The 53,424-nt window shown below is 36.8% G+C and overlaps 1 protein-coding gene across 1 annotated transcript; it reads left to right on the top strand.

Moving 5' to 3' along the window:
* The first annotated feature begins 9,083 nt into the window (after positions 1-9,083).
* Positions 9,084-51,561, top strand: LOC116492195 (vitellogenin-1-like). The gene is made up of 35 exons (XM_032192751.1): positions 9,084-9,123; positions 9,431-9,451; positions 9,675-9,826; positions 12,325-12,576; positions 14,765-14,926; positions 15,603-15,754; positions 18,450-18,600; positions 18,696-18,853; positions 18,967-19,132; positions 20,226-20,348; positions 21,832-22,050; positions 24,179-24,396; positions 24,482-24,579; positions 28,869-28,993; positions 29,079-29,180; positions 29,268-29,387; positions 29,660-29,849; positions 29,934-30,027; positions 30,144-30,329; positions 35,391-35,535; positions 37,215-37,434; positions 38,278-38,450; positions 39,117-39,734; positions 39,818-39,874; positions 40,718-40,957; positions 41,953-42,159; positions 43,094-43,236; positions 43,711-43,849; positions 45,077-45,212; positions 45,922-46,108; positions 46,485-46,582; positions 47,026-47,120; positions 47,227-47,386; positions 48,583-48,744; positions 51,443-51,561. Exons 1-35 carry the CDS (start codon positions 9,084-9,086, stop codon positions 51,559-51,561), a joined length of 5,628 nt encoding a protein of 1,875 aa, XP_032048642.1.
* The last annotated feature ends 1,863 nt before the right edge of the window (positions 51,562-53,424 follow it).

Genomic DNA, 53,424 nt, shown 5'->3' with positions numbered 1-53,424 from the left:
GTTTACAAAGGTAAATTCAAAACATTTTTCCCCTAAGACAGAGAGCCAAAAATAAATTACTTAATATTGAAGTAATAAAACAGACAAAATAACACCTGTGTGTTTCATTTGAAATCCCCTTTTTCCTCATATTTTTTTCCATCTGCCTATTCAGAACACCAAAGAGTCTCTCTAAAAACCATAGGTTTCCAATTAAGCATAATTAGTGGGACAGAAGCACTTGTCTTGGGTCAAAGATCTTATAAAGCTCCAGGGCAAAATGAGTGTCAGTGTGTGCAAAGTGCTATGATGAGAAATCGAATGCATCCCTCCCTGGGAAGGCTGGCATCTATTCCCTCCCTCTGTCCAGATCAATCTGAAACTGTTGTCAGCTTCCTGTGTCTCCTGCTCTTCAGTGATGTGTGCTCCCATTATCTCCCAGGGTAGGGTATGGGAGTACTCTTGGAAAAAAATGGCTGCTTCACAGAACTTGTCCTTTCATACCATTGCTGAATGTCTTCTCCTTGCCCCTTGTGCAACCATGCCATTGTAGGCAGCTCAGGCCAACTTCAGTGACTGTCCTTCCTATGCTGCCCTGATTTGCCTTTGTTGGTTGTCTTTGGCACCTTATTTCTCACAGCTAGATGTCCATGGGCTTAATCCAGGTGCATTTTGAAAATCTGTCCACAGGGTTCACCCTTCCTGCAAGGAAGAGGCAATTTACTCATTAATTGACAAAAAAACTCCCATTTGCTGCAACTTCAGGATGAAAAGGCAGATTATTTCAAACCCATCACATGCTCCTTGCAGTTGGAAAAATATCTCTAGAAATACATTTAATGTTCTTTTTATATACTTTGAGCGTGATGTTTCAGTAATTATCGTCTTTGATGTTAAGGTTGGCTTATGTACCTGTGGTAGTATGCCTACATTTAGCATAGACAGTTCTATAATTTTGGAGACTATTAGCCACTAACTTGCAAGTATGTGGTAGATTTATTTCGTGAATGTTTTGTGAGGCTTGAGACTACTTGCTTGTTTTGCCTTTTTTCTTGTTTCCCAGGTGACTGGTCTGGCTTTTCAACTGTACTCCAAGATCAGTTTCTATTCCATGCTTCATTAAGACAGAGCATTTGTTACTTTCTCTTCAGACATTGCCTAAGTCTTGGTACATGCACTGCTGTCACTCTCTTTTATCTTTTTCTATACATTTCCCAACATGTTGGGTGAGTGGAAATTTAAGGATGGAGCTGCTGATGTGCTTTCATGTAGAGCATATTTTCTTTTACAGATTTATATCTCATATTTTAATTTCCCTTTGTTGTTACTAGCAGTTACTTTTATGCCTGGAAGATGAGCTGTTCCCACACTCCTCCGTAGCTTCTCCTGGCAACATTTCTTTGTAGATTGCTTGGTGAGGAGAGCTGAAAGGTTAGGGCTGCTACCTTCCAGAAAGACACTGAATTATTTAGTATCAACACTTCTACCTAAAATGATAGCATCTTTTGACTCCAGGTTCAACAATGGCACCACTATCATATTAGAACAATGGCTTGAGCACGCTACTACTACAGAAAGCCCAGGAGCTGTCTGTAGAACCTAAACATGTCCAGATTTTTGTTTATTTATTTATTTATTGTTACTTATGAGTAATAGTTTTACTGAGAAAAAGATTTGAGCTTTTTAACATATGGAAAAGTCTGTGTTAATAGTCAGTTCTGCTTTACCTGAATGTGAGATTGGAGCCAGAGGCATTTGCACTGGTTGCCAGTGGTGGTCTGACAAAGACTGTAAGTGGTACAGGACATTTGTACAACTTGTTAGGAATTAAAATATATATGTATTTTTAATGCATATATTTATTAGAAGTTTATACTCTATATGTATTTTTAGGTGCACTAGTGGCAAATTAGTCCTTTACAAATGGTAAAGGACTAATTCACTTCAGAAAACCTGCAGAACTCTGAAACCAAATAGTTTTATTATCTCTAGAAAAGGTCTTAAATCGGTCTTTAAACAAAGAGGACACTTAGTTTCTGTTTGCTTTTAGTTCTTTCACTCCTTGTTACTAGTGTCAGTGTCCAAAAATTCTGGGGAAAAAAAAGCACAAATGTTATGAATGTTGGAAGCATGTATGAGGTAGCAACTACATTGCTCTATGTTTTTTAGCATGAGTACTCTGGAACAATTATGGGATACTACTAACTAATTTAAAGAAATTTAGTTGTTGTTCGAAATCTTCTAGAAAAATAAGAAGGTAGCATCAACCAACACATTTCTGCATTAAATAATTAAAAATATTGAGTTGGATACTCAGCTGGGGTAAACTGATCCAATTCCATGTAATTTGACTGAGCTACATCAGTTTATCACAGAAGAAACTCAACCTGTGAATGAATGAATCACAAAATAAATTGTCAGAAGAGAAAGAAACGCCAACAAGAAAAAAAATGTAGGAAACACCTATGGAATCTAGCTGTCTGTCTTAATTCTATTGCCTTCCCTGAAGAATTAAAGAATTGGATAATTATGTCCCATTTCAGTTTTCAGAGCAACATTGTTTGGTGATCCATACAGGAATTTCTTGAAAATTAAATTATAGAGAATATATAAATATACAGATAATTAAATTATAGAGAATATATATAAAATATATAGAGAATAATTATCTTCTCAGTGTTTTCTTTAAATGGTGAGATGATCAAAGGGAAATGATTTTTGGTCTTACAGTAAATATCCAAATAAATAAATACTTAATAAATTGATCGGTTTCTGTTATAAAGCCTTAAAGAACTATTCAAAAATGGTCTGAGAGGTGCATATGATAGAGCAGATTTTTCAAATCCTACTTGTGTTAAGAACTATTTAATTCCTTGAATGTTTGCACTAAAGTTGCAGAGATTGCTCAAAGAGCAAATTAGTGTCAGTATATAGTAGATATAGCTCCAGTTAAACTGAGTGAAAAACTTCATTGTGGGGTAGGGAGCGTAGTCAGCCAGAGTCTACCTTTAACTTTTGCCTGTATTCAGACTAAAAAGCCTTGAAAATAGAATTTGAGCAGTTACTCATTAAGGCTGCACACACAGTGCTGGAGAACAGCATTCATGGCATTCTGACTGTGCTAAATGCTTCCTGCAGCAAAAGGCAGTCTTTATCTATCATAAGAAGTTAAAATTGTGCCCAGCCAAATGGGTAAGAAATTTTCTGCAAGAAGGGTGAAAATGCAATTGTTTAAGAGCATAAGGCACCAGACAGCTATAAATTGCAGACCTGGATCTGTATCCAAATCACACCTCTCCTCAATGTAGGAATTTGTCAACCTTCATTATTTATATTGGGGGTAAAGAAACTAATTCTTCATAGTCTTAGCCAAAGGTTTGTTCAAGTGTTAGTTTATCCTCTGATGTTCACAGGCAATGTGGAAACATAGCACTGTTGAGGGTCTACACTTGCTTAATAAGCAGATACAAACATCAGTGTTCCATTTAGTATTTTAAACTGTAACTGTCTTATACAGAAAACGGGATTATGATTAATACGTACTATACAGTGAACAATAATTTAGCAACTTTCCTTTAAAGTAATGAAACATACGGTGCTCAATTTATTCCTGAACTAACTTTCACATTAACTTAAAAACCAAACTCTGTTATTATTTTTATATGGTTAGACCCTTTAATCTTTGGAAGTCAAAGTAATTGATTAAATACTGGTACATGATTTTGCTTTTTTTTTTTTTTTTTTTTTTTTTTTTGTGAGGGTAAAGTCAATGTCTGTTGTTTGAACTGGCAGAGCATAATACACTGCTTATCTTATCTGACCCATGTGACCTAATGTCACAGTGACCCAGTGCTGTGAAGATAGAGGTATCACACTCTTCGTATATTCTGTACTGAGAATAAGTTCATACTAAGCTTCCTCCTGATATCATAAACTTACTAGACAATCTAACACTAGAAAGTGATGATCTATATCTATCTATATCTATACTCTTGCCGTGGCTTTGTGGTATAAGGGAATATAATGCTAAGGTAAAGGTCTAAAAAACATTAAAAAATAATCATTATACCTGAGAATATTGGCTTCTGGGGAAAACAAATCCTTTATTTTTCATAAAGAATGATATGCATTTTGGATGGAACCACAAAATAAGTCCCATTTTTGAGGACTCGTATATATTTGTACAACTCCACACTTTAAAAATATATATATAATAAAAGCCCAGTTCTTTTCTTAGGAGAGTCTGAAGTTCTCTACCTCTAATATACTTGTCTTGGTCTAAAGAAACAGAATGTCTTGAGAATTGTGTTCTTCCTAAGGCTCTCCCACAAATGACTAAGGTCTTGTTCATCAGAGAACAGAAAAGGATCCTCACAAAGGATTATAGAGGATAGCAGGCTTTTTTCTGAGGTGGCAACAAGTCTATAATTCATATACTCCCAGCACCTCCTGCAAAAGGGTTGCTGCTGAGTCCTTGCTGAACCAGGTTAAACTTCTTCCTGCAGTCCATCCTACAGCACACAGGATGGCCTGGGTCCTCCTCACCTCTCTGAGATGTTTTATACAGTCAAAGTACATTGGAATAAACTTTCTACAAGGTTTTTTTTTTTTTTTCTGAATTAGCCATGGTAGCTCCAACCAAGCATGCAATAATAAGCAGTACCTCAGCCTATAGGCAAACAATGTATAACACAGAACACAGAGTTCTCCAGTGTCCAATTTATGCAGTCACCATTTCATCCCCAAATTGACTGAGGTGGAGACATGATAGGGCTAAATTTCAGGGCTACCTGATTTCCCGTCATGACCAATGCCACTGAATCTAATCACTGTGTGACCATGAAGTCTAAGTTAGGGTTAAGATAAACTTGGAAAAATTATCTTCTAGTGTAATAGAATTACATAGCAAACACCAGTCCTCAGATATGACGTGACTCAAATCTCAGATGACAAGTGGTCTGACATTTAACCTTACTAAATGACTTGGGAAATAGTATATATGGAAAGGGGGAGAAAAATCCTGAGGCTGCTTAATCAGTATGCCAGCTGATGAGCCAATGATGATAGCAATGAGAGTGGACCACTAGACTTCAGAATGTGTTTTTTGTATTTAAATGAAATTAAAACCCTTTGAACAACTTCGTAGAGCTAAGTTATATAAAAACAATTGGTTTTCAGATTGAGACAGTCAGAGATTGATTCCACACTTCCTCTCTTTTTCTCACATTCATTCTTTGCTCTGGAAATGACAGGCTAGACATCAGGAACAATCGCACTGACAAGTTCATTGAAATGTACAAAAACATGTCTTTGGTCTAACAGCATGTATTAAAGTAAAACAAACTTATTTAAAAAAACAATTTACAACAATACTAGATCAGCAACATCTTTCAAACCATGCATACCCCAACAGCTATACGAAACATAAATAGCATTTCTACCTCTTTCATTTTGCAAACATCATATCTGATTCCCATAGCTATCACTCCATTGGTGATGTGCCAGCATCAAACTGGGTAACATCAGGGAATTAGGCCTGTTGGTTTCTTTCCAGTTAAAGGAATGGAAGTGGGGGTGAAAAGAGAAAATAGTAATAAAAAAAGCACCTTTTAAAGCAAGCTAGTGTAACAGAATCCCTTTGTGAATGTACTAGAATCAGCATATGGCAATTTAGCCCAACCCAGAACACATTCTTATTCATTAGGCACTGTCCAGAGTCTCTGGAGAGAATATCAAACATTATATTGGAGGCTGTGCTACAATAGCAAATGCTGAATATTTTGGAAAATAAAAAAAAAAAAAAATCAATGAGTTAATGTTAAATATGAAACAAGTGGGATTTTTTATATATATATATATATTAAGTAAGGCTTCTTCATCTTTAGAAATGAGGAAAACTGAAAACTAAAAATCACTCAGCTTAGCCAACTGATTATGTCTATTTTAACCTGCTATGGTTGCTTGGGAGCTGTTTTGTTAATCCCTGCTTTGTTGGTACGCTATATATTAGCAGGATGGAAATGGCATCACTGCACCATAATTCAGCAACATGAATACAGAACAAGGAGAGTGCAGAGCTATCGGCAGCAGTACAACAGCAGATAATAAGACTCTGTTACTGAGGCAGAATGTGTTATGTAAAGACAATTGCAGTGTAGCAGCAATAGCTCTAATCAGGTTAATTAGCCTGTATTCATGTTTCATTTATGGTGCAAGTGCCCTGTAAATTCAAAGCAGCCTACCTCATCTTACTGCAGCCCTTATACAGCCTAACACTCAATGCCATATGCTCTCTTCCCTCAAAAATTAAAAAATCCCAAGATATTTCACATCACTTTTTAAGAAATCCTTATCTTCACTGCTTATATCTTTAAAAGAAAAAAGACATAGGTTGTATGTAAAGATCATGCCCATAATAAGGTTCCTTCCTCAGCAACTAAAGTAAACACTTAGCATTTGCTTATGGAGGTCCTGATTAATTGTATTTTATTTATTTTCCTTCATTTTCTTGCTCACTATCATAATGTTTTGAATGTTTAAGAAAAAACATACTGGCTTTAAAAAGTGTAGCTCTCACCTTTCCTCTTTTTATCCATTTTCTTAAAGTGACAGATGGCCTGTTTCTGCCCTCGGAGCTAGGTGGAAAGATGTGTCTCCTTTGGAGAAAGGATTAGAGGCCAGTGCTGTGACCCTCAGATACTAGCTATGTCCTCTCCACTTACTGAATTTATTAGGTTGCCCCTTTTAAGTAATAATGGATGCAACGATTTTGAAATCACTTTTTCCTAACCCCCAAGCAGAAAAAGCTAGGTAGAGAGAGGTTATTCAAAATAGAGAAGACGTGTTGCAGATGAAAACACAGCAGCCTGCACAATATTAATTATTTTAGCTAACTATCTAGTAATCAGGTATCTACATACTGATTGCAAGCTTAGACTCCTACAGTCATTCCCATTAGAAAAGAGAAATGCAATATTTTCAATATCCAGTTAGAATAAAACTATTCACATTATGTCTCAATTATGAAGCCTTTTATTAAAATTGAAAAATGTTATAACTCCATATTAAAATGTGCGTCCCTTAATCATTATTTCAACATGTTGCTAATAATATAGTTTAAATTACTGGTCTCACTTACGTAGTTTCTCTGCTCCATAACATGGAAACATGGCCAGCTGAGCATGCTAACCCAGTGCTGTGCAGAGGCCAGGTTGCAGCATGACGAGCAGTGCTGACAAGCAGGGTGACTGAAGCAGGGAGGTGTGCACACACTGCGCTGCTGTGGTGCGTTTATTTCCATTCTGGCTGCAAGCAGCCCAGCTTTTTTATAAGGCATTTCTAACTATATTTGACAGTGCATATATGCCAGCCAAGGTATGCTGCTGGATTTCACAGGGCCTGCAAGCACAGTGTGTCTCATCGTCTCTCACACACTGAGAAGCCAGGGCTGTTAGTTAGCACCCTGAAGGAAAACATGAGGGAAAAGCCATGTGCACTTAATTTTTCACCATCTAAACCCATGGCGAAGGAACACACCAATTATTAATCTCTTGTAACACTTCATATGTCTATCTTATATTTTTCAATATTTTTTTAGACACACATTTCCTTTCATGGAAGATCTGATTACTCATCCAGATATGCATTTTCCCTTTGTGGAAGAAAGTTGCTATATAAAAACTCAGGATTTCTGGTGCTGTCAGCAGAGAAGGTCCCCAGGCAAGGCAGACCTCACTCCTCTTAGCTGCATGCTGCTAGTGGGGCTGCAGCAAGCAAGGGGCCTAGCATATGGCCACATTACTTCCCACCACAGCCACAGCTCAGGTGCACTGGCACCACAATAATCACTTCTTTATTCCTCAGTCAGGTGGCATCACTCCAAGTAAATGAAGTAATACAGTAAAGAGACTGTTAGATGGGAACTGCATTAAGCATTTTCTCAGGCTCTGGTGGTATAGGCCTCAGGACCTGAACTCAGGTTTCACCCTTCTCCTCCCAGATGAATAGCAAAAGCTGAGAAAACCTTGTTCTCCTTTTGGAGGATAGAGTTCCTGATGATGTGCATTACTTGCATGGATGTTATACCTTTCACAGCCTCGAGGAAATAGCAGATATACATTCCTGAGCTCTCCTGTCCCCTCAATAACCCTCGTAACCATGTGGGTTTTACATGATATTTAATTTAACATTTGATCAGAAGACTAGCTTAAATTCAAAGTAAATGTTAAACACTTTAATAAATGTGTATAACTTAGGTTAGGGAGGGAACTCACTCCTGAATTAGCTTTGCTAAGGATTGGTCTAAATGCTGCGGCTACAAGTGGGAAGTTTTGGATGCATTTTCCCCAGAGACTCAGCAGCCAAAGGCCACAGAGAAATCATGAGAACTTGAGGCTTCCACTTCTCTGAGCTGCTTCCAGAAATGTACCTCCTGTTTTATTGCATTCTTCTTATAAACAAAAGAAATTGTCTTCCCTCTTGTTGTTATTTATAGTACAAATTTTGACCATTAGCTAGAAGCTAATGTGAAGTTACACTGAAGATCTGTTTTCCCAGGTGTAAGCAGGAAGCAACACTTGCAAGAAGAGCTGTGGTAGGTACTGCGGAAAGACCATTTCTCATTTCATGACTATGAGCCTAGAGCTATCTTAATCCTAAATCTATAAAATCAATTACAAACTCTCCTCTAAAAGTAGATGTTCAATGTGACAGAGCAAGGTGTGTTTCCAAAAATGTGATCCTTAGCAAGTAAAAAATATCAGGACATCAAAGTTAAGACTGGAGAAAGTTATATTAAGGAACTATTTTGATTTAATATTGTATTTTATTCATTCTTTTATTAACTATTAACTACATGACAAAAAAAAAAAAAAATTAAGATATTCCAAAAACAAAATTTCTGTTTCACATAGAAAGTTAGTTGAAATAATGAGGTGATTTGAAGTTGTCAGCATTCTTGCCCTCAGAGATGTTTATTTTTTGATTGATCAATACACCTTCTAAAATGCAGTTATTTGTCAAATCAACTTGCCAAAAGGGGCATGTGATAGCACATGCCTTTATAAAAGGGAACCCAGCATGTTCACCTTTACTTTATCCCCATCATGAGGGGCTTGATATTAACCCTGCTTTTAACCCTGGTGGGTAAGTAACTTACCTGCTTTGATGAACTTAATAACAGATTCAGGAAGAGGTTTCAGAATCTAAGTACAGTTCACTTACAAAAATTAGCTTTAAAAATTTTATTTAGAAAATGATTTTATGACAAATTTTTTGTTGTTTGATAAAAAGAAACTTTTGTGTATATGTTGAGTTACAAGTAAAATTAATTGGAAAGTGTTATACCATATGAACAAGGTGAAATATAGTCTTTCATACTAAAATACATTAACATTTTGGGTTATTTTTGCTTTGTCATTTCATTACTCTTTTTCTTTTCCTTCTCTTTCAGGGAGCCAGCATCTTAATTACCGTAAGTAATTTTCCTATCAGCTACTATAATTATAATGAGTGAATTCAAAATAGAATCTGAAAAGTATATCAATGTTTAATACAATTTTACAACAGCTAATTTTCTTTAGGTACAGTAAAAAAATGAACAAATTCATCTTTTTTGTTCCATACATTTTAATACAGTTATCTTAATATGTTCTATACAATCTCTGTAACATTTTATGGGAAACATTTCTTTGCAGAACCCGATTTCAGTGAAAACAAGGTTTATACATATAACCATGAAAGTATACTTCTCAGTGGACTTCCAGAGAAAGGACTTGCAAGAGCTGGAATACGAATAAAAAGTAAAGTGGAAATTAGTGGTATTGGGCCAAAACTTTGTCTTATTAGGGTAAGAAAATGTATTCAATTTGAAAGGTAAAATTTTCTTCATATTTTTTTTTAAGCTTTTGGGAAGCAATTAAGTTTCATCATATATTGTGCTTACTCAGGCAGAATGTAACTAACACTATTATTTTTTTATGCAGTGCCTTAAATTCTATTTGCACTTTGCCAGGTAATTCTCAGCTCAAGCCAACCTTGGGTTTGAAGGATTTCTTCTGCTTTGTGGTCAGGGAGACAATGGAATGTAATTTGAAATGCACAATAATTTATTACTGGATCAATCCAATTGTTCCAAACTGTACAACCTAGGATTATTTAATCAACTGATTTCGTAACCAGCAAACGAAAGGCAATAAAACACGCCACAGTAGCTGGATGTGATTCAATATTTAGCATAATTAATGTCATCTGGTAGCTTCTTTTTCTGCAGGGTCCCAAATGACATCCTTTGTCATCCTCAATTGTATATTTTTACTGCATGCTGAGTAATTACTAAGAGTTCTGATTATGTGAGAAACACTTTTGCCTTTAACAGAAGCCTATACGAGTTTCTAATGAATGTATTGAAACACCCCCCTCAATTGCTTTACACAAATTCTACTTAGTCTTCTGTGTATGTGGAAGAAAAATGATCTTTTTAAAAGCTTTTATTGGGCAAATTGAAAAACTGCAGATTAAAAAGACTGGTGACTGTCTGATAAATGCTTGCAAATGTTGTAGCCTTTCAGACTGAATTACCCTTCTGGTACTACGTATTTTTATAAATTCAAATTATAATAGAGCTAGACAGGAAACATTGTTTTTCCATGACCTTTGCAAATAGCTGGATTTTTTTTTTGTTTTGTTGTTTTGTTTTGTTTTGTTTTTTAAAAAAAAAGGAAATAAGGGTCACATATCTGTACTGGTGAGTAGAAGACTTCCCTGGCACAGAGCAAGCAGAATTCTTATCCTTGCCCCATGGCCAGGACAAGAACACATGTTGAAATGGCTCTTGGTATGATGGGGTGAGTCTTCACCAGAAATTGACTCCTGTTCCCTAATACCTTCCAACACTGGTTCACCTGCCCTAGAGCATTTGTGAAAAAGTTTCAGTTTCAAATATAAATACTTCCTAGTAAGAAAGGGAGAAAGGAAAAAAAAAAAAAAAAAAAGAAAAAAAAGCACAAGATTTTGGGGCAAGTCCTAAGTGAAAGGTAACAATACATTTATTCCCTTCTGCTCCTGGAGAAGTTTATTTTGCTGCTGTTATATTTAAATCAGACGGTTTGGAGGGATGGTTCAGGGAATTAATCTTTCATCTGTACCCTACTAGTTCATATTCAGCCTAAGTAAAAAGCTGTGGTCCCTGGGCAGTTTCCAGCTGACAATTTTTTTCATCGCAAACCCACAAGTAGGAATTGCCAGCTGTATTCAAAACTGAGCAGACAGCGTAAGTCCTGCCTGGACCCTGAGGGCTCAGGAAAACTACTGCCTGCTGACCCTGCAGAGCAGTCTCAAACCTGCCCAAATGCAATATGCCAGAAGCATGTCCAAGAGGCAGCATGAGGGATTTGCTCTGTAACAGCCTCCTCTGTAAACTTCAGTTACTGGGGTTGGCAGTGATCTCCACCAATAACAAAAATAAATATGAAAGTGCAGTCTCTGACGATTTGCTGTATGAGGATTTACTTTGTGTGGCTTTTTGAGAAATTAAATTGCATCTTGCATCATATTGCCAGCCTAAAGTGTCAGAGATGAGTCTCTTTAAATTGTCAAAATCTATAGGAGGAAAGAGTCCTCTGAGAAACCAAGCTAAACATGCCCCATTCCCATGGGGTAGAAATCATTCAAGTTATGCACAGTTTAGCACAACTTTCCACTTGCTTGGATGTGCCCCACGTTGAAGCTAGAGCATGATGTGTGGAGCAGGGTTTGGGCCAGTGCCTGAGCCTTCGGCTCTTGTGCACCACTGCAAAACATGTAGGGAAAGACAATTTTTGTAATCTGCTATCCACTGCTCAAACTAATTATGACTATCTGGCTGGCCCAGCAGCCATGTTGTTATTAGTTTCTGACTGCTGTCTGTGCTCTGTGACCCCAGAAAGAGAGACGACAGAGTTCACAACAGGAGTTAATGATGCTTTATGCAACATTAACTTTCTCCTGCAATTTCCTGCAGATCTTCCATACTACTTTTGGGTAGCAACCTGATTCATGCAGTTCTTTTCTGGCTCATTTCTTCATACAAGTCAACCTTTGGCAATATGGATTATCTCTGAAACAGAACAGAGTGCAGTGACTGTGGAAATGTCACAGTCATTTGCATTACTCTCTTTCCTTTTATATATAAAAAATATGTATATTTGTATGAACTGTGTTAAATGACAACTGCAAGTTTTCCCTCTGAAGAGAATTTATGTTATTTAAATGTGTATTTTTGAAGTGAGTAAAACTCTAGTTGCTTACATGTGTTGAAAAAAAAAATGAAAAAGTTAAAGAGGAATTATATTCCCCCTTTTGTTCTAGATTCACTCGATCGAAGCAGCAGAGTACAATGGCATCTGGCCTACAAGTTCATTCTCTCGATCGCTGAAACTGACTCAGGCACTAACTGGACAACTTAGTAATCCCATCAAGTTTGAGTATAGCAGTGGCCACGTTGGAAACCTCATGGCTCCTGATTCTGTCTCAGATGACAGTCTGAATATCTACAGAGGGATTCTGAACATGCTGGAACTCAGTATGAAGAAGATGCAGCATTCATACAGTTTACAGGAGGTGAGCATTTTATCTTGGCCATTGTGGTTGCTATACAAATAAATAAGCCTTATTTTCAGATTTTTCTACTATATTTTCTGAATTCATCCCTGATAAAAACTTCAATACCAAGAAACACCTAAGCTAGGGTAATAACCATTTGGTTATTCTTATGGAACAATATTTGATGGAGCTGTAGCTAAACAGGAAGACAGAACAGTAAATTTTTAATCTGATTGATCAAAGTATTTCAGAAAATGCATTTGCAGTATTAGACCCTTACAAACTCTGGCTTGCAATTCTAAGAAAAGTAAATTCCTGTGAAAGCTGAAGCTTATGTAAAATTTGACTACTGTATTAAAACAGGCTTAAACTTTGCAACACAAGATTAAAGCTAAAATAACAGCAATTTGACTTTTTAACCAATCATATATACTTTAATATCTTCTAGCTCCTCTTTTAAAAGGAAAACAGTACATATGCTATGATATTACTGTAATAGATTTGACAGCTGCAGTTGATGCTCTGTTGGAATTTCCACTGTTTTTCAGGTTTTAATATCTTAGTCAAGGTAAATCATCTGATATTACTATTCGCCATAGAAATTACAATGTGTTTGGCTTTTCCAAAACCGTATTTACATTGATTAGACTACATTTGATTCAGAGATCAGCAAAAACCTTGAAATTATTATACTTTCATGTTATTTTTATTGCAAATGCAGACCAGAATAACTAATTTTTTTAAAATGTATTTTTATGTAAGTGGAGCTCTTTCTCAGAAAGGAACTGCATGATTTAATATCATGCTGCTTGTTGCACATAAAAACCCAGGTGGTGGTGTCGCATGTTCTGCAGCTCTATTTTCTCATATCTAGTTTTACATCTTCATTCTTTCTAATTCAGTTAGTAATATGTCCCATTCTCATAGCTGAGCTATATATGTAACTTTGCCTCCTAAAATTGTTTCCAAGTTTTCTTTGCTTTTCTCAGGCAGCAACTGATTAATGAGCATTGGCACACTTGCTTGACAATCTCAACTCTCTCTGTAAAGGAAGATAAGCATTATTAGTCTCCAAATATGAGCTGCACACAGGTTTAAAGGACTAAGCTGAGCAAGTCTGCTTCACAGCCTACAGGGTGTAGGGCAAAGATATCTGAGCTAGATGTGAATTAAATAACCCTACAAGTCCAGTAATGCATAAGGCTAACTCATCCCACCAAGCCACATTCCCCTTTAAATTTAAATGTCTCTACCTCACCCTGAAGTCTGCAGAGGAGCCCCATACCTGTATCTGCAGAGTACAAGTCTTTTGGAAAGCCTGCATGTGGGTTCATATTCCTAGCCCTTACCAGAGCCACTGTGTCTTCAGGAATGCTGTTAAATTAAAGATAGAGTGGATATGACTTGCCTTGCAACCATCACATGAGCATTTTGCTGTTCTGACATAGCCCAGAGCTGCTCTCTGGAGTGGCTATGCTATCAATAACAATAAAAAAATCATGAAAATAACCCTTCCTCCTAAAATGCAATCAAATATTTTCCTCTCCAAAATCTCCTCACTGACTGAAGGAGATTTAAGAGCTCTTATAAATATATATGCTTGAAATATTATTGCAGATCTGAGCTAAAACTGCACACTCAAGAAAACCCACAATCAAAACTCTGCTGTCCTGAAATTCTTTTTAATTCTTGCTGTTTGTATCATGACAGATCATCTGATATTCCAAGGTCTGTTCCATAGGCATTTTTAAGCTATCTATAAAAGCAAATTTTAAGGGCAGAATGTCGTCTCCAACCTTAAAATACTTTGCTGTTGAGATTTCATTCTGACTGATCACATTATTTTGGCACTTTTTATTAATATTCCTCAAATCATATTTCATAATCAACAGCTCTAACTGGAAATCACTACCCATCTTTTCTCAGGCTTCAGATCTTGTCTCAGGGAAGCTCTCAAATGTTTTAGTTCTCTCAGGGAAAGTCTGGTTTGGCTTACTGGTAAGCTGTTACAAGGAAATGAAAGGGAAAAAGGAAATGAAGGTACAGATCATCCCATTTTTCCTTCTAGACAGTACAATGAATAAAAAAGCATGCACTCCGATCAGGAATTTTGAAAATATAGAATTAAACAGTAGAGTCCATGTGAGGAATTGATGGAGCTTTGTGGAGGAGTACACTTCTAAAATCACTATCTCTATTTTGCCAGGCTGGGATCGGAGGTATTTGTAACACAACATATGCAATTCAAGAAAACAAGAGAGCAAACCTAGTCTATGTGACCAAATCCAAGGACCTGAACAGCTGTGAAGAGAAAGTCCAAGTGGTCACAGGTTCAGCATACGCTCATCCATGCCAGACCTGCCAGCAGGTAAATTAGAGCAGTATCATGTTTACATATTTTATATTCATATGCAGAGAGCCATTTAGCATCCACATTATCTGATGTTTTGTAACACCCAAAGTGAGAGAAGAGTCAGTTCTGTTATATCTATTGACTTTTTTTTCCTGTAAGAAAATGAAATCCACAGAGCAGGGGAGGTCTGTGGTGCAGACTGTTGTGTAATATGCATATACCTCAGCTGGCTGGCTTGGAAACCATTAATTATCAACATAAGTTGATAAATTAATTATCATGTCAAAAAAAAAAAAAGCTAAATCCGGTTTCTGCTATTCAGGATAGATACTTCTGTGTCTTATTATAATCCTGTATTTGAAATAATAAATTGTGTGGCTTTTACTGCTGCTCTGCTCAGCAAGCGTCTCTCCTTCCCAAGGCAATAACCAATGACTTACACTTGGGAAAAGGAAAAAACAGTTAACACTTAGCAGTGTTACTAGCAGTAGAAGAAACAGAGCCAGGCAGCGTGCCTGACCTCTCCCATGGAAGTGTACAGGCAGAATTTACATCAAGTGCTCATGTGGTCAATGAGCAAAACAGCCTGGAAAGTAAGTGGGTTGAAGTGGGTGATGTAATAGCTTCTAGGCACAGAATTTAGAAGTTAAATGACTTTCTATGTTCTTTGTTACTTTTTTTCATTATAAAGGGAAACAAGAATTCCCAGGCAACTGCTACTTACAATTACAAAATTAAATATGCACGTAATGAAGCTGTAATCACACAAGCTGATGTCGAGGAAATACACCAGTTTGCACCATTCAATGAGATAACAGGAGGAAATGTTATAGTGGAAGCAAGGTACTGTACATATGTCTTCAATTCAGCAGCTAACTCAGCATCTCAGTAATCTGGTCAAACTCCATAACTGAAATAAATCCTTTACTTCCACGGTCTATTGTTTGCCAGTATTTAATTACATAAAACCCCAAACAGTTCATAAAAACAACCTTCACTGTTAGTTGTAAATCTGAAACATGCACATCACTATCCAAATTTTGTTAGCTAAACTTGGCAGGGTTTGACTATTTTATTTCTCAAGGATATTTGATTTATGTCATAAAAGCCAAAACAAATGTAATTCCATCTGAAAAACTGTGAACTAATATATTTGCAGTAAAATACTTTGAAAGACAGTTACTCACTGAAAGAGAGTTCCCTGGAAAATAATAATGCAGTAAGAGACCCTGGAGACTAGTTCACAAGAAAGCTAGATAGGACTTTGGATTCCGATATACTTCCTAAGTACTGTGGGCTGCTTGCAAATCTTGCACCAAAACTGTTCCTTGATAGGAAATTGTTTCTTATTGCAAAAAGATTGGGAACAATACATGTAAAAATGTGTGATTTTTAAACAAGTTTGGGGCAAAATGAGAACATAGTTGTCTAAGAAATTAAGCCTCTGCTCAAGATCCCAGACTTTCAGTGTTTTAATTATTTTGATTTGTCTGCATCAAAATAATCCATTGAAAGGTTTTGTTACCTGCTTTAGTAGAGAACTCTGATAGACAGGGTAGCCCAACTGAATATAATTTTATGAATGAATGTCACTGTATAGAAGTTATACCTTAATCCCACTCTTGAACTGCTGTAATCTTGCATTGCTCCATTTTCTGTAAGAATCTACTGGTATAATATACATTTTTGGAAACTGCAACATCAGAAATTTCATGTCAATAAAAAAACGATTAACTTAATTTATATGATAAATATTTTCAGTTTGGCTAACCAAAACAAAAAAGTACAGTAAAGATGAAAGCAACTTTATTCTCTCATGCAATCTAGGTAAAGATGGATACAGCTGTGGTACTTTTATGAAATTATAGGCTGCTGTGAGTGATCATTAGTCTGGGGTCAGTGCTGATTTAAGCTCACTCTCTGCAAGCCTACACAGTCTGTCATCCTTACTATTCTTCTTCAGGTACAGAGCCCCCAGAAATAGTACCTTTATTCTTCCCCATTTTCTCTTGCATGATCTCTTGAATTGCCCAGAAGAAAGGGCCAGAGGTAGCTGGGAAGATACTGATGTGTCATACTAGTTTTCAGATGTTAATTTTGCAATACACTCTGTGTTAAATAAATAGAAAATCTAGCATCAAAGACTTAAAACATTTGGAGTTGATTTTTCAGACCTGTTCAGCATAAGACTCTTACAGCACCTTTTAAAGCCAAGAGAGGTTTTACTTTTGTTTCACCATTTAAATCCTATCTTTAGTATTCATTTGTTCTTCCTTTTGGAGTCTAACATTTTCCCATCTATTCTAGGAAGATATATCCCTTCCCAAAACAATGAAGATGAGAACGTAATAGATCCATCACATTTTCAAAAAGGGAGTTAAATCTGCCAAAGTGTACTTGACATTATACTTTCTGATCCAAAGGCCTTTTTAACAATATTATATAAACTTTTAAGAGAGAAAAAAATCTCTTCTGATTCTGTAGTTATTTCTATTCAAATTCTAGTGGCTTGTCTGGAAAGTAGTTATACGATATTTTCTGCAGCCAATCTGTAATATGTACAGAAGGAGTAGATAAAAGGTGATACAGGAGTTCATCATAGAGATTCCAAAATAAACGAGCCAATTATCTACAGAGATTTTTGAGATACTGTGTAGTACAACAATATTGCTTTTGGAATGTTTTCAGTTATTAAATACAAATGCCTAACTTTATTATAATGTCCTAAATGACCTATTTTAAATGTAATTGGTGTCACAGGATGCATCTCTTTAGATGAATATTGAGCACAGACAGCAAATGTTTACAAAGACAGTCTCTCATATGAATTATTCCAAATAACAAAGGATAGGAGTTTGGTGCTCTTTGAAAAGTTTCCAGAAACTTTAGTACTTTTCCAAAGACACTGAATTTGTGTCCCTCTTTGTTTGGGAAATACAATTTGAAACTTCATGAGAACCTTTTATCTTCTGCAGCCCCCAGCTTGCTGGGCAAAATGGGGAGGAAATAGAAATAGTGCAAATAAAAAACTGTAACATTTCTTATTGTATCTAACAATTTTCAGTTCCTTTTGAATCATCCAGGAGGCACAGACATGTGAAAGCTTTTATGAACATCTTAAAAGGTTTAAATTAAGTGATAATTTCTGGGAAAAAAAAAAAAAAAAAAAAAAACCTTTCCCACCGGTTATTTTTCCCTAATCCTTAATTTACTTCTTAAGACACAACACACAGTTTCTGTGATTTTCTTCAGTCCACAGCTTCTCACCTCCCACTTCTTCCCTGAATTCTCAAGCTGTGTTATTCCAGTTGAAGTAAAGACTGGCTCTGATCTGAGCCCTGTTGGGTAAATGAATACCTTCTCAGAGTACAGTTCTGAGCATCGTGTCCTAATGACATCTGTTTGTAAATATCTTTACCCCTCAATAACCAAAGCCTTTAATAAAATGCAGCTGCATGGCAATGCGGAGAGGTAGAAACAGTTTGTAGTTTGTACCCTGCATCTTGTGATGTTATCTCTCTGGTTTCCTCTATTCCAGGCAGAAACTTGCCTTGATTGATGTGCAAAAGCACATGGCAGAGGTCCCACCAAAAGAATTCCAAAAACGTGGGTCACTTCAGTACCAGTTTGGCAGTGAATTGCTTCAGCTTCCCATCCACTTATTCAAAATAAAAGATGTGGAAAGCCAGGTAAAATTAGCCTCTGACAGACTTTTGGCTGGATATTAGAATCAGTGCATGTGGGAAACAGCATGTGAGCTTCATGCATTTTAATCTTCCTGCAGATAGAAGAAAGCCTGCAAGACCTAGTAGAGACCACATATGAACAGCTTTCCAGTGATGCACCAGCCAAAGCCCTCAAGCTTATGCACCTCTTCCGTGCTGCAAATGAGGAGAATTATGAATCAGTGTGGAAACGGTTCTCAAATCGACCAGCGTACAGGTACAGACAATACAAGTAGTGAATCTTCTACTGATAAACTCTGTTGGAGGCCATCTGGAATTATTGTGTTCAAGTACAGATCTGGAAAATGGTCCTTGCCTTTCACATTCCAGGCGCTACTTTTTGGATATACTTCCTGCAGTGGCCAGTCACCATGCACTCAGGTTCTTGAGGCATAAAATGGAGAAACAGGAGCTCACCAACTGGGAAGTGGCTCAATCAGTGCTCGTGGCTCTGCACTCAAGCACACCAACTCGGGACGTGATGGAGGAAGCTACAGTAGGATTCTTTAAACACTCAAATCACTCTTTACTGATTTTAGCATCTGCTGTATTTATTACTTTGACAAGATTGCAAAGGCTTTGAAAATATAAAGGTTTATATCCTCTAGCGAAGCTGAAAGGAGTTTATTTCCTGAGTGTCTTGAGGGGAGGAGAATGCAAATCAAAAGGGCAAAAATGAATCCAGAATAAAACTGGAAAGAAAGAGTGAAATACCCCCCAGTGACAGAGGTTATTGTTGCAAACAGTGGTTTCTAGTCTTCCTTTGTCCAAATGTACTTTATAGTTACATCAGATTGGATCTCTAACAGAGTGTCTACAAAGACTGGGAGTAAGAAATACATATTTGTTATATCCATGTATTCGTCCTGATTGGCCTGGCAGGATGGTTATAAATCAGAGCAAATCTATTGAAATCAAGGGAATTATGCCAATGTAGAGCCCATGTAGGAGGTTTAATCATTTTTACATTTTTTTTCCTATTCTGCACGGTCTAATTCTGCCCTCAAATGCAGATACTGAACTCTGCCTATCCTCAGTAAAGACCATGAATATCAGAATAGACAGTTTTGCCAGCTGTAAAAGCCAAGACAGCCTGGCCATTGCTGTGTGGTAATGCTGTGCTTCCCATTCAAAGAAGTGTGTTGTTGCCTCCCATCATCTCCTACATTTATATAAATATTCCTGTCTGCCCAAAGTACTTAACTCCATTCACAACAGATCTCAATTTTTCATTTTGTATCTATAGCTGAAGCAATTATAAAACACCTAAATATGCTTTTTGAATAATGTGTACCCAATTAATAACCTATCCATTTCATAACTGGTTTATTTCCTCCTTTCAGATTATAGTCTATACGAATTTTAAATCCGAAATGCTATAAAAGCAACATATCTGCCTTACAGATGTTACTTGGAATTACTTTATGATTGCATTGTCAAATACAGTAATATTCACTGAATAACTATAAATCCATTAATAAAAATAAAAATAAAAAGCCTAGTATTGCCTTGTATTCAGTAGAAACACTGTTTCTAATACTGCTGTTCTTTTCAATAATGGTAGTAACAAATAACTTCTTTCTCCCCAGCTCATCGTGAAAAAGCATTGTCCACGCTCAAGTACTGTAATTGGAAAGGTTTGCCATCTCAGCTATGCATCACTGTGCTACAAACAGTGCTCCTCATCAGACTCCTGCTCTGAATGTCTTCAGGTAACCAAATTTTTATGTATCATTTAAAAGAAAAATTAAGCCTTGAGTTCTTTCCTCATTATTCAGAAATCTGTGTTTCACTTAAGTACATTGTTTCCTTTGGGGAAAGGAACCCCAGTTGGTTAAATACAGCATTTTTATCTTAAGATTAACAGACGAGAGTGAGAAGAAGCTGCATATAATTCATGGCCTTTCTATCTAAGTATCTCTGAGTGCTTTATTGCCAATTAATAATGAAGTCCCATGACACTGTTCTGAAATACTTCTAGATATAAGCACTTAACAGATATATAAACTGAATGACACAAAAAGCCCAGGGTTTTGCTCAAAGTTGTGTAGCTCAGACATTTTCCAGGCAGAAACAGAGCCCAATCATCCACATTGAGTATAAGGCATTGAGTAGCAGCATTAACATCCCTGTTCTGCAATGTTTTTACTCAGCATGCCTGAAAACAACTTAAATAGGCAGTAAATAACATTTTGCCATTCTAGGTGTGCATGTAATGGTTTACAGAGGTTGTCGAACTGGCAGTCATAGAGAGGGAGAAATAAGTTTTCTCAATCTAGAACACTGGTCAGTCCATCACCACTCCGTCACCCTCAGCAAAAACAGGGCTTTCCCAATACATTGTGTGCCTGCCATGATTTTTTCCTGTGGTATGTAGGCATGGTTGATATTCCTACATGCATTTCCTGTGTTACAATTCCAACCAATGCTCTTGAGGTAATAAAATCTAAGAAACCCAGTGCCAGGGAATGGAAGTTCTTTCCCAGAGCAAATGTCTATGTAGCCTCATTCAATGCATTTTAAAATACAGGAACTATATTGAAATTATTCTATAACATCTGTGTTTCTTTTGTAGAGCTTTATTTTTTTCTTTGTAAAAGTTTCCTGCTAGGATATTTTCTCATATTCAGTCTTCAGACAACTATTTTTAATCTTGCCACATAAATATGTGTGATCCAGTTGCTTACAAGGAAGGCTGTAAAGTGACCTGATGATCTCATTCCTGGCTATTAATCCACACTAAAAAGTTGCTGTCAGATATATTGAAGGACACCACCACTAGCCATACCTCTTCAGGAATCTTATTTGAGGGTCTGAAGGATTAAATTATACCTGCATTTTTGCACCTGTCTTCAAACAGTAGGCAAAGATATTCAAAGGACTTTATTTTTGGGTTTTCAACTCACCCTGAAAAACAGTGGGAACTAGAATCTATCCATTAATTTTGTCTTTTAAAATCTTACTAGATAAGTTTAAGGCATAATGATGAAGAAGTGGTTCATAGCAGCTTTCTTGGCTATACTTCCACGAATAAAATGTCCTATTCATGAACATAAAAAAGAATTTAAAAAATAAAATAAAATAAGTGAATTGAACAAACTGAAATTATCAAAGCCAAGCCTCAAACATAGGCTGTGGAATGGAGTATAGATAAGAGCTGGAATTGAACTCAACAGATTTGTTTTCTTTTTTCAGCTACTCCATGGCTTTGCAGGAGAGGCACTGAGCAAGTCTAACACAGAAGAAATTTCTCTGGCCTTGAAAGCCCTTGGAAATGTGGGACATCCAGCCAGCATCAAGCACATCAAGAAATTTTTGCCTGGATATGCAGCTGGTGCCTCAGATCTGCCGCTCAAAGTCCATACGACTGCTGTGATGGCCCTGAAAAATATAGGCATGAGAGACCCAAAAATGGTAAGGAAACAATACAGTCTCTTTTGTACTTACAGTAAGTCAACACATTGCTGCTAATCAATGATGGGGGATAAGGGAGATAAGGGAGCAGGATTTTATTTTTTTTCCGAACATAGCTGTAATATCTTTTGGGCTTTTTTTTTTTTTTTTTTTTTAATTCTTTCACCATTACTAAGTTATCATGTTTTATTCCTTTTGACATTAACCTCTACTATTTCAGAAAGCAGCAAAAATCCCATTAAAAGGGTATATTCATTACCTTGTTGTTGAAGACAAATCAGTATTTCCACTGCAAACATTTATTTTCCAAGGACATTAGACAGAAAGCTAAATTATTGACCAAAATGTGTTTAGTGCTACTTCAACTTTGGTATGTGAGAGAACCACAAAACAAGGTTTTCAGAGAATTGACATTTAATACTGAGTGTCACATCTAATCGTAATTCAAGACCAGATCTTATTGTAAATAGATACTAGAGGTTTGCATCCTAATTACAAATTTACAGACATTGTGTGGGTTTAAGTCATAAACAGAACATTTACTAAATGTGACTTTTGTCCCTGAACGAGATAATGATTCAATATCACATACAATGGCTACACAGGCATAATCTCATCTACCATAGACATCACTTTACAATCATTTTCACCTTAAAGCAATCCACTTCTAAAAGGAAACCTTACATTTTCAAGCTTTTTCTCTTGATACTGAATTTTTCTGTTTGTTTTATATAAGACTATTCTTAACATAAAAAGTAAAATAAAAGGCTTTCATTAACTATTCTCCTACTAATCTGTATCATTTTTTCCATTCTACTATTATTTTTTTTGCCTATGACTCCCAGTTTGAGTACACATATTGATCCACAGACAATAGTGTGCCAGGGTATGCTTTTAAGCAAAAGAATAAAGAAACCATTTACTAGAGCTAGGAGCAGGAGCTAGACAGGGAAAATGGGGTGGGGGGATGGAGAGACTAGCAAGGGTAGGAATTAGATTTGCAAGGGAAGGAAAAAGCTGATTTGGCGTTTGGAAACAATGCTGTATGTCTGCTTGCCCTTTGGCCCAGTTTTCCACAAGTGACCCAGACTGCTGTTTAGTACTATTTTATATGCATTTACTTTAGAGAAAATTGATCTGTAACAGGTTAATGACTATGACTGGATTTTGCATTGTTCAAAACCAGTTTAATCCCTTGTTTACAACCAGCTACACACCCATATTTGCATTAAACAGACTTAACACATGGCCTGTCATTTTTATTCTTTAATATGAAAAAGTAGTAATTTGAAAAGTTAGTAACATTTAGAAGGAAGTTATTGCATCCTTTTCACACTTGGTATCTGATAATCAATATAGTCAAATTAATGACATCATTCAGGGTGTTTGCAAAGTTTGTTGAAGTTTTCTCAATCAGATATTTCAGAAGAGAGCATATATATGCACTGTCCCAGTCAGAAAGGACTTCACACAGGGATGGTCAGATGGTGTTACACCATCTCCATCCTGTTTGATGTTGAGGTCAAACACTTCAGTGCAGCTCGTGCAAGTGTATGGTTCCAGTACAAAATTAGTCTTGATACTAAATATAGTACACGATAAACACATCAGTCACAAGTAGTACTGTGAAAATTACATTTGTTGCATAAGCTTACAATTTTAAATTGCCTAAATGGCATAGAGATTATTGATAGTAAACTGTTTTTTATTCTGGTAGAAAGAGCGCCGGGAGAAATGGTTAGAAATAAAGTATACCTTTATATGTAGGGATCAGTGATCACTGAAATCACATCTTAGATATGTGGTAGGTTCTTGAAATCTCTTTTACTTACATTTCATCTTGGTTATGCTGAAGATATAATTTGCTAGTGCTTAACAAGGGACAATAGATTTGATGTAATGCTTATCCAGTGAAGTTCTATGGCTTTGATTGTGTAGGAATCAGAATACATTACCATAATGCCCCTTCCTGCCCTCAAACTCTGAAACCAGGAATATTGTTACCATAATAAATAAACAATACAAATTTTTACTGTACTAGTGAAGAAGAGTTGATTCACTGATGATGAATGGTTACTAGAAAACTCTTCAAATATAGAGTAAATCTGAAAGTATTTATTATTTTCAGGTCCAGGCTATCACCCTTGAGATTTTCCTGAATCACAGAATTCATCCTCGGGTTCGAATGTTAGCTGCAGTGGTTTTGCTTGAAACCAAGCCAGGTCTTCCAATCCTGATGACATTAGCTGATGCTGTGCTGAAGGAACCTAGCATGCAAGTGGCAAGTTTCATCTACTCTCACCTGAGGGCCCTGGGTAGAAGCACAGCTCCAGATCTTCAAGTGATGTAAGGAAAATCTGCCTCATTTCTCTAGATGAATAACTTGTTGCAGACAAATTGAGGTGTTAATGTGCTCACTGATTTTTTTCAGGGCTTCTGCCTGCAGAATGGCTGTCAGAGCACTAAGTCCCAAATTTGACAGATCCGGATATCAGTTCAGCAAGGTTTTCCGCTTCAGTATGTTTAAAGGTAAGATATGTTACCCCCCCCCCCCCCCCCCATCCCTGCCCCATAGTAATCATCCTGAAGATTTTTTAGGGAAATATATGCAGGTTGAAGTATAACAATAAAGTATGAGAGTTTAATTGCACTAGCCAGGTGGCTAGGTGCATATTGTTGCTCCATATTCTCCTACATTCAGTGGAAATAAATAAATAAATACATCTCAGGCTCTCCATTTTGAGAGTATTTAGGTCCTTCTGTATTTTGCACTGCACACTGCCAGCATGAAATTACCAGAGAGCTTATGGGGCTCTAACCCTCTGTTTTCATTAGCCAGTGAGGCACATGTTTCTGTATCAAATGCCATAGTCTCAGTGGTGCTTAACAATTTCATACCATTGTTCAGCACCAAACAAACAGAAGGGACCTAAATTACTGCTGAAGTGGATTAATTTCTACTGGTGCTGAACATGTACAACTCTTTCTGAAATCAAATATGATGCTAAATTCCCTTCACCCCAATAGTAGTGCCCAGTGAAACAGCAAAAACGGGCAGATGTAACAAGTCATTGCACCTATGAGTAGCTAACTCAAGCATGTTGTCTAAAGATTTTTCTTGCACCCTCTTTCCAAGATTCTTTACTGGAATGAGCATGATCTGGAATCACACCAGTTACATCAATGGGAGTCACCTAGAAAAATCAAGAGCATTGGCAGTTAGGGGGGAGAGGACCAGATTAGAGGACATCTCTTTCTGGGCCAAATTGTACCTATTTCCATTTCCAATTTCTGTTACTCTTCCCAGTAGGGATTTTTTAAGCAACTCTCCTATGTAAATGACCATGACAGCCTCAGTGATTTGGCATATGTAGCTGGCAGACTGGAGAGATGATATCTACGAACAGTCTCCTTACACATGCTGTTTATCTAAAGAAGGACTTAGATGTTTTTAGCACTTTTGTTATTCACTGGTACATATAAAGACTCTTTTCAAAGTCGTCAATAGAAAAAGACTCAAACATCTAAAAACTGCAGTGCTAAGTGTGCAAGTACTTTTGCCTTCTTTTTGGGACGGGAGGGGGTTTTGGAAGACTTTTGTGGATCTTATTGTTTCCCTTCCCCTGTTTCATGGTTTTTATATGAGCATTTAGTCCGGTCTATAATGAAACTGAGTATAATACATACCACAGCAACCACAATACCACATGCTTGCTTCCTCAGAGATGGAGGCAGAGAGTGCCCAAAGAAATACACTAATAATATCTACAGTGTGTAGATAATACACACTGTGTGAACTTTTGTGCCATTTAAAATGCATTCATAGAGAGATACATTTTCCAGAAATAAACAGATATGTGTTTCAGTTTTTAGGTACTCATTTTCTCCTTACTTTTGCTTTAAAAATGAAGTTGCCTGTATTTTTGCACAGTGAAAAAGAAGGGTGCAGTACACAGGAGGGCAGTTGGCAGAGGGCTATGTGAAATGATTATTTTGTTCTGGCTATAGCCTCAAATGCAGCAGATAGTGAATTGAATTGCTGTTAATTCTTGGTGAATGCCAGTGTCACAAATTTGGTTACAATGCAGATGTGAAATTTAAACTTCTTATCCTGAAGACTAAGGAACACGTATTCCTTTTCTCACTTATTTAATTCTTAGACTTGTATAATTCAGTCAGCTAAGTGAAGTCAATCCTCAATTGCACCGGTGTGGGAGGAGGCTCCATCCTCCAGTTTTCTGATTTGATTTGTCACCAATAGCCATGGGTGAAATGTTTCAATGAGTTCCTTCTAGAAGAGTTACCATAGTGACAGCAGTAATGCAGTACCTATTTTCTTGCTAAAAACAAAAATGTGCCCTCAGCATCACAGTTCTTTGTGGTGCTAGGTGCTGAATTTTTAATGATGGGTACTAATGTCAGTTGAATATACCTCTAATCTGGAATCTGTCACACATGGCCACCACAAATAGTGCTTCATGTTCTGCACACTGCCTCTGAAATCAAATGGATGACCCAGGTACTGCTTAATATGGGAACTAACAGAATCTGACTCTCAGTATGTACAGGTTTTCTACATATTTATATAATGAAATATGCTTACTAATATCCATTAAATATCCAGGTATTAAAGATTGTGTTATTTGATTAGTGATTTTCCTTTCCGTCTTCCTTGAGGTAAAATATTTAGTCAGATATATGCAGGTGTCATCACACTCTCACAGTGAAGTGGCCATGGTGCATCATCTCACTGAGTTAGTAGGATTCTTCATTGGTAAATATTTTCTTAGAGCATTAGAGATGCATAATGCCTAAGGTATGGAAAAAAAAATACTATCTTTAAGTTGATGAATTTTGTTTAATCATTTACTCGTTTATGAGCAACATTTCTTATGAGGTATCAATAAAACTGCTCTGGCTGAAGTCATTCGGAGAAAATCTAGTCTTCTTATTTACAGATCTAAAGTCAGTTTATAGTAATGTCCCAGTGTGATACCATTTTGCTTTTTATTTTCAATTGGAAAATAAATGTGAGATAAATGTGAGGTGTTTTTTTTGTTTGTTTGTTTGTTTTTGTTTTTTGTTTTTGGTATTTTTTTGGTCTTTCCCTGGCTGCCTGCTGAAGGTTCTCCAATGATTTCCTCTGCCATGGGAAATTGCCTCTTATGGGATAGCATAAATGTTTGTATTTTGATCACAGGAGCTGTTACTGAACAGCATATTTTGTAGGCAGATAGTGCGAAGCACATTGGGTAACGCAGGAGCTTCATGCAGAAGGAGAGTGAAGGTGACCTAGTGAAAGGTCAGTTCATACAGATTTTGCGGACTAAGTGGATTGTCTTTCCAACAGATTGTTTCTCAAGTACCTGGAAAGTTGGAAAATCTGTCCTGAGAAATTAGAAATCAAACTTAGTCTCTGTAATCTGTTACTAAACTTAGCATAAGATACTAAACTTAGTGAGCTAGGGCCAAGGATCATTCAGGCCTCTGTCAGCATGCACAAATTCAAAAGAGAATGACAAGGTGTTAGCATACTAGTGAGATTTTGTCTGAAACACAGAGAATGGCACTAGAGAAATCACACGGGCCTGAATATTTGTAAACATCAACATTTGTGAGCCAAGCAGTAATCTAGTCTTCAAATTATGGCTAAATAATTTATGAGAATTTAATCACTCCTTTTCTAGAAAGAGGACAAAGTCTCACTCCCTCTCATTACAAATCCAGGATTTGGACTCAATGATCCTTGTGGGTTCCTTCCAACTCAGGATACTCTATGATTCTAGAAAACACTTGAAAATATATTTCCTTAATACATCGGTAATTTCTGCACAGGTATTGAAATTATTGGTATGCATTTTCTAGGGCTCTGCATTTAACCTGGATTTCCAATGCTGATTTCTGGTCTTGTTAGAATTCTAGGGTCTATTTAATCAGTATATGGTGCCTATGTCTAACACAAGGATAGCAGAAATTAAACATAGGGACTCTTATAAATATTTTCTTGTCCTCTATCTAGTATTAGAAAAGGAAGGAGGGTTGGAAAAAAGGAAGCACAACAGGGATGCCTACATATTGTGCTACTCTAGTTCATTTTGAAACTTAAGGAAACTTGGAAAAGCCTTGGGGTTACTTTAATTCAGAAAACAGGACAGCATAAAGCTGTGCCAAGATCAGGAAGAACATATAACTGTGTTCTGCACTAATTATCTGTACTTAAGAACATTGTAGATGATAAATCTAAAGATAAATAGACAAAAAATATGTTTGTTTGAAGTTTACCCAATAGTTAACAATTATTTAACAATTAGTTCATTTTATGTAAAGAGCTACAACATTTGGAACGAGGTGTGTTAAATTGCCTCTGAGTCATCTGGGAAACAAATCTACACCTCACCATCTGTCCTTACAGGCCATCTCTATCCCTTTTTCTTAAACTATTAGCAAAGGATGGCAAATCTGTTCTCATTTCTGATCCCCTTTGTCAAGTTGCCTTAAATGATGTCTTGTAAAAGCATTTCATAAACTGGCATTATAGAATCTGACTGGATGTAAAGGATATAGCAGAAGCAATTGGAAAAATAACATATACACCATGCAATGAGCAGGGGACTTGTAATTTTGCCCTTTAACAGTTCAAGAATACAGAATATTCTGTTTGTGACTGTTTTATAACATCAGGTTTATAGCTGGGTTTTCTGGCCTTTCTCATACCATGCTGTATCAGTTGTATTATGCAATTAGTAAATTGATACAATCTGCACACTGTGGCTTTAAAATACTAACTGGGCTGTGTTTTACTACCTATTTCTCTTCAGAGTTCCTTATGAGTGGACTGGCAGCTAAATATTTGGTACTGAATAATGCAGGCAGCTTAATTCCAACAACAGCAATATCCCACCTGCGGACACATTTCCTTGGAAGAGTTGCTGATCCCTTTGAGGTAATTGAGTCTACCAGCAGTTTGCCCCTCATACCTTCACAGGACCATCATCCAATTGGCATTTACATTTTGCTTCATCCCACAGGTGGGAATAACAGTTGAAGGACTGCAGGAGGTGTTTGCTAAAGGTTACTCTCCTGACAGGGACTGGGAGACTGACTATGACTTCAGGGAAATCCTGAAAACGGTAAATTATCAGGATAAAGGAAAATCTGTCAGGGACTGGTTTGCCAAATGTTACGAAGAGTCAGACTTTCTTCCTCTTCTCATGCAGCTCTCAGACTGGAAGGCACTCCCGAGCGACAAACCTTTTGCTTCAGGCTACTTGAAGATATTTGGCCAAGAGTTGTTTTTTGGTGGACTTGATAAAAACACCATCCAAAATGCATTGCAGGTATCATTTCAAAAACACCACCAGATAGATAAGCACCAAAAGCTTTAAAACACTATTTCTTCCACACATTTCCTTCTCCTCCCCCCCCCCTTTTTTTAAATTCTCAGTTCAAGAGATTTTTTTGTCTTTAGTGTTAAGGTAAATAAATTCAAACTTTGATCAGGATTAGCTATAATCGTTGCTGGCAGACCTTCCCTTGAGGCACAGTTAATGACACAGATCATGATATTCAAGCTCAGCTTATTTAGACAAGTTGAACTCTGTAATTGCAGGCATGGTATGGACCTGATGAAAAAATCCCTTCAATAAAGAGATTAATCAGTAACCTTCAAAGTGGCATAGGGAGGCAGTGGACCAAGGCTTTACTGTCCTCTGAGATCCGTCATATTGTGCCTACCTGTGTTGGGTTCCCAATGGAGACCAGCTTCTATTACTCTTCTGTCACAAAGGTGGCAGGAAATGGTAAAGTATTTCAATACCTGAGCAACACAAACATGGTTATCAGGTTATGGGGGGATTTTTAACACTTTACTTTCTTTCTAACAGTTCAAGCACAGATTACACCTTCTCCAAGGTCTGATTTCAGATTGACTGAGTTACTGCAAGCCAACATTAGGCTGCGATCCAAAATGAGTCTAAGGTAAATATTTTTCATAAATTGAAAGAATCATATTTCCAAGTGACAGAGGCCACAAAAAAATTCAACAGCTGTTTGCTGTATGTACATAATTTTACCCTCTCGTTCTAACTTTTCAGCATGGCTAAGGATATGACCTTTGTAATTGGGATCAACACAAACATGATCCAGGCAGGGTTGGAAGCACACACCAAAATTAATGCTCATGTACCTGTGAATGTTATTGCCACTGTCCAGATGAAGGAAAAAAGTATCAAAGCTGAAATTCCTCCATGTAAAGAAGAGACTAACCTATTTACTGTAAGGTATGTCATAGCATTTATCTTTCTTTGTAGCCTTGTAGAGTGTTTCCAAATTAAATGGAACATTGGCTTAGGGATCTTGCCTTTGACTAACAGCTTGAGTAACTGGGGTGATCAGTGTAGTTTACTGAATTTAAATGAAAGAACATTTACAAAAGATTTGCTTGAAAATATGTTTTACTTTCTCTGGTCTTGACCTGAAAATTACCATTTCTCAGTTTTTGAGATTCATAAAATATTTGAAACTCAGAAGGCATAAAATTTCTATCCCAATATATATATATATTGGGGTTGAAGACACTAGGTAAAATATAAGCCACCTGGATTCTATCAGTTGTAACAGGTAATCCATACATATTTGCATTTGGTGACTGGAAGTGCAGAGGACTTGGTGTTTCTTGTGTTTTTACCCCTTGTTACCCTGTAGCTGCCATTTGGTTTTCTTGCCTGTTAGGTCTACTTGATTTATTATCAGTGTATGCAATTACAATACACTATGGAAAACTGTTGTAGCCAGATGCCAAACAAATGAAAACAGATGGAAATACAAGTGTGAAGAGAGGGATGAAACAGAACGAGTATGTCCAAGGAATCAAAGCAGTAGACCAAAGCTTAAAAAACCTTCATACACACACACGAAAAAAACAGTGAGAAAGACAAGCTGAAAATTCGTAACAAAGAAAAAAGCATCACTGACAATAGAAATCAGCTATTATACAAGCTGCAGAAATGTTAATAAGTTTCTGCTCTAAGAATACAGCCATAACAAAAGAGCTCAGTTGCTTGATCCATCTGCAATTAGCATTCATGGCTGCTGGCCCAGAGAAGCTATGCAGGTCTCTTCAGTTTAGCCACCACAGAAGCTAATCATTATTCTCCCTTGCTCTTCAATGGTCACAGAACCACCTATTAGGTATTTGACATCACATCCTCCTCCCTGCTATGATTCCTCAGCTCCGTCAATCATGATTGTAATCAGGTTCTCCACACAGAGGAGGGAGAGTTTCAGCAATTCACAGAGAGTCTGTTAGCTGTGTGTAAACTGCTGTGGCACCATGAGTGAATGTTTTGTTCAGTTTCTTCTGAATATCGGGACAGTATACTTCCAAGGTCACCAGGGACAGCGGGCACTTGATCTCACTAATTATCATCAGAAAGGACAAAGCGGATATTAATGAACTTAGTAAGGATGCTGAACTGGAACGAGAATATTGGACATTGTAGAGTTTAGAGCCTCAGGCAGAGAGCTACAAATTTAAGCAGAAAGATCCTTCTGGCAAACCAAAATAAAAAATATTTTCCTCTTTTGACTTAAGGGGAAATCAAATCATCCACAAAAGGGTTAAATGTATTGCCAGAAAATATAAAACAAGTCAGTAACAAACATAGGGGATCATAGACAAGGAGTCCACCAGTTCCAGCCCAAGCCCTCCTCTAGACCCTGCAGTATTCCCATTTATAAAGTGAAGTTGTCAGCTGGAAGTAGCTCCATAATGCCAAGTATATGAGAAAGCTAATACTCACTAGCTAACTTTTAGCACCATCAATTTTTCTCCTAAAAGCATTCCTGTTCACTGTTACAAAACAAATGGTTGGTGGAAATCACACAGAGCAATGAAACTGCAATGAGTACAAGTGAAGGGAAAGCAATAACTAGAGAATGTAACGCTGAACCACATCACTGAGGAGGTCAAAGAACAAACAAAGTAAAATCTTAAAGGTATGAAGAGAAACAACCAGGAATGATATATAGAGAGGAAGGACGTATATACATTCTGTCCAAAGTCTTAGTTTAAGATGGACTTTCTCTTCCTTTTGCATAGCTCCACCAAAAAATAAGGAATTTAATTGAATTCAATATAAAATCAAATATTTCAATATAAAATATAAATTAATATAAAATATTGAATTCGATATTTTAGAAATTTTCTGACACTTCCCCATATTAACTTTAAATGCTCCTTTTAAAGAAATGGTTCTAGAAAACTATTGGTCTTTCAGCTGTTTGTAAGCAGTTTGAAATGTTTTAGTATTAGGCACTTGTCTTGATGGTCAGTGAGTTACTATCTATAGTAGTACCTTGAAGCTGGTCAGGATGTAAAATTATTCTAGTTTTCATCTCCCACACCCAAACACAGGACGTAAACAGTCTTCAACAGTGTTTAGTTCAGTTACATCCTACATACTGTACAGGTTATAACCAGTCACAGCTGTGGGATGTATATAAATATCCAGGAGTGGAAAAGAAATTCAGGTGAACGATTAAAAAAAAAAATTAAAGCCCAAAAACTTTGGTGATAGAGAGATTGTATTCCCAAGACAAATAAGTACACTAAGGACTCAACTTTCTTTACAGCAAAAATCAGAGCACAATTAATCATACCATGAAGAGAATATATAGCATATATTTCAATTCAATTCTGTCAAAGTTAAATTTAATTAAGAATAATAGTTATTTTTAAGGCTCTTTTAGCATAATTATTTGGTATATTACAGATGGCTGTTTAAGAATACTTTTAAACAAAATTTACAGGAAGAAGTAAAAATCAAATAAATTTAAGGAAAAATTAGAGCCCTGTGATTAAAGTATAAATATGAAGAGCTGCCAAAGAATACACTTTGCAAATATATCACATATTCATAATGACAGGCTACTGAAGTATATACATAATCTTGAATAGAGCTCTTACCATGGGGCTTTTTTGCTTGTTTTAACTGTAGGATAAGCAGAAATTGCTTCATATTTATAAGATTGAATTACAAAATTACAACACTGTACACAACATGTATACAACATATAATGGAAAATGCAGAAGACCCAGTGTACGTAGTGCATGAGCTCACCATGCTGCATGTTTGGGGATAGAGGAGAGAAATGACTTGCAGTCCAAGCCTCTGTTTTTGTAACACCTTTGCTCCAAGGTCAGAAGGATGATGTGCAGGAAAGACAAACATTTTCATTTCACCGCAGCAGAAAGAGAGTTAAAGATCTGGTTGGAAAATTGCCTCTTGATACTTATTTCTTTGGATATGATGTCATGCTGTGCTTTAAAACCTGGAGAAATAGTTTTTCAGTGATTTTTGTTGTTGTTTTTGTTTTAAACAGACATTGAGATCTTCTGTCCCCATGTGTAACGCCACACTCCCTGAAATATCAGTGGCCTAACACAGCTGAATTGCTGTCTCTTACCCCTGCAGTGAATTTGGCTTATACTATAGCACAGCTTCTTCTCTCATCCAAAAAAAAAAATACACTAATACATATTGGAAACTCTCCCTTTTATTTTTTTCTCCCTTGTGTTGGGATCAGAGAGAACAGATTCTTTCATACCATAGCTTTAGGCCTTCTTTGTGACTGTTTTTCTTGTTAAAGCACCAGAGCTGGCTCCTGTAGCCTATTTTTACTGTGCCGTGTGATTCTGCAGACATTGACATGTGTCACCTGTGATGCAGCTACATTTGTTGGCTCTCTGTGCTCAACAGGGAGGAATCGATCCTCTACTTTCATTAGGTGGCAGAAGTAGACTATTGGCATAAAAAATGCCTAAAAAAATAAAAATGGGAAAGAAACCCCAGGGCTTTCTGCTTGGAGACCCAGACTGCAGTTCAGTGGTCATTTGAATTATTGAATGGGATTAAAATAAAAGCCATTTCCCTTTTTGTCCCTTCACCCAGATGAGCCATCTGAAATGCAAGTTGATTTGTATTGTCTTTTATCCTCTCAGCTTGTTAGGGAGAATATTTTATTTCAGATTCCATTCTTCAATGTTCTCCTCTCACCCAGCGTGGAGCGTTGCTGTCATGTCCTTATCTAAAAAAAGAGAGAGATGGAAAAGAAAACAAAGCCCACAGGTGACACACGTTTTATTGAGGTGTTCCACATGAAGTGCAATTGTGTGCTTTACAGTGCACGCAGCACAGTAGGAGCCTGCAAGAGGAAGAGAGCACTATCAAATGAATACAAATTCATCTTTCAAATAGGTTAGATTGGAATTGCTCAGGCTAGTACAGTGTGGACCATATTAAAATAGAGACCATTTTGCAGATCATCTTTCCATTTACTGTCACAAAGGCCACCGCCATTGATGGACCACAAAAGCCCCAGGGCAGGCAGATCAACTTCATATGTGAGAAACAGTATGTGGGGAATTCTGAGCTGGATGTTAGCTATGATAAATGGCTAATAAGGTAGAGCTAGGACAATTTTATTAGCTGAAGGAAATAGGTTTTCACCTGTCAAAAATGTTTAGTATTCAAGATGTTTCTGTGACCCGAAACAAAACTCATGGTTGTCACAGCACTGTGAAGAATGTAGGTTATGGAGCCAGGACATCAGGATATCTAGCCATGAGAGTCTCAGTCTTATGCTACTTGTCCTGAATCCTTACTAATACTCTTAGACCCCACAACATTGTAACCAATGTATTGAACACATTTACCTAAGTACACTCTTCACCTTCCAACACATCCTCTCTGTGATGTCTTTCCAAGCCACAGGTCTGTACCAGTGCAGTTATATCAAGCTGGAGACACTTAATTTGACAAGTTGAGGTTAAAAATGTTAAACAGGAAATAATATTCAGTAGCTCCTCAGTCCCTCACATTATTTTTTGAAGTTATGACAGTATTTTTCCAACTATAATATTAAAGGAAGTGAGAAACAAGTTTAGCAGTGAATACACAGAAGTTTAAAATTTTAAAAGGAAAAAAAACTCAAAATAGGAGTCTCAAAAATTTAATAGCATAGTCCACAGCCCAGCTTCTAAGTGGGTTGTTCTTTAAACCATTAGGTATAGGGAGATCCCACCAAGTACAGTTTTTTTAAACTCAACACTTCATTGCAAAAGCCTAGCTGTGAGATATCTGGCCCAAGATTGGTCCATGTCTTTATTCACTCTTAGCCATTCTTGAAAATACAACTAGCAGGAAAGATGCTCTAAATACCTGTAAAGCAATTTGCCAGGTAAGATACTTGTTGCTGAGTATGTGCTATAAGGCATTTTTCAGTATTTTTCTTCAGCAGTGCTTTATCAATACAGGTTCCCTTTAATGTTTATTCTGCAGGTCTAAGACATTTGCTGTTACACGAAATATTGAAGATTTGGCTGCTAGTAAGATGACTCCAGTTCTTCAACCTGAAGCAGTGCCTGACATAATGAAGATGTCCTTCGATTCAGATTCTGCATCAGGCGAGACTGATAACATCAGGGTAACTGTAGTTATATGTATATATAGCTATAGATATGTGTAGTGTCTATTCTTCTTTTTTTTTTCTTTCTTTTTTTTTGGGGGGGGGCTTTTAATCAGTGGGAGACCATTTCTTTTCTCCATAGGAAAATGTACGACTCACCTCTGACCAAAGCTACTTTGCACAGAATAAGTCAGGTTCAATCTAATAACACACATAGCCCTATGGAAGCATTATTTTAAAATCTGGAGTGTGATCACAACAGACATGTGACACAAAAGAACATTTGCTTTGGTAATTAATTTTACACTGCCATCTACAGGATAGGCCCACAATCTTTAAAATGCTTTACAACCATCATGCAATCATTACATTCCTTGGACAGCCACAAATATTTCGTGAGATGCTTCAGTGATCAATTTGCAGAGCCAAATTTAACACCTATAGGCACCCTGATTCAAGGATGGATGGCAGTTTGTGTGTCAAGCGAAAGGACTTCCTGAGCTGCAACTTTCCATAAAAGCCACTACAGGCTTTCTATGATGGGCAGCATCGTGAAGGCATCACCATGACAATTCATGCAACAAAATACTGACAAAGGTGAGGAATACATTGTCCTCTTCAGGTTTCATTGTCATCCTGCAACTCTGAAGGTTTTTCAGATAAGAGATGAAAAGAGGGTGAGTACAGCACTTTCATATGGAAAAGTCAATAGGTAAATGTACCATCAGCTGGAGCAGTTTCCAATATCCTGGAACAATCAAAGATCTTTGTGCCTACGTGCTCTTCCTGAAAATTTATCACTCTGTTGTTATTCTTGAATGAGCAGCAACTGAAAAAATGACACTGGTTAGAGCATTTCCCAGTATCATTATCATTCCCTTTGGAAAGAAAGGATCAGTATTAAAATTCCTTTTTTTTTTTTTCTGCGTGGTTCATGCAAGTTTGGAATTTTGTGAGACATGATAAACTGAGTAAAAAAATAATTTCAAACTCTGCATTATGTATGAAAAGAAAACTCATGGTTACGTGTTTTTTTGCTATTTGCTTCACTGCTCCAGAAAATTATAGCTTTCATCTCATGGATTTGGTTCTAATTTTAATTAATTTTCATTCACTCTTCTGCAAACATCATTTATTACATGTAAATTACATATCTTTGAGTGGAAATTTAGAACATTTTATAGGCTTTGGCCATCTAGGAAATCTCTGTGATCTAGTTAATATATTATATGTAAATTATATATTAATATATGTCTGGTTAATATATTCTCACATTCATGTCAGATCTCAAGTGAGACAGAATTTGTGTGGACATAGATGAAGGTTTTGTAGTTTGACCCAATAATAAAGCAAAAGAAAGAACTCTAGTCGGCATGTTCAGATTGGTCAAGAATCTTTTTACACAGTTTAATACTCTGTGAAAACAAAATGAAGAAATTAGAATTATCTTGTGACATAATTTTCCACTCTTACAGCCTGAATCTCCTTTTACTCTAGATAGTCTAATCAAGGCATTCAGTTGATACCTTTGTCCAACTGAAAACCAAGTTGTTCTATATCACAGCCTAGCAATCTCAAATAAATTGGATAATTCTTTCTGCATAATATACGCATCTATTACTGAAACAGGACTTTTAGCATACAAGTATTTCTTGTAATGTTGTCCAGTTTAACTTGATGTGTGCATTATATAATAGGACAGACAGTCTGTAGAAGATGTTTCATCAGGAAATTCCTTCTCCTTTGGACACTCTTCTTCCCGGAAGGAGCGATTTGTTCAGTCTGTATGCTCCAATGCAAGTACATTTGGGCTTCAAGTGTGTATTGAGAGGAAGAGCGTACATGCAGCATTTATCAAAAATGTGCCTCTTTACTACTTAGTTGGAGAACATGCCCTTAGAATGAGCTTCAAGCCAGGTAAATACAATTGTGCACAAAAAGAAAGTGGTGGGTGGGTGGGTGGATGGGTGGGGATGTGTGCATATATTTATTTATTTATTTATTTATGTGTATATATATATATTTATGTATATATATAGTATCTTATCTATATAGTGGCCTGGACAACCATTTCCCAGCTTTCCCAGCAGGTGGCCATGTGGCGCAATACCTCTCTGTATGGCCAGCATCAAGCAGAGTTGATCTGTACCTGCAGAGCGTGTCTGATGCATCCTGAATCATTAGATTTGGGATGTAAGCAAAGAGCAATTGGACATGGGCAGCAGATCTGATGCAGAGTCCTGTAGCTACATTTTAAAAACCCAGACTCTTAAAGGGAATTATGGATTAACCTTGTCAGGATCTAGTTCTTAATGTCTTAATCCATGATCATAAAAAGCAAAAGCACAGCAGGCCACTGAATCTAGGTCTCCTAAGTATCAGGCCTAACCATTGGGCCTTTCTTTGCAAATCAAGAGTAAACCTCAGTTCCTTTCTAGTGCCTGATTCACTCACCCATAGTGTTATCTGGTTAAGCAATCCAATTCACAATTCACTTGACATAAATCTTAAAAAGATCGTTCTGTTTATGGACGTGAAAAGAACCTATTATTATGCTAACATTGTAAAATTCGCTTGTTGCCAGTTATTTAGCTATTTAGCTATTACTGAAATATTTTTTAAAAGTTACTCAACACACACACACAAATATATATATATATATATGGTGAAGAATGTCTGGATAAATCATAGCAAAATTTGGTTTATTTTATTATTCAGTTGCTACTACTAACAGTGATACTAATTGTTGTGTGATTTCAGTTTACACAGAGACACCTATTGAAAAAATACAAGTCTCAATTCAAGCTGGGCACCAAGCTCCTGCAAAAATGATACGTTTAGTAACATTTGACGATCCAGAGACACAAGCATCTTCCAGCAAAGAGGCAGTCAAAAGAGTGAAGAAAATCCTTGATGAAACTGTTGATGACCAGGTACTGCTGTAAAAATCCACTTCTAGATTTATGGGAAGCAATACACAAAGCTTGGTTATTTATACTTACTTTGCCTATTTATATTTACTTTAACCTCATTAATTTAGATGGTAAACAAAAGTTGGAAAATAAAGACAGGCTTTTGGGTACACAATTCTTTCTGCAGGTCTTTTGATTAAATTAATATCTTTTGGCATAGATGTGGTGAAGGGTTGGTTTTGTAATTTTCTCTGAAGATCTCTTGCATGGTTATGTAAGACCCCAAATAGACATTGTGTGTCCAGAAGGTAGTCTGTACCACCCAGCTACTGCAACGTAGCAAAGAGGTGTGACACTGACCTATACAACTTGTTCTGAGATAGTAATGATAGTGCTATAGCTATGACTAACATAGAGTTACAAGTAATTATATGACCAAGTTTCTACACATTTATTATTACACAAGGGTAGTGTTCTATTTATGTGTGTTTTTAACACGTCATTATGTATTAGCCTCATTGTGGTGTATTGCAAGAATCCTATCTCAGGTACACATCTTGTCTTCTAAGGCAGCAGAGAGGTTCATAGCCCTCTATATCTGATTTTACGTAAAGCCTTCTGTAGGGACACAGAAACAAAATAAATATATATGTATACCTTTTTTTTTTTTCTATTGGTGTTGACTAGGGAATAAGAAAATCCAGAAGCTCCTCATCCAGTGCCAGCAGCACCAGTGGAAGTGCTGAAAGTACAAAGAGCAGCCCATCCAGCAGCAACTCTGACAACAGAGCATCACAAGGAGGGACCCAGATAAATCTGAAAGCAAGACAGTATAAAGCCAAAGAAAAGAAATTCTACCCCTTTGGGGACAGCAGCAGCAGTAGCAGCAGCAGCAGCAGCAGTAGCAGCAGCAGCAGCAGCAGTAGCAGCAGCAGTAGCAGAAGCAGCAGCAGCAGTAGCAAAGACAGTAGTAGCAGCAGTAGCAAGAGCAGTAGTAGCAACAGCAGCAAGGGGAGCAGCAGCAGTAGCAGCAAAGCGTCTGGTATAAGGCATCAGGCTAAGAAGCAGTCCAAGACCACATCATTTCCACATGCCAGTGCTGCTGAAGGAGAAAGAAGTGTCCGTGAGCAGAAACAGAAAACGCAGAGTAGCAGCAGCAGCAGAAGCTCCAGCACTGGTACCACCAGCAGCAGTGAAAGCACTGGTGTTTCCTATCATCACAGCAAATATGACAGACAAGGTGAAACGAAACATGACAAGTCCCAATTTAACAGTCACAGTAGTTACGACTTATCTACCGAATGGGTAAAATTTTCTATTACTTTGACTTCTACTAGGAGGTGATCCTCACTGAGCTATATGTAATAATTTATTTTGGAATTTTCCAGGAAAGTCACCTGCCAAAAGTATACCGGCTCCGCTTCAGGTCTGCTCACAACCATTGGGTATGTACCTTATTCAATCACACATTCCCATGGTGGCCATAATTGATACGATCAAGCATAGTACTGAAGCACTTTATTTGGTTCATTTTACTTGTTCATTCCATATTGTCCAATAATATCATTGACAAAATAAGTAGGTTTATTAACAAAATACCAACTATTGCCCTACATCCTTCTATTGCAGCACTAACAGCCCTCAGTTTTTCAGTCAGGATACCTTTGGGCTAGATTCATTACAGTACAGCCAAGACAGCTAACAGAGACCATGGGATAATTATAAAGTGGTAGGACCTTGCAATAGGAATGACTGGTTCCACAGTTTTTAAGCAATCACAGCAGAAAGGCAAAATCATTGTGTATGTGGATGGAATCAGAAAGCAGGTTCAGTATGTATTATGGCACAGAGGTATTTTAAGTCTGTGTTAGAAGGATGATAATGTGGCTTTTGTAAGTGTTACCTGCTTATGAAAAAGAAAATGATTTACGTTTTTTTTAATTAAATGGTAATCTCTTTTTATTTCTTTAAAAAAAAAAAAAAAAAAAACACACACGTTTGAACACTTGTTAAGTGTCAGTTTTATTTTGCCTGGCATTAGATCTAGACAATGTGATGTTGCAATTTGCAATCAGTGTCTACATGGCCTTCCTATAAGCTGAAAGGTACAGGTACCTCAGATCCACATCCCTACCCAACGTACTTCATGTTTGCTTTATAATAGTAAAAGTCACACGCTAGCTATGTCTGAATTGTCTTTACAGGGAGGTTGAGAGCTCTGATTTTGATGTCTGAAATATAAAACTAGAGACCAAACCATACCTTATTAACCTACTTTTGCTTCATAGCATCCAGAACAGAAGAGATCCAGCAGCTCATCATCAGCCTCCTCGGAGTCAGGAAGCAGCCACAGCAACAGCAGCAACAGCAGTGACAGCAGCAACAGGAGAAGTCACACAGGTGGCACCAGCAGCAGCAGCAGCAGCAGCCACCACCACGGGGTAACAGCTGGGCACAGCTCAAGAAGAAGCCACATGAGCAGAGGAGTCAGCATTCACCATAACCATGATTCCAGCCTGACTCACGAGGTAGTATCTTTACTGTACAGTCAAGCTTTGCTAACTGCTGATCAGAAGCTATAGACGTGGTTGCACTCTAATGAGCTGAAGTAGGCAGGACCAGGAAGTAGTCAAGTTTGTAAATTGAAAGTGCACTGAGATTTCTTTTCCTTTGTAAACATTTTTTCCAAATTCCTTTCGTCTTGGGGTTTTGATTACATTTTCTTTAATTTCTAAAGCCATTAGCTCTATGTGAAAACCTGGATTTGGAAATGATAAAAAAAAAAATAAAGGGAGTGAGATTATAAAGGGGAAATATATTTTTTCTACCTAAGCAAAAATGCAAATTAGGAGGAAGTAAATAAGTATAACTTAAAGCTTCTGTTTTAAACCTCCTAATTATTTTCAGATGTAGACTAGAGGGCATGAGTGCATGCTGAGAATAACTAAAATCAGAATACCCATGATCATTACTGATTGAGAAATATAAAGTCCTATTAAGCACTGTTCATCTTTATTTTTAGTATACAGTCAGTATTCTGTAATTGTATTAAGGAAATGTATCTACTTATCATAACAGCACAAGTAGCCTTGCAAATGCTGGCAATGTATCTGGGAACTCTGCTACTACAAAGGATTTCAGAATAATCAACTTGTTTGAAGGAACTGTTGTATAGTAAAATAGATTGTGAATGTGTATAACACTATGAAGATACCTAGCATACAGTAGGCAGCTATTTAGAGTATTGCAATAATGTGCAAAATCTTAAGTATAAAAAGATAATTTGGAAGATCTTGGATTCTTTATCAAAGCAAACACTTCTTTGTAAATTCCTGGTGTTAATGAAATCATTAAGACTGAAACCAAAATTATTCTTAAGTATTGAGGATATTGACAGACGCACCATGAACTAAATGAATGATGAGGAATGCTTTCTGCTACCAGCATACATAAATTGGACTGCAGGCTCTCTAGTGAATACAGTGAAATACTTAAGCACAGATGGTTGGGGGTTGTTTTTCAGCGCAACTTCCTGGGAGACGTAATTCCACCTGGCATTACGATTGTGGCACAGGCAGTAAGGAGTGACAACAGAAATCAAGGTTATCAAGCTACAGCATATGTTCGTTCTGATGCTGCCAAAGTTGATGTGCAACTAGTTGTGGTTCAGCTGGCTGAAACCAATTGGAAAGCATGTGCTGATGCTGTAATACTACCTCTGAAAGCACAGGTAAGTACACAGGCAGCTTTGCCAAATGAGACATTTGAAAAGCCCACACTTTTTTAAATAAGCCCAGAGCACTTGCTGATTAGGAGGTCCAAGGAGGGAAAACATACATATTTTGAAATATATTTCACTTTTGTGAAATTTCAGAGAACATCCATTCCTTTCACCATCCTTTTGAATTAAAAAAAAAAAAAGAAAAAGTTTCAAAATCTGTTAAAAAATGTTGATTTTCAAGATACATCAAAATATTACCTGTAGTATTTTAGAAAATATTTTAAAAGTTTGAAAAAATTACTGCTTCATTACTATCTATTTATTTGTTCCAATACGAGTTTGCCTGTCTGGGAATGGCTGGCTCCATAATTCACTTCAGAAGATTCATCACTCAAAGGCATTCCATTTTTTAGGATTTATGTGAAATAATAGAAAAAAATAAGGTTAAATAATGGGCTATTATTAAGAGAGTATAGGTTAAACTACACGTCTTTCCATTTTTTTCCTTTTTTTTTTTCCCTACCCCTCCTTGTGCTGTGCTTCCCAAGCCCCTTTCTAGGAAACAGGTCTTTGGATAACAGTTTATAAACCTTTGCTTTTTGCAGCAACAATTAACTAATTCAACCTGATATTTCAGCATAGAATAAGTAGGGTGACGTTAAGTATTGGGGAAGGCTAATAGAAATTTTAGTGCAGACTTCTACCAGAAAGAAAAAAAAAAAAAAAAAAAAAAAAAAAAAAAAGATTATTAAATTACCAAGTTTAAGGAAATCTTTTGAAATTATGGCAAATCTGAGCCTATTTAGAGTGAAAACAAGACTTAGGAACATAAAGAATCAATGCAAAGTTTCATAAAAGAAGAAAAACTTGTATTTTGAAAGGAGCAAACATGCTTCCATGATTCTTTTCTGAAATTTTGGTGTCTGTTTTCCTGTTTGTAAAGGCTAGACTGAGATGGGGCAAGGAATGCCGGGACTACAGGATAGCAGCCATGGCTACCACAGGCCAACTGGCAAGGAAGCCAGCCATGCAGCTGAAGGTGCAGTGGGGAAATCTTCCATCCTGGATAAAAAAGACAAGCACAACGTATGTAATTTGTTCTTTCCTAAGTTTTTGTGTTTCTTTTTCTACACTAGTTCGTTTTATAAAAGCACTGATTGAAACAGTTCAATGGTACAAAAGTATTTTGTGAATGTGTTCTAGTTCCCCCTCATGTTTCATGTTAACAGATATCCCTCAAATACTTTAAAACTTGACATGCTTAATTTCATTTTCCTTATTAAATGATTTGATATTCAATTCAAAATGGCTCATAGCTTTGAAATGTCCAATTCAGTCTCAAAAATTAAAAATAATAATAATTTTAACAAAGGTTTAAAAGATCAAAATAAAAACAACGTCTTTCTTCTGGATAGAATCAACCATTTAATTTGATCCAAAGTATGGTTTCTTTAATTGTCCCATTGTTTCCCTGATTTTACAGAAATGCCAATAATCTTCATCCTTCAATGTCTGTTTTTGCTCTTGGAGCTGAGTTTGTCACATCTTATTTCTCTCCAGATTCATGCAATATGTTCCTGGTGCAGCACTCATGTTGGGCTTCTCAGAGGCACATCAGAGAAATCCATCTCATGAATTTATAGCAAGGGCAGCTGCAACTTCTCCACGAACAATTGATACAGTAATTAAAGTTCCTGGGGTATGTATCAATTTTATTTTTTTTCCTTACCTTGAATGGATTTTCAACTAATAACATTTTGATGCTTATATAAAGGGGAGGAAAAAAAAAAAAAAAAAAAAAAGAGAGAGAGAAAAGGTGACCCCTACCCTTTCAGAAAAGCTGCTACATACCTAACTACATTGGTCTTGAAATACACGTTCCTTGATTTTGTACTGCTTTGGTGCAATGTAGCAACAAGCAGAAGTTGAAAATCAAACTCTGTAGTGAAATACTTTATTTCCATGCTGAGAGTAGTGGTTAGACCCAAATTGCCTCAAATATGACTGCTTTGCACTCACAGCTTTATTCATTTCACGCAGCATGACTAGTTCTGTGGGATGTATAGGGGCCTCAGAGCAGATGATGGAGGCCTTGAGAACATCTTGCACTCTGCTGCAACAATGTGCAGCATCTAATTATGTTTGTACTTGAGTCCCACAGCTGCAGTGACCACACTTGATGAGACAGGTCTGAGCAAGTTACAGCAGCCACAAATTCTACTCTGCTTAAACTAAACTGAAACATTTAGTTAAAATCTCAGAGCAGCTTGCACAGGCTGGATCTGCAGAATCCCACTGATCAATTGGTCCTTGTCCACAAAATCTCTGTGCACCGCTTTGACAGATTTCCCCTATATATCTGTGGTAAATTAATAACAGTTAGCTATTCATAAACAGAGAAATTACTATGTCTTTAACCTTCTGTGGTGCTTTAGTATTGCAGGATCTTTATTATGCAATAATAAAGAAGTAGGCACATTAGGCATCAAGTTGATTGTCCTGGTAAATGTATTTTGTATCTACAGTAGGGAATCTTACCATTATGGCACATCGTGCCACTTTTCAACCTGTATTGGATGCTGTTTACTTTTCCAGACTAATCCATCAAACTATTACTTAAAATGCTAACTTTTTAAGAATGTGCTTTATTATCACTTAAACTTCATCTGTATTTCATACTTTCCAATGTTCTTAACAATTTTTCATAAAAGTGAGGAAGTGAGACAGGAAGAGGAGACAATCGTTCCTCAGAAAAAGCCTGAAGTTTGGATGAATCCTGTAGAGACTAACACAACAGCAACTGTATAAGTACATCTTCAAGATAATTTTTTTTCATTAGGAGTTTTTTTTGTTTCTTTGTTTGCAGTGATGTCATGAGTACTATGGTTCAATTTATCTTAATGTTATTTCGTTTCTACTTTTTCAGGTAACGCTCTACTATCAGGGACTCCGAATGCCATTCACTTTGCCCTTAGGGCCATCTTCATCTTATAACACTCAAGATATCACTGCCTGGAATGTCTTTCCTGAAATAGCTTCACAGATAGCACAAGAAGATCAATGTAAATATTGCAGATATGCTTGTCTTGTGAATAAGCAATGTTTGTAGATCCATCCTCTGCTATGATTTGGACTTGTCTTTCTTTGTAGTGGTCTTCTAGGGAAGATTAGTGTCTCTAACTCTACTTTCTCAACAGCTCATTCCATCACTTAGAATCACATTTATTGGCAGGTGAATGAAGAGACTTCACATTGAAGTAAATCTTCAGAGTTCAGGAATCATTCCTGTCTGCAAGCTGTAGAGATTGTCTTTGGCACCTTCTTAGAAGGTGCCATCTCTTCATCAAGAGGCATCAGTTTATGGGTACAAGACAGATCATGAATTTTCTGCCCTGTTTGTTTTCTTCAAAAAGGATTCGTATGAGCTTTAAACGATTGGTATCTAACACTTCTGCAGGAAACATGAACTATTTTTTGTCATCATTACTATGTCTAATTTCTCAAGAATTTGGTATGTTTTAATCACTGCTAGCCTGAGGATTTTTTTTTAGTATGTCATTAAAATCAATACTAATATAGCCTACATCTGTTAGCTATTTGTTGGTGTTACAGACTCTGGAAACATTGAAAGCTTCTGCCAAGGAGATGTTCAAGTTTCTTTTTTTTTTTTTTTTTGCTGGGTAGTGCCAATCAGAGGCAGCCTTCAGTACTTTTCAGCATTATGCATGCCATTGTCATATCTGTCATTTCTTTACCGGTTTTGTTTTGTAGCTACATGTGAAATCAGCGGGGGAAATTTCAAAACGTTTGATCATATGAGCCATACATATTCTTTCAATAAAAGCTGCAACCTGATAGTGGCCCAAGACTGTACTGAACACCCAAGATTCATCATTACTACAAGAAAGGTTGATCCCCAGTCTTTCCCAAGAGAGGTTCACATAAATACAAGCTCAGCGTAAGTGTGATTTATCCTGAAGTTGCAAGAATTAAATACAAAACTTCAGGAAGTTAGTCTGGAGATGGGAAATGTCTCACTCTTAGGTGAAACTAGTTTCCAGAAGGATATCTGGGGAAAGATGGGATTTCCAGGAGGAATCCTGATCTGAGACTCTGTTTTAGTTGCCCTTTTCTTTGGTTACACAGTCACCATCTGATAACCTGCTCCATAAAACCCCATGCTGTCTTTTCTTTAAAGGTTGAATCTCAACACCCAAAGTCCCAATCAATTTTGCATTTAAAAATGAAAGCAGCTCAGTCATTCTTTCAAAATCCAGGTGTTTTTCACATTTTAAATTAACCATTAGCTTTTTTTTTTTTTTTCCCCCCTCAAGCAACATCACAATCTGTCCTGCAGCAAATTCATCTCTCCTTGTGGCATGCAATGAAGAATCAGTACTATTACACAGTGGAGATTCTGAATATGAAAAAGGTAAACTGTGATACTCACCTTTCTTGGTCTGATTTAGAAACTAAATATCTTCAAGACTGTGCTTTTACAAATTTCACAGAAGAAACACAATCTTAAGAAAATACAAGTGGGATTAATTTGAAGAAAAACTAGAGACTTTCTTAATATTTCTATTCATTTATAATCCTGTGTTTTCCATAGAAGATGCAGTCTTACTTTTCCTCAGTATAACTGAAGGGTAAATAACCCCCTTTCTTAAATATATAGTATGTCCAGGCTTGTACTTGTTTTCTCTCTCACAAAATAAAACAAAACAGACATTCCGACTGCAGCAGAACAATGACCTGCTGATGTGTCAATGATTGTGAAGGAAAAGACATTCTAACTTATTTTGTGCTACTCAGTTCCTCCATTAATTTAAAATTCAACACATCACCTTATGATGATTTACTATCTTTTTACAGGTAATATTAAAATTTATAAAAATGGAGCAACAGTTATTGTGGAAGCTCCAACACATGGACTGAAGAATGTAACTTTTGATGGAATGATCCTTAAGGTATGGGGCTTTTTTTCCAAGGTTACTACTTTCTTTCCATGTAGTGCCTTGGCAATATAACAGACAAGCACTTCAGTATTCACTACAAAGGTGTGTTATTTTATAGGTTACTGTTGCTGCATGGATGAGAGGCAAGACCTGTGGAGTTTGTGGAAATAATGACAGAGAAAAGCACAATGAACTCCTAATGCCAAATCATAAGCTGGCACACAGCTCTTCTGCTTTTGTTCATTCATGGGTATTACTAGAAGAAACCTGTTCTGGTGGTGAGTAGATCTAAAAATATTTTATACTTGGGGAGAATACAATTTCAGTTTTCTTCTGCCAATAACTGGAAAGGATTAAAAAAAAAAAAAAGGCAGTATATATCTTTTACTTTAAAAAAGACAATCGCAATATATAATCATTGTAACTTCATTAACTGTTTAAAACAGTACCTATGAGCACAGCAAATATACAATACAGCAAAAGCATTTGTATCATGTGCAGTTCAATGTTAAATAATTGATTCTACTATAGTTTCTTAGACTGAGTAGCTTTTTTCCTGGAGAGGAAAAATCAGACCTAATCTTGCCTCAGCTGAAATCAGTGTGATTTTCGTCACTGAGACAAGGCAGTTTCGTCTGTTATCTGTAGACTTTATTTAAAAAAACATGTTACATGCTATGAATGCCATAGGTCAAATTTTAAGATTATGTAAATTTTCAGAGTGCTCAAAATTTCATTTTTGTTCTGCATCATCCAAGGGTGCAATTTCAGGGAAATATTTAGAAATACTCCTAAAGTAAGAATTTCCTCTCACATGGAGCTGGAAGAATAATGATGGTCTCCCATAACATCAATACGGTTTTGTTCCACAGGTCTCCACTTACCTTCGACCTGAAACAACTTTATTGAAGTTAATGGTTGTTTTCTCCTTGACTTCGTTGGCAGTAGAATTGTACTTATCTGTATGTCAGAAAACAGAGTCATAGCTTGGATTCTGTTAAGTTACATTATGCCTTTCTAGTGAGATAATTGCAGCATTATAAAAATCATCCAATACAAAAATTATCCTTGATGTTATTATATAAATGCTGCCATTTTTTTTATCCATTCACAACAGTTGACATTTTTCCTAATGCAATGAAGTAGCCATTGTGCGTGTAGTATCTATTCTTAATAGCTTTCAGACATGAGAGGTTATTTTCTGTGTATTATGTAGTTCTAAAAAACTGGATATACATGATTCCATTTGGGTTATATTGTGCAATTACATTTTAAAAATAGCTCCCCTTTCAGAATCTTTCTTCTATCCCCCAACTTATTATCATCCTATCTTGATAACCTCGCTACTGTGAAAATGGTTTGTCAGGGACCTGTGTTTTAATAAAAGCTGAAGAGAAAATATGGACCTTTATTATTGCAAGGATCGATTGGGATTTATTTCTACAATTTTAACTAACTTTCCTTTTCCTCTTAGGGTGCAAACTGCAGCGCAGTTATGTGAAGCTGAATCGAAATCCTACTATTGATGGAGAGGAGTCTACATGCTATTCTGTTGACCCAGTACTGAAATGTATGAAAGACTGTACTCCAATAGAAAAAACTTCGGTTAAGGTTGGCTTCCACTGTTTCCCAAAAGGTATGATATTTTTCTCTTTCTGTGTCACATACTGTAGGAGCTCTGACAGAGTACTCAAAAGAAAAAAAAAAAAAAAAAACACAACACAGCCACGCACAAACCTGTATTGCTCCAGCTCCCCTCTGAGCTGCTGTTTTTAATCCCATTAGTATTTGCTATAACCACTGACAGCACTGGCTAGCTAAAAGCTAGTTTAGGCGATGGCAGGTAGCATCATCTGAGAAAAACGTCTGAGGTGGTAAAAAGGGCAGCAGAGATCAATATTTTTTTTTTCCACATTTTCAGGATCTCCATAAAGTTGTGATAAGCAACAGTAAGTCTTTTTATGCACATTACAGCCTGCAATTTTGTGTAGACCAGGGCAAGCAAGGCAATTGAAAGTCAGTCAAGTAGTGTGACATGACTGCTGTGATTAGGCTGCCATGCTATGCCACTGTGCAATACATCAGCAAAAAACACATTGCTGAAATGTTCTCTAGATTGTTCCAAAAAATGGTTTGTTTTTGAAGGTATTTTATACAGACATACTTGTGCCCCAGATTTTTTAAAATATTGAGCCTTTTTCTTCTTTCACTTATACGAATTTGTCAAGGATGCAACGCATCATCTAGCACAGATTTGCAGTACAGTTATACAAGTTTGAGAGGAGAATCCAGCCTTGAATGTATACATATTTCTGGTGCATTCTTTCCTAAATCTTTTAATTAATTAATAGATCACATAGTGTATAGGTACTGTACGCTAATATTTTCTAATAGCTCTATGAGAAGAGAATAGATGCCAGATGCATCCTTTTATGAAAAGACACCTCAAAAAAAAAAAAAAAAAAAGCCTTCCAAAATCTTGTCATATCTATGTTTCACAGATTTCTTTTGTGTGTCCAAGTCTTTATCTCTCAAATGTCATCACCCCAGGCCACTCACTGCCTCAGAATATTAGGTTGTAATAAAGCTGTCTTATTCTCTCACAAAAATGTGTTAGAAAAAGAGGAAATCAGAGAAGGAAAAAAAAATGTTAGTTGTCTCAGCCACTGCTGTTTTTACAGCAACTGCAGGCTTCTCTGGTTCATTTACTGAACCAGAGGCTGGGAAGTGTGCTAGCAGCACTCCTAATCAAGGACTTTTTTATTTATTTATCTGGAAGAGGAGAAGGAGGGAGGGAAAAGATGCCATTTGAGTTTTTTTTAGCAAGATGACTGCTTTTCCTCAGGCTAGGGCTCAATAGGAATACAAGGCCAGCCCTTAAAACTGGCCTTTTTCTTTCTTTGACATGGAGAAGCAACAAAAAGAAAATCCCCATCTTTCCCAAGATGTGAATATGTATTTGCATACACAGGACAAAAACCTTTTCTCAGCTCTTTATATGAGAATTCAGACTTGATAGTCTGCTGTCTCAAAAGACAGGGACTCTTTCACTGTCACAATTGACAGAAGGATAAAATGAAGTTCAAGGGTGCAAAATTGCCTGTTGTCCTCGAATCAGTGAGCCTATAGTCTTAGGATCCTGACTGAGGCTGATTTCATTCCATGTCTAAATCTGTATACCAGTTTACATCTCAAACCTGCCACAAGTCCTACCTATATGGATGATAGTTACTCAGCCATGATCCAGTTAGCCCAGGGAACTGTTTCCTACATAGATATGAACATAGACAGACCCACAGAGTACCCTCAGGCATAACAAGAATCAAAGTATGTAAAAAACAGACCTTAGACTTTCATAGCAGATCTCATTTCATAGCTTGAAAATATTATGCATTTTTTAAAAAGCATCTCAAGCACGTTTCTGGGAAATATTAAATTTCAAAGTAGTTATGGAAAAGAAAAAAAAAAGAAAACCTACCATGCTTCAGGTTGGACAGTAATTCACCCAAGGAAGGTATGAGCATTTCAGGAGATCAGTAAGTGACCAGGAGATCAAAAAGTGACCCAAACCCAGCAATATCAGATTTCCCTGTAATAAGAGATGGTATGTTAAAAATATATTGATCAACTGAGGGATAAAACAAATAGAAGTAAAATTATGAAAGCTTTACCCACTCTGATTATGCAAACTTAATCTAAATGGATGTTCTAATATTCTTCCAGCTGCAATGATAAACCTCCAACTATCTAAGAATATTTATTGGGAGGATGAATATTATCATTCTATTTAGATTATTTCAGCATTAAAGGATATGGCTTATTCAAGCTGCTGTTGATAAAGCAGTGTGGTAAGGTTAATACTGCAACTGACAATGCTCTGTCAGATTTCACAATATATGGGAAACTTTAATTAGAAGTTTATGAACCTCTGAAAATTCTCCAAAGGGTTTACCCTTCAAGATGAACTTCGACAAATAATCAGCTGAAATATGCAGTGATATGCAGCAATAACATAAAAAGAGATTGCTGATGTATATTGGTATGAGGTGGTCTTACTTTGAAAGTGGCTACCTCCTCCAGCACTTTTACTGGCTTCTGCCTGTTGTCATTGTGCTTCATGAAACGTTATTCATTTTGTTTTTAGGGAAGTATTATAGTAATTATATCATGGATGAAAATCCTGCTCCAAGTCAATGAGTCAGTTAGATGTCAGTTGTGGGGGCAGGCTTTCATTCTTTACTTGATGAGGGAGTTGGCAGCCATCAAAACAGTATTTCCATGAAATGTGTTAATTTGCTTGATGTTCGTTAACAATGGCTTTGCTCTTCTGACAGATACTGCTGTAAGCCTGCTGGAATGGCAGAGAAGCAGTGATAAGAAATCTGCATCTGAGGATGTTGTAGAGTCTGTGGATGCAGACATTGATTGTACCTGCACTGGCGACTGTAGTTAAGCTAAATTCCTTAGTGTTGTGCTATAGACGTATTACAGAAATAATTGAATACCTGGTCAGGTAAGAAGGAATGTAATAGTTGTAGTAAAATATTAAGAAATGTGCTTGAAGAAAGTAAGCTTACTGCATTGCATCCGAAGTCAAATGCATTATGTACAGTCTGCACTGCTTAATAAATATGTTGTTCATTAAATAAGTCTTCGTGTGTACTCTGTCTTTATTTGTCCCTATCAACAAAACAATCAGACCAACTATAATATTATCCAGAAATTCTGCTTCTTTTTATCTGAAATATAATTACAGCAGTCCTCTCTTAAAATTATGTTCACTAGGTGATGAAATGAAAACATGATTACGGCTACTGCTAACATTCCATTGTGTAGAGAATTTCATATTTAGCATACTAAAGACACAGTAAGCATTTGTTTTCTTTTATGTTTTATGGTAAAAAGCAAAGTCTGTTCTTGGAACCATTCTGCAAAAAATACATTTTACTCCCAGCAAGACCATTAGCCTTAGTACATTCTACAAAGGAATGAATTGGACTGCTAGACTCCCACTGTAGCTTTCCAGAGAGCTATAGTGTGTGACACAGTCCCCATTTTGATTTAAATTTCAATGGATGTGCTGTTACCTCATGAGCTAAAAGTATGAATAGGATTTTTTTTTCTTTTTTTTGGTTTACCATTTCCTATTGTGTATCTATGAAAATGATGCTTTCAAAAACTTCAGGGAACAATAACACATAAGGTAGTATTCCAAATACCCCCCAAAATAATATATATATTAAAAAAATGTAAGATCAATAGCATCATAAAGCTAAAATAAAGCAAAGAGGGACAGTCAGACTGTGTTTAACTAGTGGAGTGTCAGTCTGCTAGCTCTCACTAGGCCTATGCAGAAAGGCAATTCCCTCCCACCCTGGGGAGCAAGATTAGGTGGCACCTTCACACCCCCTGTGACAACACAATATTACCTTGAACACAAATCAGCTGTGCGGTGAGCTGTGATGTGCTCCATAACAGGCAGTAGCTGCTAGCACACTCTTCCAAGAGAAGCCTTAGCATGGGCAAGGTAGCGCTGAACCCAAATGCTGCCAGGAAGCTGTCATTAAAGAAAATACTTTTCCTAACTAAAAACCTGAGCTATCAGAAAGAGGAGGACTGAAGACTAAATAGCTGAACAATTACAGAATAACATTTTTCTGTGCTTTTTGTTCAAGAGCAGAAACACGAGTAAAGTAGTACTCCTCTTGCTATCTCTCACTGCAACTTGAAACTAGCTTGAAATTAAGCAAGATGCAGTTTTTCCTCAGCGTACTGAGTACTCTCCCAGCCTCCTGAGGATAAGCAGCAGTTCAGGGATAGAGAGGGCACAAGAGAGCTACCTGGCCCTTCCCCTTCACTCAGGCTTTACTTAGTCTACACATTGTGTTTGAGAGCCTTCACACATACTGGGGCTTTATTCAGATAGCCAGTTCTCTCTATTCAACAGCTTTTTTTGTTGTCAAGCATGTTCAAACACACTCAGACCAATAGCATGAGCTCTTGCACTGTGCTTTTATTTGTAATTTTTCCTGTACAAATTCCCTGTACAAAAGCTTTGTTTTGCTAACTAACTCATCAGAATTGCTATACTGGGGAAAAAAAAAAAAAAAAAAAAAAAAAAAGGTAGCTGCAAACAAGAAAAGTGATAAAGAATACTACATTCCACTTTTCTTTAAAATCACACTAATATTACACCTTGAGAGGCCTTTTCTTTCTGGTATTGTTTTCACTGTGACTTATGGGAGATTTTGCCATTGACTTTCATAGGATCAGACTGGAGTCTGCCGCCTTTAATCCAACACCTTTCCTTTTAATC

This window comes from Aythya fuligula, chromosome 8 (assembly GCF_009819795.1).
Source record: "Aythya fuligula isolate bAytFul2 chromosome 8, bAytFul2.pri, whole genome shotgun sequence".
Lineage (NCBI taxonomy): Eukaryota > Metazoa > Chordata > Aves > Anseriformes > Anatidae > Aythya > Aythya fuligula.
Note: the sequence above shows the minus strand (reverse complement) of the source record. Positions and strands in the feature narration are given on the sequence as shown.

What these genes read in the sequence shown, in the direction of transcription:
- LOC116492195 (XM_032192751.1), top strand. Translation starts at nt 9,084, where the DNA reads ATGAGGGGCTTGATATTAACCCTGCTTTTAACCCTGGTGG. An exon ending in TCAAATCGACCAGCGTACAG is followed by an intron (nt 18,854 to 18,966) that starts GTACAGACAATA and finishes TTCACATTCCAG; the next exon opens with GCGCTACTTTTTGGATATAC. An exon ending in CCGCTTCAGTATGTTTAAAG is followed by an intron (nt 24,580 to 28,868) that starts GTAAGATATGTT and finishes ATTTCTCTTCAG; the next exon opens with AGTTCCTTATGAGTGGACTG.